Raw genomic sequence first — 72,089 nt, forward strand, 5'->3', positions numbered from 1 at the left:
AAGTTTCCGGTTAATAGAATTCTAGCATGAATAATAAACATTTATCATGAATTAAGTAAATAAATAATAACTTTGTTATTGCCTCTAGGGCATATTTCCTTCAGTCTCCCACTTGCACTAGAGTCAATAAAAATCTAGATTACATAGTAATGATTCGAACACCCATGGAGCTTTGGTGTTGATCATGTTTTGCTCGTGAGAGAGGCTTAGTCAACGGGTCTGCAACATCCAGATCCGTGTGTATCTTGCAAATCTCTATGTCCCCTTCCGACACTTGATGATGGATGGAATTGAAGCGTCTCTTGATGTGCTTGGTCCTCTTGTGAAATCTGGATTCCTTTGCCAAGGCAATTGCACTAGTATTGTCACAAAAGATTTTCATTGGACCCGATGCACCAAGTATGACACCTAGATCAGATATGAACTCCTTCATCCAAACTCCTTCATTTCTCGCTTCTGAAGCAGCAATGTACTCCGCTTCACACGTAGATCCCACCACGATGCCCTGCTTGGAACTGCACCAACTGAGAGCTCCTCCATTCATTAAAATTACGTATCTGGTTTGTGACTTAGAGTCATCCGGATCAGTGTCAAAGCTTGCATCGACGTAACCGTTTACGACGAGCTCTTTTTCACCTCAATAAACTAGAAACATATCCTTAGTCCTTTACAGGTATTTCAGGATGTTCTTGACCGCTGTCCAGTGCTCCACTCCGGAATTACTTTGGTACCTCCCTGCTATGCTTATAGCAAGACATACATCAGGTCTGGTACACAGCATTGCATACATAATAGAACCTATGACTGAAGCATAGGGAGTTACTTTCATTTTCTCTCTATCTTTTGTGGTGGTCGGGCTTTGAGTCTGACTCAACTTCACACCTTGTAACATAGGCAAGAACCCTTTCTTTGACTGATCCATTTTGAACTTCTTCAAAACTTTATCAAGTATGTGCTTTGTGAAAGTCCAATTAAGCGTCTTGATATATCTCTGTAGATCTTGATGCCCAATATGTAAGCAGCTTCTCCGAGGTCTTTCATAGAAAAACTCTTATTTAGGTATCCCTTTATGCTATCCAGAAATTCTATATCATTCCCAATCAACAATATGTCATCTACATATAAGATCAGAAATGCTACAGAGCTCCCACTCACTTTCTTGTAAATGCAGGCTTCTCCAAAAGTTTGTATAAAACCATATGCTTTGATCACACTATCAAAGCATTTATTCCAACTCCGTGAGGCTTGCACCAGTCCATAAATGGATCATTGGAGCTTGCACACTTTGCTAGCACCCTTTGTATCGACAAAACCTTTCGGGCGCATCATATACAACTCTCCTTCCAGAAATCCATCCAGGAATGCAATTTTGACATCCATTTGCTAACTTTCATAATCATAAAATGCAGCAATTGCTAACATGATTCAGACAGACTTAAGCATCGCTACGGGTGAGAAAGTCTCATCGTAGTCAACTCCTTGAACTTGTCGAAAACCTTTCGCAACAAGTCGAGCTTTGTAAATAGTAACATTACCGTCTGTGTAGGTCTTCTTCTTAAAGATCCAGTTATTTTCTATGGCTTGGCGATCATCGGGCAAGTCCACCAAAGTCCACACTTTGTTCTCATACATGGATCCCACCTCAGATTTTATGGCTTCAAGCCATTTTGCGGAATCTGGGCTCATCATCGCTTCCTCCACTACAAAAAAGACACATCCGTGACATTTTGGGCCGAACGAATTTTTTTCCTGTCATACATATGACGATAATTGTGGCAAAACCCGGTATCATCATAGATGTGGTGGGCTACTACTTCTATGACAAAAAATCATGACAGAAAATGGGATTTTCGTCCTGGGCGGGCCGGAGACGCAGCTGCATGACATTCTTTGGGCCGTTCATGAAGGAAAAAACCGTGGTAGAAGCGAGGGTGAGGAAAATTTCGGGGAGTTCCCGGTTACGGTGGGAGGTCGGGGGCCGAGCGATGCGCGTTTCTCTCATACACGTACGCGCGTGTGTGCGAGGCGTTGGCTCTAACTGAACCCGAGCGAGGCATTGGGCTCTAACTGAACCCGAGCGATTGCACTGTAGGCTACGCGTTACTAAACCCGAGCGATCGATCGATGGCTGTTAACTGAACCCAATCGAGCGATTCCTTCGCTACTGCTGCTAACTGAAGCCGATCGATTGGATGAACAGTGAGTGTTGCGGGGGTTTGGATGAACAGTGAGCGGTGACAATGCCTCTGGATGAACAGGACCCTGAGGTGTGGAGGGCTGGATGAACAGTAAACGGTGGAGGGGTGGATGAACAGGACCCCGTGGTGTGGAGGGCTGGTTGAACAGTAGACGATGGAGGGGTGCCCGTGGAGGGGTGGATGAACATGACCCCGTGGTATGGAGGGTTGGATGAACAGTAGACGGTGGAGGGGTACCCGTGGAGGGGTGGTTGAACAGTAGCCGGTGGAGTAGCGCGCGGTGGAGGCTGGATGAACATGAGCCCGTGGGATGTTGGAGGAGGTCGACGGTAGCCCGTGGAGGCTGGAGGAGGTCGACGGTGGAGATGAACAGTATCCCGTGGAGTCCCGTTTTGCGGTACGCCACACCCCTCCCGATGAATAGGACCCCCGTTTTGACCGTAGCGCTCCAACACAAGTCCGTTTTGTCTGTTTTGTGGTACGCCACACCCCTCCCGATCAACAGGACCCCCGTTTCGACCATAGGAGGTCCGTTTCCTCCGTTTTGCGGTACGCCACACCCCTCCCGATCAACAGGACCCCCGTTTCGACCTTAGGAGGTACGTTTCCTCCGTTTTGTGGTACGCCACACCCCTCCCGATCAACAGGACCCCCGTTTCGACTGTAGGAGGTCCATTTCCTCCGTTTTGCGGTACGCCAGACCCCTCCCGATGAACAGGATCCTGTTTCAAACGTGGCCGGTGGAACACATACGTGGCTGTATTTTCTTTCTTGCACCCTGGCCATTGTACGTACGTGTACATGCTACGTGCGTGCCTCTACTACGACACGTGCGCGCCTCTACATCCACCAGTATATATGTACGTACACGTTCGTGACCAGAATGACAATTCTACGTACGCTTCGACCAGGTGGGTCCCGACTGCCAGGCACTTCCTTGCGTGCGAAGATGTAGCTGGTGGGTCCCAGCAGTCAGGGGGGCGAATTGTTTTTTTCGGACACACTTCCTTGCGTGCGAAGATGTAGCTGGTGGGTCCCAGCAGTCAGGGGGGCGAATCATTTTTTTTTGCCCGGACGCACTACCTTGCGTAAGAAGATGTAGCTGGTGGGTCCCAGCAGTCAGGGGGGCGAATCGTTTTTTTTGCCAGGACGCACTTCCTTGCGTGCGAAGATGTAGCTGGTGGGTCCCAGCAGTCAGGGGGGCAAATCGTTTTTTTTTGCCCGGATGCACTTCCTTGCGTCCGAAGATGTAGCTGGTGGGTCCCAGCAGTCAGGGGCGAATCGTTTTTTTTGCCCGGACGCACTTCCTTGCGTGCGAAGATGTAGCTGGTGGGTCCCAGCAGTTAGGGGGAAACGTTTTTTTCACAAAATACAGTGGCCCGTCCGGTGGGTCCCAGCTGTCAGGTGGAGGAATAATTATTTTCCGCGTAATAAGGAGGCACTTCCTTGCTGCGGCCGTGGACCCACGTACAGTCCACGTCGGATGGAAGTCGTTCCTTGACCACGTTGACCACGCCGCGCCGAGAGCACCACGGCGGTGGACGACGGCGAGGCCTAGGAAGGGGACGACGGGGAGCCGGGGAAGATGCAACAGTGGAAGCCCGCGCGGAGAGGAGTACGAGGGTTCACTAGTTCGGCTGCGGTGTGAGGCTGCCGTCGCCGCAGGGCCTGGCCAGCGGTGGGAATAGTAGGGGGCGGTGAGGCCTTCGCGCAGCACAACTGGCCACAGGAGGCGGGAGCATGCGGCACGACCAGCGCTGGTTTGGGCGGCTGGAGCAAGAAGACCAGAGGTTGAAATAGCACTACGACCGTTGGATGGACATCGTACGATCACTGCAGCTAGAATCGTTTATATTGACTAAGTTGACAAAGCCCTTGGTTTTTTTTGAGCAAATACAAAGCCCTTGGTACGCTTCAACTTAGTAGGCCCACAACTCGGATTTGGTAGAGAACATATAGCCCATTTGCGATTTGTAAGAATGTACAACCCATTTTTAATTCTAATGGAATTTACTACAACCCATTTACAGTTTGTTAAAAGTACAACCCAACTTCGAGCTAGGACAACGATTAATAATTTCAAACAAGCGCTCAAAAAAAATTCCCACATTATGATGGGATCCGAAATATTGTTATCCGAAATTTCTACTCAGGTTAAATATAATTTCAAAATAAAGTTGTATTACGTTAAAATCCAACGAAATATTGCGCGCGCAACAAGTAATGAAATTAAGACTTTCAAATTCCAAAAATAATATATTTTTTAAACTAATTACGTGTTTGGTGCTTAGTTACTGCCCAGTTATTATAATTACATCCCATTTATTATTTCTTAAAGTCCATTTTCTTGTTAAGCCTAATGGATACCTCCTAGGAAAGTTTGCAGCCCAGCGGGGCGGAGAATAACAAGTTGACTCGGATATTGTGTACAACTGTCGGCCCAGTTGCATTGCTAATGTTGAAAAAAAGGCCTGTGTAGTACAGTACAACCTAACATGGTTACTCAGCCCACATTCAGCGACGCCGGAAAGGCCCAAACAAGGCTTCTGTACAACTTTTTGAAGTCACTGAGCTCAATTAATAACTTAAGAAAAAGGTTAGATTACGGTGGAACGTAATTAAAAGCTGTCACGAGCAAATAAATAATTCAATGGGTCCCACTTGTGCGTGTGCGCGCGCGCGCGCGCGTGTGTGTGTGTGTGTGTGAGAGAGAGAGACCCATTGGTCGATGCTCGTAAATACATCTTTCAGCCATATGCATTGCTGATGCTCAGTAAAAACTTATAATAGTTGACACAATCATATAGAACATCATACCACACTGAACTTGCATACAAAATTTTTATGCAGGTGGCACAATCAGGATGGAAGCAGTGGATCGCTACGGGAAGGGCTATGTTGAAACCAACAAAGTCGTACATAACGGTTCATCGTCTTTATCAATGACGGGGAAATATCTTGAATGTTGTGCAAAGAAAACAGACAGACAACACAATAAGTTCTGCTAGCACATTAAGTTGACGTACAACCCTTTCTAAAAAAAGTTCAGGTACAAAATTAGAACAGGTCACAAGCAAATGTACTGGCATATCAGTGCTTCACACCCATAGCTCGGATTTAACTAGTATTTGACAAGATTCAGTTGTTACCTCAAATTAGAGCACATCCAGGCAGCCAACCCTGGCTCTTCTCCCAAAGAAGCAGTGGCCTCCGCCGTGCAATGAAGTAGGCCCTGTGCCATCGATCGTTCCGAGCAACACGGGGAAAGTTTGACGTTGACTCTTGTAATGGACGTCGTCGACGGACCCTGGCACCAGCGGCGGCGGCAGGACTTCGATTGATGGATTGACCACTTCTTCGACATGCACGAACACTCGATACAGGTACATCCCTAACATGGTCCGCGGCGGCCTTGGTGGCGAAGAATAGTACAACCCCGGTTCCTCCAACGGTATCTCAACACCAATCACCTTCGGTATGGTGGATGACTTCTTCATCCATGCCATAACCGTCAGAGCCCAGCTGTCTGGAGGAACAAACATACTTACGATCTCACCTCCAAGGTCGTTGATAAGCTCGTTCATGGACTCGCTATTCCAAGCACGTCGAGGCATGCCGTGGAAGGTAAGCTTTGTTAAAAACTCAAGCTCAGAGGGCACCGAGCCCCATCCTGGGTGCCACCGATCAAAGCTCGCCAGCGCGCCATCGCAGAACAAACGCCGGGAAGATTCGAACACACGACTGCAGTAGAAAGTTGTCCGAAACATGACGAAGAAATCAGCCGGTGGCGGACAGACTTCGACGAGCAAGTCACTTATTTGGATGCTGTGTGCAATGCCAAGAGCTTTGACAAGGTCGTTCGGCGAGACGGGAGGCCGATCGCCGTTGATGGTTACCATCAGCACTTTGCCGGCAAACTGGTCGTCAAGCGCCGCCATGCCACTGTTGAGCGACAGCACGCAGCGACCGAAGGCAGGACGGACCTCAGGATCTTCGGCTCGGAGATCCGCGTTGACCAGCGACATGATAGTGCGCTTGAGTATAGGGAGTACATGAGGGGGATTTGGGGGAACTGGAGTAGGAATCGAGATTCCAGAGGTGGGGGAGGAGCGGGAGACTGGGGATGAAAAGGTAGTATGAATTTCAAGCACGCGCCAATATGCTCTCGGCGCGCAAGCGCACGAAAACACCGGTGGCGCCCACATGTCGGCTTAAGAGTCCTTATTCTTTCTTTTTTGGAGAGCCCAACCTTTTTTTTCAGGATCTTTTGAGAGCCCGGCCTGAGAGTCATAATTGACCTGTTTGGCATTGCGTTACTACTCGACCCATATTCAACGACACCTCACTGGCCCAAACAAGTGTACATCATCGAAAAGACACTAAGTTCAAATTATATAACTTGAAAAAAGGAGATATACTCTGAACACTGGAGAATGGTGATGCCGTCATTTAGCCCACCAGTAGTTCGAGACAATAAACAGTTCGAAACAACGATATATACAACATTCAAACACTGACTAGTGACTACTACTGACATAAACAACAAGACATGATAGTTCATAAGAAGTCTTGCTACACCACCAAAACGCACACATCTGCAACGCTCAGACTCTCATGATCCAAACGAGAATGACATTGTAAACAGAAGCAACTATTACATAGTAAGAGTGACATAGACGAGGATGACCAAATGACAAGGAATATGCATAACAAAAGAAAGAACTACCCATCCAGAACCAGCAGCAAAGACAACAAAGTCATTCGAAGAGATGATCCAACACCATCATAATTTGCAGCCCTGCTTCAACGACCAGTGACCCGGAGACACCAGTACTCCACCCTTTCAATGCAACAGCCCAATTACCTATCAACCTGAAGGCTTGAACCACATCACTGCCTGTCGTAATTGAGACATCCAAGGATCAAAGTTAATCCGGATGCCTTTGTCATTCTCACCTTCTTTTGGCTGCAGGCTGTATCGTTGACAATCAGGGGAGTTTGCTCCCAAACTCCTAGGGCTCGCCGTGTAGACATAGTTTTCCATAGCAAACAAAGCCTCTCTGCCATCAAGGTCCTTGCCAACAGTGATCTCCTGGTTAATCGGATAATTGAGTCCGAGAAACAGAGAGTGTGAACCAAGGTTGTTTACCCGCCTCCAACTAAAAAATTCTGATGGCCCCAACAAGCTGGTATCCTGCTCATAGACGTAACAGCCACTGTCCGGATACTCACGTATTTCACAGTGCTTGTATACAGTGGGTTTTTTGCAATATAAATCTCATGTGTCCGAATGATCATCAGTCTTTTGCCGTCGTCTGATCGAGCAAGGAACCAGTTGTGCTTCCCTGTTTTTGGCAAAGACGGTGTGATTACAAAGGGCAGTAACTGTAGGGACACTACATCGTATCAAAAAGGACAGGTGTCGGTGTCAAAACCGGCGGATCTCGGGTAGCGGGTCCTGAACTGTGCGTCTAAGCGGATGGTAATAGGAGACAAGGGACACGATATTTTTACCCAGGTTCGGGCCCTCTCGATGGAGGTAAAACCCTACTCCTGCTTGATTAATATTGATGATATGGGTAGTACAAGAGTTGATCTACCACGAGATCAGAGAGGCTAAACCCTAGAAGCTAGCCTATGGTATGATTGTTGTTCGTCCTACGGACTAAAACTCTCCGGTTTATATAGACACCGGAGAGGGCTAGGGTTACACAGAGTCGGTTACAATGGGAGGAGATCTTCATATCATATCGCCAAGCTTGCCTTCCACGCCAAGGAAAGTCCTATCCGGACACGGGACGAAGTCTTCAATCTTGTATCTTCATAGTCCGGGAGTCCGGCCAAAGGTCATAGTCCGGCCATCCGGACACCCCCTAATCCAGGACTCCCTCAGTAGCCCCTGAACCAGGCTTCAATGACGACGAGTCCGGCGCGCAAATTGTCTTCGGCATTGCAAGGCGGGTTCCTCCTCCGAATACTCCATAGAAGATGTTGAACACAAGGATAGTGTCCGGCTCTGCAAAATAAGTTCCACATGCCACCGTAGAGAGAATAATATCTGCACAAATCTAATCTGCTGACGTATTCCACAGCGTGACATCATGCCACGGCCAGGCCTTTATTCGAATCGTTTTACTGTTCCACCTCAGCGCGTTTAGCGAGGCGGTTTCCTTGGCACGTCTTGTCAAAGCAGAGATCGTGTCCCCTTATTCCGGGATTCTCATCAATACGGGCGTGGGTAACCCAACCGCGCCATTAACCACGGCGCTTGGGAGATAAGCGAGTTTTATTAGGCTGGTGGGGGCTCATAGTCTCGGCCGCCCATATAAGGGGATAAGGATCCACCCTTTCCATTCACGCCTTCTTCCTCCCTTGCTTGTCCATCCGCGCACTCGAACTCCAGCGCCCAAGTCCGCACTTCCCACCTCGACCTTTCTCCAATCATGTCCGGAGCGGGAGGTAGATGGATGGCCTCCTCCGTCACGGAGGGGCAAATCAAAAAGTTGAGGAAGGCCGGATACTTGTCTGATGACATCGCGCACCGGCTTCCCGAGGAGGGGCAACTCGTCCCCACCCCTAGGCCCCATGAGAGGGTCGTGTTTCTCCCCCATTTCCTCCGCGGACTGGGCTTTCCTCTTCACCCGTTCGTCCGGGGGCTCATGTTCTACTACGGCCTGGACTTCCACGATCTGGCCCCGAACTTCATCCTCAACATTTCGGCGTTCATCGTCATATGCGAGGCCTTCCTCCGCATCCAGCCTCACTTTGGCCTATGGCTGAAGATCTTCAGCGTCAAGCCGAAGGTCGTGGGCGGACGTCAAGCGGAGTGCGGAGGCGCCATGGTGGGCAAGATAGCCAACGTCACATGGCTCGAGGGCGCCTTCGTAGAGACCATCAAAGGATGGCAATCGGGTGGTTCTATATCACCGAGCCGCGTGACCCTGAATGGGCAGCGGCCCCCGAATTTCGATCCGGCATCCCCACTCGGATCACATCTTGGAAGGAGATGGGCCTGTTGTGGGGCAGTCCGGAAGAGGTGACCGGACTCCAAACCTGCGTCCGAGACCTGGTGAATAAGAAGGTTAAGCTTGTCAACATAGTCCAGGTCATGCTCTTCCGCCAGATTCTCCCGTGTCAACGACGGGCCTTCACCTTGTGGGAGTTCGACCCGGCCCAGCACCAGACTCTGTCCCGGCTTTTCGACACAAAGCACGAGGATGCTTGGAAGGTGCTATTCAAGAGCTCCGAGGTCTCCCCACCCATCACCGAGGATCGCGGATTCTGCGCCAAGCGCCAAGCCACTAAAGTAAGCTTGCCTTTAGTCTTTCTCGGGACACTTGATTTTCATGGTTTGATTCCATGCAGGATCTAAACTCCTGCTCCTTTGACAGGACTGGAAGAGGACATCCGGGCAGTTTGACTGCCCGGCTCCTTTGCCCGAAGGCCCAGCAGATGCGCGCTTGACGAAGCTGCTGGTTCCGGCACCTCACGTGGTGCCGGAGAAGAAGGCCAAGAAGAAGGCCACGGGGACCCGAAAGAGTTCCCGGCGCCTGGTGGTGTCGGATTCATCGCCCGACAACCCCGAAGCACCCTCCGCCTCTGAGGACGAGGAGGAGGAAGAAGAAGAAGAAGAAGCCTCTCCCCCTCCAGCGAGGGAGGAAAGAAGAGGAAGGCCGCCCCAACTGGGGAGGCCGGAGGGTCCAAGAAGGGGAGGACCCTTCTGCCGGACTACGCCTCCGATGCCGAAGACGGCGGGGAGGAATGGCCATCCAGGGTCAAGCCCCTGGCAAAATCGTAAGTATCCGGATACCAGAATAACTTATGGCGCTCCTCTCATGTATGGTACCTTCTGACGCTGAATTCAATTATGCAGTCCGCCCCGGGCTCAGCTCGGCGATTCATCGAGCGGCTCCCTGGACTCGTCGGATGTGAATAGCGCTTCACTTCCGACGACCTCCTCCCCTCTCCCTACAGACGATGCTGAGGTGGAGTCCCAAAAGGGGCTAAACTAGGAGGAGGTGGTCCTAGAGGCGCCACAAGGCGACCTCCCAGACTCCAGGCCCAAAGGGGGTAAAACCCTAGAGGGATCTAAGTCCGGCCCTGGGCCGGACACAGCTCCAGAATCAACAACGGTTCCAGAGTCTGGCAGGCGGTGCCTTCGTAAGAAAGGCGCGCCTACGATGCCGGCAGCCTCCGTCCAACCGGAGACACCAGACAATTTGCTGGAGGTGCTTAACGGCGCCTCCATCAATGAGGAGCACCGCACTGTTATGAGTGCGGTGATTCAGAAGGTTCAGTCCGCCAAGAGCGGACTGACAGAAGCCTGTACCAGCCTGCTAACAGGCTTCGAGGTATGTAAAACATATAAGAATGTTACCGCATAGACAGTAGCCCCTGATGCTCAGTTCGGCATTCGAAAAGAAAAGCCGAGCTGAGGATCTAAAAAGATGTACACAGGAGTCTAACATAAATGTGTCAATATGGGAATGCAGGTTGTGCTTCTGACCTCTGCCGCATTGACTGCGGAGGTCGATACATTGAAGAAGAGCCTCGAGCGGTCCGAGAACGAGCTCGGCCGTGCCAAGAAGCAGCTCAAGGACAAGGAGGGTACGTAATACCTTATGTAAATGTATATAGAAATACCTGGTTGCAAATAATGACAGGACTAACGTGAATGTTGCAGGGACCACGACCGAGGTGGCGACCCTGAAGGAGGCGGTGTCCAAGGCCGAAAACAGTGCGGCCTTGGAGTGCACCGAGCGAGAGAAACAGGAGGCGCGGGTGGCAGAGGTGCGGCTAGAGCTCCAGGCTCTCGTGGAGAAACACGAGAGTTTGGAGCGTGACTCGAAGACTCGAGAGTCCGAGCTCGCCTTGGCTCTTGAGAGTGCCAAAACCGCTAAGGCCGAAGCCCAGAAGGCCCTCCAGGAGATCGAGGCGATAAAGAAGATAGCGGCGGGTAAGGCATTCTTTATGCAAAGCAAGCATATAAAAGTGAATTATCTGTTACTTACCCGAATCCGGAGCTCTCCAGGAGCGTTCGCCGATCTGCCCAGTAGTGTGTCTGATGCTGCCGCGTTCTACCGCGCCGAGGAGGGGAGCTCGACGGAAAAGGTGTTCTGGTCTCAATATGCTGAGGCCGGACATCCGGTGCCCCTGAGCGACCAGCTGAAGCAGCTGGTCGAGCTCCACAAGGTGGCCGAACAGGCCATGAAGGGCCTCATAGTTCGGCTGTGGCCTGGAGAAGCCATGCCTGGGAGCTACTTCGGTCTGGTGCGGCGGCTGGTGGACGCTTGTCCCTGGATTGAAGTCATCAAGCGCTCCGTCTGTATTGAAGGTGCCCGTCGGGCCCTTGCCCGTGCTAAAGTGCACTGGGGGAAGATGGACGCCGAGAAGCTTGTGACGGACCCGCCACCGCTGGGCAAGGAGTATCGCAAGCCCGAGATGTATTATGAGGGCGTCCTGAAGGGTGCCCGCATTATAGCGGGTGAATGCTCCAAAGATGTAATTTTTGAGTAGACTCGCATTTGTTATCCTGTGCGCTGAAAACTTTGTTCATATGTACTAAGCAACACTTGTTAATTTAAAATATTACCTTCTGTGCGGCTATTTATCAAATCTGAGAGATGCAAGTCGTCGGCTTCTGCCCCCATGCCACGACTGCTGGGGTGTTCGGAATAAACCTGAGCGCTCTTGTTCCCATTATTGGGTCCATCTAGGGAGGCGCTCAGCACAACGAACAAGGCCATCGGGCTTATAGTGCTTTATCACTCTCACTTAGCCATAGAATTCTATAATTTTAAATTTCAGCGAAGCCCCTAGTATTCGGAAGACCGAGTTCGGGGCTCTATCCACGCTTGGGCCATATAAATCCGGCTCCTCGCTCGAAGCGGCATAAGTCTTTAGGGACTCGAAAAACCTCGCGAACAGCGACTGGTCTCTCGCATTATCATGACAGTCAGTTTTAGCTTTCTCTACTGAGGTGTTAACCCAGCTCAACTGGGGCACAATCGCAGTAGTTCTCCCAGCGCTACCTTAGCCAACATTGCGGAACATAACGTACCAAAACATGGGAGCCGGGCAAACCCAACTATTGACCCAAGACATGATTCGAAGCCGATGCATATAGTGCTATAAGTTTGGGGTGCCGCACTCAGGAGAGTGTTCGGTCTTCTCACACCGTGTTATGGGGTGCTGAAGCCCCTGGTGTATTATCCGTGCCAAAGTGTACGGTTGCAAAATGTCATGACTGAACATGTTTGTATAAAAATAGATGAATACAATAATAGATAAGAGCTATATGTTGTTTATTAAAGGGGGCTGCTATGAAAGCAGAACGATACAAATAGTGCGGTAAGCAAGGGGTGGGATTATTTGACATATCCCCCTCCAGGGGCAAGCTGTCAGACTTTTAAGTAAAACAGGTATTTAGCTCGTTATAGAGACCACCTGGACATTTGACGTGGCTTGTGCTCTCCCTGGCTGTTTCATCGTGTGTTCGACGAGTGTATTGCCGGACAGGCCTTCCGGATAGTTGGGTCCTGAAAGTAATAAAAAAAGAAAACGGCAGAATAGGGAGCCCCTAGTGCGGTTAAGCCGCATTCTGGGAGTGCCGTAGTTGTGCCCCTCCCCTTATGCCCATGGTATTTCCAAAGCGTAGTTATGTACGCGTGGTACCGCTATCGCCATCTGGCGAGGGCTGGGGTTGGGGCCGCACTGCTATGCTTGCTCGGAGCGTGCCAGCCTGTTTTGTTGTAGGTTACTTCGGGCGCGCTTGACGTTGTTCGGATGCTTGACACCCATATTGGGGAATTGCCTTGATAGGCTACTTTGAACTTCCGCCGCCAGGGCCGCCGTATGCTCCTCCGTTCGGAGGGAGCGTTCGGTGTTTCCATTTACCGTAATGACTCCACGAGGGCCTGGCATCTTGAGCTTGAGATATGCGTAGTGCGGCACCACATTGAATTTCGCGAATGCGGTTCGTCCGAGCAGGGCATGATAGCCACTGCGGAATGGGACTATGTCGAAGATTAACCCTTCGCTTCGGTAATTATCCGGGGATCCGAAGACCACTTCGAGTGTAACCGAGCTTGTACAGCTGGCTTCTACACCTGGTATGACTCCTTTAAAGGTTGTTTTTGTGGGTTTAATCCTTGAGGGATCTATACCCATTTTCCGCACTGTATCCTGATAAAGCAGGTTCAGGCTGCTGCCGCCGTCCATGAGGACTCTGGTGAGGTGAAATCCGTCAATGATTGGGTCTAGGACCAATGCGGCGAATCCACCATGACGGATGCTAGTGGGGTGGTCCCTTTGATCAAAAGTGATCGGGCAGGAGGACCATGGGTTGAACTTTGGGGCGACCGGCTCCAACGCATAGACTTGAGAGCACGCTTCCGCTCCCTTTTGGGGATATGGGTTGCGTATATCATGTTCACCGTCCGCACTTGCAGGGGGAAACCCTTCTGTCCTCTGTTGTTTGGCGGCCGGGGCCCCTCCTCGTCATCTCTATGCAGCCCCTTGTCTCTAATTTCGGCACTTAACTTGCCTGCCTGCTTGAACACCCAACAATCCCTGTTGGTGTGGTTGGATGGTTGTTTGGGGGTGCCGTGTATCTGGCACGAGCGATCGAGTATCCGGTCTAAACTGGATGGGCCCGGGGGGTTTCTTTTGAATGGCTTCTTCCGCTGACCGGGTTTAGAGCCTCTGAATCCGGCATTAACTGCCGTATCCTCAGTGTTGTCGCTGTTAATGCGGAACTTGTGCTTGTTGCGATGTGACTTGTCGTTATTGTCCTTGGTATCCGAATTGCCAGGGCTCTTGGTTATGTTATTGCTACGAGCTAGCCAGCTATCTTCTCCCGCACAAAAGCGGGTCATGAGTGTCGTGAGGGCTGCCATAGATTTCGGCTTTTCCTATCCTAGGTGCCGGGCAAGCCATTCGTCTCGGATGTTGTGCCTGAAGGCTGCAAGGGCCTCGGTGTCCGGACAGTCGACTATTTGATTTTTCTTGGTTAGGAACCGTGTCCAGAATTGTCTGGCCGATTCCTCTGGCTGCTGGATTATGTGGCTTAGGTCATCGGCGTCTGGTGGTCGCACATAAGTGCCCTGGAAGTTGTCAAGGAACGCGGATTCCAGGTCCTCCCAGCAACTAATTGACTCTGCTGGCAGGCTGTTAAGCCAATGCCGAGCTGGTCCTTTAAGCTTGAGCGGGAGGTATTTGATGGCGTGTAGATCATCACCACGGGCCATGTGGATATGAAGGAGATAATCCTCGATCCATACCGCGGGATCTGTTGTGCCATCGTATGATTCGATGTTTACGGGTTTAAAACCCTCGGGGATTTGATGATCCATTACTTCGTCTGTGAAGCATAGTGGGTGTGCGGCGCCCCTGTACTGGGCTATATCGCGACGCAGCTCGGATGAGCTTTGTCTTTTGTGTTCGGCCTGGCCGTATTTATCATATCCGGCGTGACGGTTATCGTCACGTGACGTGGGGCGCCCACGCGATCCGTAGATCGATCTTGTTTGCCTTGCCTTATTCTCCAATATGTCTCGCAGGTCTGTTGCGTCTCCCCGCGCTCTGGTATTTTTTGAGCGGTGCCGGGGTGCGGCTTGGGTCGAGGGCCGAAGGCCTCTCTGTCGCGGCCACGGGGTGGCCGATCGGGCGCATCGTACGCTGGTGATGTAGGTTTAGTTGCTTCCTCCTCAAGTTGGGGTAGCAGCCTGCGCTTTGGGTAGCTCTTGGAGGGGCGTTCGAGTTTATACTCTTCGGCCGCCAGGACTTCGGTCCATCTGTCGGCTAGCAAGTCTTGGTCAGCTCTAAGCTGCTGCTGTTTTTTCTTGAGGCTGCTTGCCGTGGCCATAAGCCTGCGTTTGAAACGCTCTTGTACGACGAGATCCTCTGGCACGACGAATTCATCATCGTCGAGGCTTTCCTCATCTTCGGAGGGAGGCATATAATTGTCGTCCTCGACCTCCCTGTCCGCAGCTCTCTCATGAGGGCTGGCTCCTTCGTTCTCCTGCGCTGAATCCTGCTGGAGGGGGTTGTCTTCGACACTGTCCGGCGTGTTGTTATCTCCGGTGCCGGACTCGCCGTTTTTGCTTTGGCGGGATTTAGAGCGGCGCCGCTGACGTCGGCGCTTGGGTTGCTTCTTGGAGGGGTCGTCCTCCGTTTTTTCATCGCCATCCCCTGCTTTGGGGGTGTCCACCATGTATATGTCATATGACAAGGTGGCTTTCCAGTGCCCTATAGGTGCTGGTTCTTGGTCGTCTCCTTCATCGGCATCCATACTGTCGATGTCTTCGGAGTCGAAGTCGAGCATGTCGGTTAAATCATCGACAGTGGCTACAAAGTGGGTGGTGGGTGGGTTTCGAATTTCTTCGTCGTCCGCATCCCAACCATGCTGACCATAGTGTGGCCAGGGCTCTCCTGACAAAGAGAGAGACTTTAGTGAGTTCAGGACATCGCCAAAGGGCGAGTGCTGAAAGAGGTCCGCGGCGGTGAACTCCATGATCGGAGCCCAATCGGGTTCGATCGGAAGGGGGTGCGGGAGATTCGGAGTTCGGAACGGAGTCCGGCACCTTGGAGTCATAGGCCTCGCAAAGGACTAGGCTGGTGTTCGGCTCTATCACCGTAGAGATTGCGGCTCCTGGGGCGGTGCCCAACCGTCCGTCCCTAACTGGCGTAGTCGGCTCCAAGCTAATGGTCAGAGCGGGCACGTGAGCGATGCTCTGGGCGTTGTCCGGCGGCAGAGCTAAATCATGCCCATCGTGACAGTGCAGCGCGCTCGGCCGTGGTTCGAATCCGTCGAAGATCAAGTCCCCGCGGATGTCGGCCGTGTAGTTTAAACTTCCAAACCTGACCTGATGGCCAGGGGCGTAGCTTTCGATCTGCTCCAGATGGCCAAGCGAATTGGCCCGCAGTGGGAAGCCGCCGAATACGAAGATCTGTCCGGGGAGAAAAGTCTCACCCTGGACCGCGTCGTGGTTGATGATCAAAGAAGCCATCGAGCCTTAAGGTGACGACACAAAGGAACTCTCAATGAAAGCACCAATGCCGGTGTCAAAACCGGCGGATCTCGGGTAGGGGGTCCTGAACTGTGCGTCTAGGCGGATGGTAACAGGAGACAAGGGACACAATGTTTTTACCCAGGTTCGGGCCCTCTCGATGGAGGTAAAACCCTACTCCTGTTTGATTAATATTGATGATATGGGTAGTACAAGAGTTGATCTACCACGAGATCAGAGAGGCTAAACCCTAGAAGCTAGCATATGTTATGATTGTTGTTCGTCCTACGGACTAAAACTCTCCAGTTTATATAGACATCGGAGAGGGCTAGGGTTACACAGAGTCGGTTACAATGGGAGGAGATCTACATATCGTATCGCCAAGCTTGCCTTCCACGCCAAGGAAAGTCCTATCCGAACACGAGACGAAGTCTTCAATCTTGTATCTTCATAGTCCGGGAGTCCGGCCAAAGGTCATAGTCCGGCCATCCGGACACCCCCTAATCCAGGACTCCCTCAACAGGCATTGTTAATGTAAGATCAGCATTGTTCAGAGTATGAGTAGGATAATGCAAGAAACAACATTGATATGTCCCTGTTGGAACTGGGAGGAAAATACAGGGAAATGTATACTGGGTTCGAAAATATAGAAGTGCCATGCATGGTTATACTCATGTTATCTCGCAATCGATTCTTCACAGGAAACTACCATGTACCATGTCATGCATGTTATGTAATCATGTTCTGTCCTCACAAACAAATTCTTCAAGGTAACTAACAGACCATGCATTGTTATATACTCGTGTTCTGTGGGCAAAAAAATTATGAGGATATTATTCTAGCCATTGATTGCTGAAGGGCGAATATATGTATGTACACATGGTAAGCATTGAAGGATTTCACTACTTCCAAATATAGAGTTCTCCATATGCACATTTACTTCCATAATGTATGGTTAGATGAAACCAACTGTGTGGTGCATGTTTCTACATCATGAAATTGAGGAAAACTAACATGGCCATTGATACACACTCATATTTAGTAGTAGCATATAGATTACTGTAAAATAAGGATAATATCCATATATTCCTAACCATTTGATTATTCAGGGTACAAATTGGCTGTAATGACATGGTCACAATCGCATGAATTAACTCATTCCAAATATAGCTGATTTACGGCGTCTCTAATACATTTCCATAGTTCTACTCAAATTATGCTCAAACAGGGATATGCCAATCATCACAAAAAGTTCAAACAGTGTCATGACGTCATCATTAACATGAGACGGAAACAACTTACACACGCCGTCCCAGCAATACGTGGTGCCATCTGCTTTGTCGATCGCGTAGATGATGCCATTGTGTTCAATAGCATCACAGAAGTGTGTATCAGCTTTGACGATGATCCACTGCGAGCTGGGTTCTCTCCAGCTAAAGAAGGCACCGACGCAAAGATAGGCGAGTCCGCGGTCGAACAAGGCAATTAGCTTGAAGTCTGCGTAATTCGCATGTCGTGTGGGCACTTGGCAGATTACAATCTTCTGCAAAACAAGGTCCGTCCAACTGACGTGGTAATCTAGATGACTTGGACCGCGATGGTAATACTCTATATAATCCAACGGAGGAAGGATAATCTCATGGGAGGTCTGGAAGTTCACGAGCACCAACTTTTTACCGTCTTCTCTGAAGGCAGCCATCCAGTGGGAGTTCATGCCGACCCAGTACATACCTGCCAAGAAGTTTCGGGCGATGGTGATCGGATCGATGTCGAGGGAAATGATGTACGGCGACCCACTACATACCTGCAAAGAAGTTTCGGCTAATGGAGATCGGATTGAAGTCGAGGGGCATCATGTACGCCTCCGTATCAAGGTGAGCCAATCTAAGACCAGATAGCAGCAAGCAGGGTGTCTTGAAAAGCTTAGGCCTCGCTTCGACGATGGCCGTGTGCATGTCCCTCGAGCATGCAGCCAGCCGCAGGGCGCTCAACATATCCATACACGAACAACAGAGGTCGAGGATGTCACTGGGGAGATTGCTCCAATCGCGGCTCATATGGATGCTGCGCGGTTCGCGTTCGGCCATGGTGGAGTTTGAAAGGTGGGGGTTTTGGGGGGCTTGATTTACGGGGGAGAAGGCTGTCGGTGCTGGAGCGGCTAGCGAGGGAATAGTGGTACTGGGGGAGGCGAGTGAGGCGACGGTACACGGGGGCACAGTGAGATGGAGACGGAGACGGAGAAGGAGATGGAGAAGGAGATGGAGATGGAGTGGTGCTATGGGAGCGGAGAGGGAGACGAGGCGAGGCGCCAATGTGCTGTACAGCGGCGGTGACAGACTGCACAGTGCACAGGGTGAGGCTGACTTTGGTAACCCGAACACGCCGCCTGGACTAGTGTCAGGCGCAGGGTGTTGTCACTTCACTGTGAGGACCGGATGAATAGTATTTTGACCATCAAGTGTACCACAGTTGTACTACTACTACTACTAGTAGTAGGAACATGAGTACTCCAGTATTGTATAGCGGAAATAGGTCTCCCGTGCTAGCATGCCTGTTCACTTCATCGTTCAGGTATCATCCATATTGCGAGCAGAACCAAATTCTCGTGCATGCCCAATCAACGCCCTGCCGCGATGCATGCAGTGGTCGTTCTGGTGCATCAAGGATGGCATGCAGATCGTTCCACACTTGAGAAGAGGAAAAATGGAAAGGTAGAACGCGGCAGCAGAGGAAGAGAACGCTGGCTAACGAGTCTGGGAGGGGATCGAGCAGGAAGTTAATGCTCCACGCCTAAAGGTTTTGGGAAAACCTGATTTTCATAAGGTGACTTATACTCACCTAAACGGAGGGAGTATTCCTTAACCAGAGAATGTTGTGTCTCCCACTCACGCGCTCAAAAAAAAGAAGCTACGACACATTTTTTTATCTGTTTGCATAGGTCCCACCTATCAGGAAGGATGGGCACGTACACGAACAGGTACGACTCATCAGTCTACCCGCATAGCCTTTTCGTTTAGTCTACCTAGCCGTCTAATCAACTGCCTGCACGCCACTTCTCCCATTTACTTCTCCATCGGGAACCGATTCTCCTCGGCTTCTTCACCTCCCCTTCGTCTTCATTTGCATCCAAACCCCACTGCGTTCACATTGTTTTAACCTCTTTAAATAATCATCTACTACTTTAGTTAGACTAGCCATCTAATCCTAATTCTCCAAACCATAGCCCTCCGTTCCAGCGGTTCCAAATGGCGAAAGAGATCGAGATGCAGGTTTTTAGCGTCCAACATGTCCTCGTCGAAGGATCGATGCGCATAGTTGCCACCGTCACCGTCCACCCAAGGGTTGTTCGGCAGTGGATCAACAATGTATCCAACTCCCTCGAAAAGGTAGAGACGAGGGTCATCAGTCTCGACGCAGAGTACACGGAGCGTGCCCCTGGGAAGATCCAGCGCGCCGCCGTCCTTCAGCTGTGCCTCGAAGATGATGTTTTGGTGTACCACATCATACACTCGCCCTCCATACCAGGTGAGCTTCATGATTTCTTGTCTCGGGAGGACGTATACTTCTGTGGGGCAGCCATCGAAGGGGACAAACAGAAGCTGGAGCCATACAACCTTGATTTGAAAAGCATAGCTGACCTACAAACCAGAATCAAAATTCTTGTAGAAGTTTGTGATAAATAGACACCATCCCTATTCGACGTAGCAAAATTTGTGCTCGATACAAATCTTTAGAAGGGTGACGAGACGGTGGCATTAAGGTTGTCTGGATGGGAGAATTATCCCTTGACGTACGAGCGGATAAAATATGCTGCCCTCGATGCCCGTGTGAGTTTCGAGATAGCTGCAAGGTCCAAAGAGCTTGTTGCGAAGCCGTCTCCCACGGAGAATGAGAACAACAACAACAAGAAGAAGAAGAAAAGGCTGCACCAGCAGGAGGGCATTATGGATGGATGAACTATTTCCTCTCTTGTAAAAAATATATTCCCTCTCGGTTTATATTGATATAGATGGACTATTTTGATGGTGTGCACGTCTTTGGAACAGAGTAGTAGCATGGGTCCGCTTGACTATAAGGAACTATTTATCCGCATATATAGCTTTCTCTGCTACTCCTTCCAGTGATTGGTATGCAGTGCATGTGTCCGTAGACATGACAGCTTGTCCATGGAAGTTCAACTACGGCGACCATCACGTTTCATCTCGCGATTCCCACGACGCCTCTCCAACCCACGGCACCACGCCCCCCGACATGCGCCTCACCCCTCTCGGCCGCACCGCCCCTGTGCCTTTGTGTGCATGACATGTGGGCCACCTAAAATGCGGCGAGCATCAAGTTTCTACCATAGCCAAACACGATTCCCACGACGCCGCTCGAACCCATGACACCACACGTCCCCCGACCTGCGGCTCACCCCTCTTGGCCCCACTGCCCCTCTGCCTTCGGGAGCATTACATGTGGACCAGTCACCTATCGGGTCCACATGTTATTGACTCAAAGGCGCTGAAGCTCAGTCCCGACGGCCCTGAGAGGGAAATGTAACTCCTGCGCCAGGGCTTGTGGTGCTCCCGCAGCACGAACTCGTGCCAAACTCGAGATTTGTTTCTTTACTATACATGCACGCAACGATTTAATGGACATTGTAATCTCAACATGTGATGGGGAGCTCTAAATTTGAATTTGAAACTTATAAAACGAAAAGATTCAAAACAAATAAACTGGGAGGGAGGGAGTATATCGTAGGATGTGTCCCATACAAAATAAGTCCCCTGGTTTGTCACCGCGAAGATGCGGTTAGAAAGGAGCACACGTCTTCCTACTCGTACGGCAACAAATCGGCCGCAGACAGCATGGTCCGCCTTTGACCGCCATGTGCAAGGTTCGTGCTATCTTATTCAATCTCACCGTGGTTCCATCGTACCAATTCATGCGGTGGCCCATTTCACGGTTGATCCCAATGCTGGACAAAGGTTCTACGGGAACGGTGTCACCGTTGTAAATGTTGTGCAAATTGATGTTGGTACCCTCCCGTACATATGCAAGCCAATCTCCACTCGCACCGAGCCTAACCTGTGAAACAGTGGGCAGGGGGAGAATTTGGAAATGGACACGGAAGTAGTCTTTAGAATGCATTTACTACGTGATCAAACTCATCTTACCTGCTCATCGGAGGAAATCCGAGTGCCCCTCAACGTCGGCATCTCAAGGGGCGTCAACTTGCAACTACGGCCACGCCGCGCTGGAGAGACCCCCAAGGAAACATCCTCGTGCGTTCCACGGAACATCAAGATGCATTTGTATGAGTAGTTTATCTTGTGAGAGAAAAGGATGAACGAGGGAAGGCCTCTAGAGATAGAGATGGACACTACTACTACCAATGTGCTGGCCCGTGCGTTGCAATGGATCCAAAGTAGTAGAATAATACTTGTTCACGTGCTTGAAATATAAACACTCTAGTTTTGATATACATGTGTCAGCAGACATGACAGCTTGTCCATGGAAGTTGAACCACGGCGACCATCACGTTTCTTGTTTCTACCACTGCCACACCCACACGCGATTCCCACGACGCCGCTCCAACCCACGGCACGACGTCCCCCGACGTGGACATGGATCCTCTGACGTGGCTATCACTGCCTTGCCCTGCCTTTCCTTCGCTGACAGGTGGGCCAGCCGCATTTAAGGTCCGCATGTCATTGACTCATAGGCCGGGCACTAAGCCACTGAAGTTCGGTCCCGTGGGCCCCGAGAGGGAAATGTAACTCCTGCGGCAGGCCTTGTGGTGCTCCCGCGGTACGAGCTCGTGCCAAAACTGGAATTTGTTTCTTACTACTACCAACTAGTACTAGTAAGGTACACGTGCATTGCACGCATGAGATTCTGGTGGTTTGTGCATTATGCTTCTACATGTGGAGTTTTCTGGATTCTAACATGTGGCAAAATCTGGTGGAATGTAAGGTTAGGCAAGTTTGATTAACTTAGGTGAGTGTTTGGTTCAAGCCACACCTTAGGCAAGCCACACTAAGGCCCCACATGACATACACACAAAAAATGTGGCAAGATTCCCTTAGGCTTGCCAACTTGTGGCTCTCATTTTGAAGAACTAATAACTTTGCCTAAGCTTAGTTGTGGCAAAGTTAGTCATGAATTAAGGGGCTGTTTGGTTCCTAGCCACACCTTGCCACACTTTGCCACACCTAACCTTAGGCAAGTTTGACCAAGTTAGGTAGGTGTTTGGTTCTAGCCACACCTAAGGCAAGGATTTTTTTATGAGCAGTGAGCCCCACATGTCATAGACATAAAAAGTGTGGCAAGATTCCCTTAGGCAAGCCAAAGTGTGGCTAACAATTTGAGCAACTCAACTAAGGCAAGTGTGGCAAAAATCATGTGGCAATATATGGCAAAGATAGTCACAATCCAAACAACCCCTAAGTTCAACCATGGAGTCTTCTAGATTATACATGTGGCAGAATCTGGTGGATGATATCCAACGGCCAGTAGTGCTCGGATTTGCCATCTTTGTACCGTCGGATTGGCTTCATCCAACGACCAACTTTCAAAGTTTTTTCACACACTATATAGGGGGTATAGACATAGATGTGCCGGTCCGTTGCAATGGATCCAAAGTATATCTATTTAGTGGAGTGCACTCTAAACACATTATCTATTTATTTTTCTCTAACCTTTCGTAGCCATGCAACCAAGCCACATAAGCTTCATGGGTGCCCCCCACATCATATTATTCATACTACGTTGATTGAAAAAAAGATAAATCACCCAAAACAAGATCTTCCCGTTTTTTGTTCCTACGATGTTGTGCCGTGCACGTACCTACTAGTTGTATAGTGGTAGTACTAGTAATATAGTTAGGAGTACAAACTTGGTACTAGTAGGAGTAGTACTAGTACGGAATGCTCCTACTCTATCAACGAGCCCCATATGACACCAAATTTCTTGGCTTCCGTGCTACAGCTAGATCTTCCCCTCGTTTCTGTTTTCCAACCCGGCGGCGGGCGGGGTGTCGGTTTGCTCAACGGCGGTCCCACATGAAAGTGAAAATGCTAGGCAACACGCCTTCCCTAAGCTATGTGTCGTGCCGGACGGGCCGTGGAGTACTCCCGATTCCCGGGCGTGTGGGGGTGCGACGCGAACGCGGCAGGCCTTTTCCTTTTACTAGCAATGTGCCCGTGCGTTGCGACGGATCCAAAGTAGTAGAATAGTAGTATTTGTTCACAAACTTGAAAGAAATCACTATTGTTTTGATATACTCCTAATATATTACTCCCTCCGTACCTAAATATTTGTCTTTTTTGAGATTTCAAATGGACTATCACATACGGATTATATAGACATATTCTAGTGTTTCTAGCAAGATGCCCGCGCGTTGCACGAAGTTGATGGAAAAGGTAAGCACAACTTATAAATTGACGGATGGAGTACTAGTTACAGTGATGCATATAATTAAGCAAAGGGATCGCACATGTCGGTATTGACTGGAACGAGAATGCAACAGCACAATAAGAATTAAGGCCACGATGATGCGATCGCAGTGGTGGTTACAGAAGGCAAGAAGAAAGATGGATCCATGAACGTACGACCTACTCCTCCTCAACTTAGTGCGCCGGGCCACCGACCGGCGGCTAAGGAGCGGCGGCTTTTGTGGCGAGGTCGAGGTGCTTCTCAGCAAAGGCATCCAAGGCTTCCAGCCGGTTGAGGAAGGCCAACGTCGTAGCGTCCTCACTGGCCTTGTAGATACCTATGTACACGATTTGCTCGTACACGTGGATGTGTAGGTCGACGAATTCTTGCAGGGCGAGGCGCCTCGCGGCGAGCGCGACCTCCAGGTGGACATTCTTCGTGGCGTCGGCGGGCAGTCGCAGGGCCACCAGTGCTTGAAAGAGGTTCCGGCCATGGAGGCCGATTAGGGTGGCAGGCAATGAGGAGCCCGGGCGCGCGGGCTGGAGGAGTACGGCGAAGTCGTCCGCGAGCTTCTTGAGGACGGTGAACTTGTTGCTGGTGGCAACGATCATCTGGTCCAACTGAGAGTCGTAGTTGGCGTCGACGGCGGCCATCCACCAGCCGGTCTCCAACACCGTCTGGAGACGATCCTCGGCGCCATGCCGCAGGCCGGCGTCGTGGACCATCTGGCGCAGCCGCTGGCCGCTCACGCGCATCGCCGCCATGGGTCTGGAGTGAGCTCTTTTGCGCTTAGTGTAGGTGCCTAGGCAAATGCTTAGGTGCGTACGATGTGGTAGATGCATTGGAATGGAGGGGCGCCTTTATATGAGGGCAATGAGGGCAAACTGCGTTGCATTCACATCGTGCAGCCTCTTTTCCCGGACCTCCTCCTATTACTTCCCTCATGCATTAATTGAAGGAGGATGCATTGGCCGTTCAACATATCGGGAACCGCTACTCCCTCCCTCGTCTGCATTAAAGCCGTATCGGGAACTGCGCCGCCCGCTGTCAAATCGAATACTCCCTCCGTCTAGGTGAGTATTAAGTCATCTTACGAAAACCAAATAGTAAACACATAGGCGTGGTGCATTAACTCTCACGTTGTTTCTTATTTTTTGACATAAATAGAGGAATCAACCAATAAGAGATGTGGGGCTTGTATGCTTTTAATGACTTGAGACTATCAAACATGACATGCAGTGGTCAGTTCGTTGCACAAGAACAAATACAACCCACGTCAGCACACACGCATCTTATAGCATCACATCCAATGGCTATAAAAGATGAATGAGACCAAATTATATCTCATCTAGATGAGTTCTAGCAAAACTGTATTAATAATACTTAGTACTCCTGCGCCATGTATCATATATTAGTATCATGTAGTACTTTATTTATTGCCATGTATGACACATAGTACTCAACTCTCTCTCTTTGTTCATTTAATTCTATGACACCTCATCAAAATTTCTAAGGCTAGTACCATTACAACCAGCCTTAGAAAATACTCCCTAAACATTAAGTTCTCTCGTTTTCCTCTCCACCTTGGTCACCTAGACGGAGGGAGTATACTGCGCGGGCTTTTCCTGCGCGGTAGGAGGCGGGGCAGTTCCGCCTAGTCGGTTCGACAGAGACGCGAGAAGACGAGGGAGTAGGCTGCTGCAAACGTAGGGCTGTGTGATTTGACATCGAGTTACTGCTGGACAGGTGGGGCCCCGTGATTTGACTTGCCATTATCATTTTAACTGCGGCGCTACGACCGGCGTGAGTCTCCCGATTCCTGACCACCTCCATACAGGTGCCTCTCCCAATGCTCCACCATGTAGTAGAGGCTGGCTCTTGCATGAGAGCCCACTTCTCCACTTTTTCCTTGCCTCTCTTTCCTCCACATATGCAAAAATGCCATGTAAAGCGCACTATTGTACTTAGGTTGGTCGTAATGGAGAGTATCATATACTAGTATCATGCATATGATACTTTTGTATGATACTACATCCGTAATGCATAGTATCATGTGTTGGTATCATAGGATAGTTTATTTATTGTCATGCATGACACATAGTAGCACATCATTTAATATGATACTACAGTAAGTATCATATTATGATACTCAACTCTCTCTTTTCTTCATTTAATTCGACGTCACCTCATCAAGATTGCATAGTTGGCATGCATGATACTACTCCCATTACAAGCAGCCTTACTTGCTCCTACAGGTGCTAAGCTTGCCACATAGGCATAAAGTCTGATGTGGCAAGTTAATCAAGAAGAGAGAGACTAGTTTGGTGACCCAAGGAAGAAACGGTGCTAAGCGCGTGTACCTAGGTGAAAAGACAATTTTGAGTCTATAGCTAATTAAATGAAGCAAACTTAGCAACACCATTTCATTGGAAGAGGTCACTCCTTGGCAAATGCAATAAATACTAGTAATCCTTGTGTCCTAGTGTCAAAAATGTTCTTATATTATGGGACGGAGGGAGTACGAAGAAAGAGATAGAGAGGAGTAAAAAAAATACACTTATAGCCAACCTTATAGCTAACCTTGTTGTAGTATGAGTGACCAAGTGATGACTATGTATGACATGCCAACATCAGATAGCCTAACGCACCGTGTTAAATCTCCAAGGGCGCGACCGCGCGAGCGACGCGACGGTCGTGGTAGGCGCGACCATGATACGGGCTGCTGGCAGCCCTTGGATCTGAGATCAAACGGTCGCATGCTAAGTTGCTGAAAATTTGCAGAATAACCCTCCAGGATAGGATATTCACCCATAGGTCTAGAATCACGCCATGCAACCGTTCGATCTCAGATCCAAGGGCTCTCGGAAGCCCGTATCATGGGAGAATGGAAAGCCACTACCCTGCCGTTCGCACGCTGGCAGTTCGCTCCTACTCGTCCCCGCACGTCCTTCAATACTACGGCGGTTCGCTCCTAGTCGTCCCGTCCATTCACATTACGGCAGTTCCACTAATCCTAACCCTCCTCCCAAATCCATGGCGTCCCAAATCTCCATGATCGGCGGTGAGTACAAGGTTAGAACCATCACCGGCGATGAGTTCGACGTCATCTACACCCGTTCTTCCGCGACGGTGAAAGGATGCCTTTCTCGCTTCAGACGCATGTTCGAAGACTCAGATGATGAGCGGGTCGCTGGGCTAGATGTTGAGTACACCACAGTCCTGGGACGAGAGAAGGATCTAAAGGACGAAGAGAGGAAGAAGCCCGCCGTGATCCAGGTTTGCGTGCATGACTTATGCTTGGTCTACCACATATGCCATGCCGACGTTGAATGCCTGGATTTTAAGGACTTCCTCGAGAGCAACCTAGTCAAATTCGTTACTGTAGACTTTGGTAACGACAAAGAAGTACTGGGTCGGATAGGCCTCGTTGTAGGCAACACCTTCGACCTCCAGAAGAATCGGCTGGTGTCCTCTCGTCAGCCTTCAATGCTGACCCTGGCAGGAGCCATGGTTCATCCTTCGTACGGTAAACTGGAGAAACCTCCATACACGTTTCATCGTTATGCATGGCAGCGGAATGTACTAGATATAGACCACATCCACTACGCTGCAATGGATGGCTACCTTTGTTTCAATATCTACAAGGGTTGGATGAAGAGCAAGAGCCAAGTGTGCGGTTCAAGCAAAGAAGTATCGGCCAAGAGGAAGAGGGACAAGGACGAAGTCGAGGACGTGGACGAGGACTCCGAGTAAGGTGGCAGTGTCGTTGCTCATGGTGGTTCTAATGCAGTGTCTCCGGAATAGTTGCAAAGTTTAATTTCAGGTGTGCTTAATTTAATTTGAGGGGTGTGTTGTGCTGAGCCCCCAGCAGAACTATGTTATGTTTCTTCTCGTTACTTTAACTCTTCAGTACGTACATACTAGTATTTCTTACATTTCATCTTTTAGTTGGTATAGTACTACCACTCGTTTCTTCACATTATATACGTACAATATATATGGCCAACATCATATAGCCAGCAGTTTAGTTGTCAAAGAATTTCAGGGTGCTTAGTTTTGTCAAAGAATTCCAGGATGCTTAGTTTTATTTGAGGGGTGGGTTGTGCTGGACACCATTATTGTGACTAGCCTTTTTAATAGTACTATATGCATAATTTGGCGATGAGCGCTCTCTACATGTACCACCTTTTTTTAATTTCAAGTTTTGCTCCATGGCGCAATCCATCGATACTACTGTTGTACAAAAGTATACATTTTTTAAAAGGCTAGAGGGCGGGCTAGTCTAGCTCGGTTGGTTTCACGAGAGGCGAGGGCCTTTGTGATTTGACGGCTCATTACTGCTGTCAAATCGAATAGTACTGCACCGCCCGCTGCACGCCCGGCGCCTCCATTAAACCCGCATGCAAACCGAGAATCCTACCCGGCCACACGTCCGTTCATGAGGGGGCCGGAATTAAATGCAACACTGGCCGAGCTCCTCCCGTCCGCCATCGGTTTAAACGAGGCCAGACGCCGGCCAAGCTCCTACCGTCTGCCCTCTATTTACACGAGGCCAGACAGACAGCGGGCAAGAATCGCACCCCTCCGCCGCTCCCCCATCTCCTCCTTCACCATTTTCTCCACTCTTCCGATGGCTTCCGATGAGCCGTTCTCCGGCATATTACCCGGCTGGGTGGCCCGCCGAGCCCTCCGGATACGGGCGAGGCCGCTCGGTGCTTCACCAACCTCGCTTGGCCCGACGGAGCCAGTTGCCGCCCCAAGCAGGCGCGTGGTTCAGCAACTCGCCGCTCCAGTTCAGCTCGATGAGGAGTGGCGAGTTGCTCCACGCCGGCACGGCGGCGAGCACGCCGGTACGGGCGCCGTCGCTGCCGCGTCGTACCGCGCCACCAGTGTCTGCGGTGGCCGCGCCTCCCGTGTCTGTGGGCGCGCCTCCCGTGCCTGCGACAGCGCCATGCAGGCAGAGACAGAAGCCGGGTGCGTGGAGAGCGACGAGTCGGTGGCCAGCTTCTCCGTGTCCGCCGCCATCATCGAGGAGAAGTAGAACACGGGAGGCCGCCGCCACTTGGGACCCATGAAGGCCACCGCCGAGGCGACGACCGCGGATTCAGGTGGTTTCTTTGCTGCTTCGTCTCTTCGAGGACCTTCGTCGACCCCGCAAGTGTCTGACGGACATGAGGAAGACAAAGGGATCCGCGGGCGGCCATTTAGAACTAAAATAAGTCTAGATACATCCATTTCTAGGACAAGTATTTCCGGACGGAGGGAGTATTAATTATACAAGAGAGCCGGATTGGCACCTCTTAGTTCATGTAAATGTAATGAAATCCATCATGTTTATATGAAGATCCGGCTTTTTATACGAAATCCTTCATGCTTATATGAAATCAGTCCGTGTTTGCACGAAATTCATCTGGTTGGTTAGAGTTGTAAAAATGTATGCGCTGGCGTTTGATGTCGTCCTCCGCGGAAGGAAGCAGGAGGAAATTTGCCGGCTGTCGTTGGAGATGCTCTTTATGCTGGAAATAATAGAGTGACATCCAATCCATTTGAGTTAATTGCCTGTATGATTGTCCCTCTATAAAAAGTTAATTGCATGTACAGTGTACACGTGACTTGCAGGGTGGCTACAGCTTCGTACAGAAAGTTAAAAAGAAACAAGTCCATCCTTAATCTTGTATTCTAAGTACTCTGTGGGTTTCACTGTCAGTACAGTAGCGAAAGAAGTATATATTAAATAAGTAGAGTAATATATAATATAAAAATCTAAAGTTAAAAGACAGAATTCGAACTCATGTCATCGCGTTGCGAGCATCCGGCGCTAACCAGCCCAGCACATTTTTGTTGTAGACCATGCTGGAGATATATCTCCATGTCTACTCTTATATATACTCCATTCGTTCCTAAATATTTGTCTTTTTCAGATTTCAAATGGACTACCACATAAGGATGTGTATGTAGACATATTTTAGAGTGTAGATTCACTCATTTTGCTCCGTATGTCTTTTCAGGAAGGGGTCAGATTTGTCCTTGATTTATTTATGAGGTATCCAGATGGCACTGCACCGCCAAGAAAAGAGGGTAACATCAAAATTATGGACTACTTTTTTGAGTATGTTGGTAAGGTCCGGTCATAGTCACTTGTTGAAATCTCTAAAAAGACAAATACTCCCTCCGTCCGGAAATACTTGTCATCAAAATGGATAAAAGGAAATGTATCTAGACGTATTTTAGTTTTAGATACATCTCTTTTTATCCATTTTGATGACAAGTATTTTCGGACGGAGGGAGTAGAAAACAGAGTTGGTGATGATGGTGTGCGTGACATCCTGCAATATAGGCCGTCGGATTTATATCTAACGGATAGGAAAGAAACTATGGCAATTTTGCAAAAATATACCCACACGTCTCTCCACGTTCGCAAATAAGGCCTTCCCTCGTTCAGCCTTTTCTCTCACAAGATAAACTACTCATACAAATGCATCTTGATGTTCCGTGCAACGCACGGGCAGCTAGCTAATTTCTTTTAAAATAGTTGCTGCGGTAATTGGGTTGAAGTGATATATTTTATGTCTGCCCGAATGATTTCAGATTCACTAGTAGTAACAAAGAAAAGGTTGCCTTGTTAATTAACAGAAAACAGGGTGAAAACTATCACATGAGGCCGGTAAAAACAAGGCACACTGGGTTCAGCGTCATCGTCACTACAGCTGTGCGCGCGCGAGAAGTCTACATATCGAGGGGGCTACCGAGCGAGGCACCGAGACACAATGTTTGAGAGAGAAACCAATTGACAGATTATGATCAGATCGAGTTGTCACCCTTCTGCTGTCATTGTTGGGGGGGGGGGAGAAAGACGTATCGAGAGTGTGCGTGGTAGGCACAGAGGCACAACTAGCGAGTGTGTGTGTGTGTGTGTGTGTGTGTTTGAAAGAGGAGTAGATAGATTATTATCAAGATCGATGTGCCACCCTACTCCTTCGGTGCCGGGTAGTGTGTGTGTGTGTATGTTTGAGAGAGAAGCCAGTCGATAGATTAGTATCAAGATCGAGGTGTCACCCTACTCCTTCGGTGTTGGGAAGTGTGGGTGTGGGTGTGGGGGGGGGCAGTGACACTCACATATCTCTACTCTTATAAAAAAACAGAGTTGGTGATGATGGTGTTCCTGCCATCCTACAATATAGGCCATCCGATTTATATCCGACGGATAGGAAGGAAACTATGGCAATTTTGCAAAAAGATACCCACACCCCTCTCCGCATTTGCAAATAAGGCATTCCGTCGTTCATCCTTTTGTCCCACAAGATAAACTTCTCATACAAATGCATCTTGATGTTCCGTGCAACGCATGGGCATCTTGCTAGTAGGGAGAAGGAGTTTGTGTGACACATATCTAGCTATATTAATGGATAGGTAGATAGCATATGTGTGAGAGACATTATTATACTTTGAGACATTAGTGGTTGTGGGTGGGCGGAATTAAAGGGGTGGGCGTGTTAGACATAGAGAGCGTGTGTGTTTCTGTGTGAGAGACTTGTAGGACGGGGTAGAAAGATGAACTTAACCCTGATGAAGGGAGAGAAATACATGAAGTGCGCGCGCATGATTCCGATGCCCACATGGAAATGAGATATGTATGCGTGTGAGAGAGATTGCACAATTCATTCACGTATCACTATCTAGCGATCGTGGACGTGCATCGCTTGAACATAAGTCAATATCTACTTCGTATCGTGGCCAAAGGTACAATATCGATTCAACGCTATAAAGATTGGACACTCACATATCACATTTTTTTCTATTTAAATAAACCTTTTCAGTTGTGCATGCCAAAGTTACAGTGATGTTTCTTCAAACAACCAATGTAGCTATCATGTACATGCACCATTGTTACTCTTGCATTCAAATTCATTAGTCTTGGATGATTTAAGTTTCTATTTTGAAGTAATTTATGTAATATTCATATATGAATTCAACGGGTACGCAATTTATGAAATGGAGGCTATGTAATAATATGAGGTAACACTTTTAAGTAGCTGACTACAATATCCATTTCTTTTTGTGCGCCTCTACACTAACACGTCAATGCATTATGTTTAAAGTAAATAACCAATGGCACTAAATTATCTATTTACACGAGAAATACATAGGCTGAGCGTTTGATCCCTTTTTTGTGAACGCGCCACTACACCCGTACGATTGGCCGCGCCCGTGTGAACATCCAAGTTATCGGCGCATCATCCCGAGTTATTGTCTTTTTTTCTCGTGCGGACTTCACACCAGTTATTAACTGCTGACGCGTGCCCCGTGTACACAGTCTAGCATGACCTTCCCGCTAGCACGGTCCAAAATTAGTTGAAACCGGATACGAACGATCCCGCGGGTGGCAAAATCTCCCGCCTCCTTCTAAAATTTCCGCCACCTTAGTCTTTAGCATGCGAAATCCCCCTTTTGTCCTTGGTGCACGGAGACCAACAGTTACAATACCGCCCTCATCTACATGATAGGTCGGGGATGCTTTGGTATTTCCGGTTCCCCCCACTACACAGCACCCCCATTTCCTCTCTCCCTCCCGCAAAAACGACTAACTCCACAGCACCAGAGCATCTTACATCACGCTGTCCGTACTTCATTGCGCTTTCTCCCCTCCCCTCTCAAAACCCTAGACTGCTCATCCATCAGCGTACCATAGCCCATTCACTGCCAGCGGCATCCACCTCGCTGGATCTGCTTCTGCGGCTGCATCTACCCCTCCCACCTCCCCTAGAAACAAGTAGACTGCCCATCCAGCACTGTACCATAGCCCATTCAGTGCTGGCCTTGTCCACAGCTCCGGATCTGCTTCGCCGGTACTCTCGTCAACCGCCGTGCATCTACAGCGGCTCATTCGTACTCCCCGCCGGAGACGCTTCGTCCACACCCCCCGGAGCCGCCCCACCGACGCCCCCGTCGACGGCCTCTGATCCTCTTCACCAACACCTTCCTCAACCCTACCGGAGCCGCTTCGCCGACACCTTCCTCAACCCTACCGGAGCCGCTTCGCCGACACCATCGTCAACCCTACCGGAGTAGCTTCGCCTACACCATTCTCAACCCTACCGGGGCCGCTTTGCCAACTCACAAGTCCACGGCCTCAGATCCGCTTCCTCGCACCCTCATCCAATCTACCGGAGCAGCTTCTGACGCCACGTCCATGGCCGCAGATCCGCATCGTCGACACCACCCTTAACCCAACCACTGGAGCAGCTTCTGACGCCCCGTCCATGGCCGCAGATCCGCGTCGTCGACACCATCCTTAACCCAACCACCGGAGCAGCTTCTGACGCCCCGTCCACGGCCGCAGATCCGCGTCGTCGACACCATCCTTAACCCAACCACTGGAGCAGCTTCACCTACGCCCTCGTCCACGGCCACAGATCCGCTTCGCCCACACCGTAGTCCACCCTACCAGAGCCGCTCCACAAACACCCTACTCGACGGTTCTAGATCTCCTTACCGGACCCCATCAGCCAGCGCAGTGTCATCACCCTTGACATTTCTAACCTGATTCCCATCGTCTGGAGAGATGCCAAGCACCTACCACGGACTAGGTACTTGTCACCTTTAAACCCGTCCAGCATCACCTGCCCGATGTACTTCAAATATACAAACCGGTCGCTGTTACCTGTTATGCAGCTGGCAAAAACTACAAGGACGATGTTTCTTCTGGATCTAATAGCTTGGCCAACCAAGATCCTAGACTGAGGCATTGCTATGATCTTGTAAGCGCGTCTCTCTCTCTCTTGTATTGTTCTGTGCCTGCCAGCGTGCTTTGCTAGGATTTTCGACCAGTAATCTACACTCGAAAATGCATCTATATACATTTGTATGTGGTCCATACTGGAATCTCTACAAAGACATATATTTAGGAACAGGGGCAGTACATTACACAAAATCGTAGGTGGCATGTAGGAATTCCAGTGCACTACATTAGGCTCCCTTAGAGTGCATGCTAGTCCAGCATACATAGTCATGGCTAGTTTATGGTACACACACAATCGTTAATTGGTGGTTTAAATATGCGCAAGGGATATGCAATGTAGTATCATGTAGAGATGTCTGAAATTAGCCGTGTCAACTTGCAGATAGGGTTACACAATGAAAAAGTACAACATGTATGTGGCAATTTCATGGAACATCACAAAAAAGGAGAGGCAGCGGTGAGCCTATACAGTGTGCTATGGTACGTCACTCCTCCATTGCAGTTATTTGTATGCCAGTTCAATTAGCCAAGTTTCTTAGGGACAGTTATTACGAGTTATCCTAAGAAAATAAGCACCTGTGAATATAAGCTCCATGTAATAAGCCAACTAGTTCTTTTCATTGCGTTTTCAGCTTATCTTTGGTATGATCAGTGGAAAGTCTAGATTGCGTTATATATTTTTCATTTTGCTACCCATATGGAAATTAATTTGACTTGCAAACATCACAAATTGAACCCAATGCAGTAATTAATATGATGGGAAAATAGACCATCACTATTTGCTCAAAATGCAAATACAAAGATACCATCTACTTGGCACAATCTACTTTGGTCAATGTTTTCCATAGAGATCCCATTGCCTAATTTAAACGAAGAACACATGACCCACATTTAAATGAAGAACAATTATTTATTGAAATTCGATGGTCCAAGTGGCTGGTTATTATCATATAGCAGCACCACCTGAAAGCATCATATAGCAGCAGCAGCAGCTCATAACAACTCATCATACAGCAGCAGCAGTCTGCAATTCGTCATATACCAGCATCAGCTCATAGCAATTCATCATATAACAGCAGCAGGAGCAGCTCATAGCAATTCATCATATAGCAGCAGTAGGAGCAGCTCATAGCAATTCATCATATAGCAGTAGCAGGAGCAGCTTATAGCAACTCATCATATAGCAGCAGCAACAACTCATAGCAATTCATCATATAGCAGCAACAACAGCTCATAGCAACTCATCATACAACAGCAGCAGCTCATAGCAATTCATCATATAGCAGCAGCAGGAGCAGCTCATAGCAATGCATCATATAACAACATCATAAGTAGCTCATAGCAATTCATCGTATAGTGGATCAGAATGAAAATTTGGCAAAATATCAGAGGGGATCCTCACCTTGTTGGATGAGCTCATCCTTCAACAACACCTCAAGGCCATGGCCTGGGAGGAGGGGAGGGGGAATAAGGTGCCTTCTGCTGCAGTGTGGCATCAGCCGTAGTTGTGCAGCGCCCGCCAGAGTAGTGCGTTGGACGAACCAAAGTGGAGCAGCTGCTGGAGACCATGAGAATGAGGGGCGGCGCCAGAGGGAGGAGCGGCCAGGGAGATTTGGCCCTACCCGCCAGCCATGTAGCCTAGCTGGACATAGCATCGTCGAGGACCAGGGCAGATGGGACCAGTGGCGACGGCTCGCTGGAGGAACCCTAGTGCTGCAGGCAGGGGATCGAGGTAGAGGGAAAGGGGAGAGGAGATGAAAGCGGGCAGGCAATGAATGCTTGCGTGTTTGTTTTTACTTGAGGGTCAGGTGTGACACGGGCGTTAGCAGTTGCATTTTGAGTGTAATATAGGCAGACAACAGAGTCATTTCACTATTCCCCTTCCCTTCAATTTTTAGTGAGGTTCTACCCGAAACACCCCCCTCCAAAGCGAAATTATTTAAGCCGAAGCCCATAACTCAAAATGACTTCTTTACATCTTTTATGGCTTATTTTGACAATATGCCCTGAAAAGGCGGAATCGAACTGGCCCTTAACCTGCAATTCAATTGTGCATGCAATGATGAATCACTCTTGCCTGCTATCTGTACATTTAGGCATCATCATACATGGCATAACCTAATACATGTGCATTCCATTGTAGAATCTGGAATATGCAATGTTTATGTTAGTTCATACGTTGCACATGATGTTTAAATGCCCCTTAAATCTGGCCAGTCAAGTGATGGTCTTTAAGCCTCCTTCTTTGCTTCTTTTCTTGATATGTAAGATTTGCTCACACATCTGTTCAATTGCTTGTTTGCATCAGCCAGCCATACTAGGACTGTTTGCTTTGATTACTTGCTGTTCTTGACCTAACACTCTAACAGATCTTGTCAACGATTTAAACACTAAGGGCTGCTGTAGTGGGGCCTTGTCTAACTCATAGGTGACATAAAGGTTTGGCTGTACACTACAGTAGGCTCTCCAAGAGTACCTGGAGATCCAGTTCGAAGGTATGCCTAGTTTTTACATAGTGCAGACATAGTAAATGCTCATTTCATTGTGTGCAAGTGCAAGAGATGCGGCATGTTTCATTATGTGGTGTTGTTTTGTTATAATCTCATCCTTTTGTGTTCACAAACTCGAAAGTATGCATATTTATCTTCCAAGGAGACGAGTAACTAGTTTGTGTCACCTTGCAGAGGGGGTGCAATGAAGGTAAGATTGAGGATTTCCAAGTACAAGATGTTAGTAAGGAGCCTTGCAAGAGAAGTAGGAGCTGTGCTGAGCCTCTTCCACCTGCTAAGGTAAGTCACTGTATGCAACTCAACAGTTCAATTCCTTGTTTGTTTCAAGCATAGTTAATTTGGTCTTTTCAATTGCTTTATTTGTCCTCAGTTAATGAGATGCCCAAATAATCATGCCTAATGTTCGGTACTTGTATAACTATTAGTAGACATAATTAAAGGCCTTACCATTTAATTACTCTGCCGAAGTGTGCCTGAAGCTTTGAAGTCTATTAACCAACTATTATTGCATGAGGCTCACAATCTAGTTTATACTACGCTAATGATTGCATAGTTTTGCCTGCTGTAGTATGTTTGTATGAAACCCTCTATTGTTCATTATGCTCCCTAAGACTTTAATTGAGATACAGAATGGCCAACTGCTTGCTTATACGCAACATGCTGTCTAAATTTGTAACTTGTCTGTGTTTTTGATTGGGCCCCGACATCATGCTCCTCTGGTGAACTAAGAGGGATTTCTGTATGCAGGCTGCACAGACTATCTTTCTTATAATTTTTAAAATATCACTTGCTTATGCTTCATGACGTGTAACGTTATTGTTAGTCCTGTTTTGCCATGTAGTACAAAAAAGTGTCTTGCTCGCTTCACTGTTGTAACTATATTTTTGCCCTAGTCATGTGTACTTACAGAAACATTTCAGGATGAAGTGACATCAACACAAAGATCTGCAAGCAGTGCGGCATGGCCGTTACCAAATGACTATGGATTGGAATTGGATGTGCTGATGTTCTCGAGCATCAACTAGAGGTGGCAAGACAACATGTACATGATTGTCAACATTTAATCAACAAGTTGAGACTGGACATGCAGGTATTAGATGCAGGAGTCAAAAAAATTGAAACAAGACACTGAGGTAACCATGAAGGAATTGGAGATTTTGCACACTGAAAAATGTGCTACCTGAATTCGGCCAATCGATTATAGTTCAAATGGAGTTAAGTTGATGCGCGTCCATGATGTATGAGCTGTATTTGCCTAGTGTATGTAATTTGTTGTTTGTGTATGCTTTATTAACACCTGTGCCGAACCATAATTCCCAGTGGGTATAATCGGCTGTAATTTCTTTATTGTATAGTGTAGGATTATTCTACCTTTCTATGCCTTGATCTCTTTGTTGTATAGTGTATGCTTTTTAGAGGTGATAGTATTGAGTAGGATAATTCTCTGAATATGATCGTTCAAACGGGGGCCAACTCGCCTGACCATGGCCCTTCACGGGCCGTACGATCCCATGGGTCATGTATGGGCCGTCAGATCCATGGGCCTTCATTGGGCTATCGGCTCCATGGGCCTTTAGTGGGCCATCGGTTCCATGGGCCTTCAGTGGGCCGTCGGATCCATGGGCCTTCAATGGGCCATTGGATCCATGGGCCTTCAGTGGGCCGTCGGGTCCATGGGCCTTCTACGTCTCGTAGGATCCATGGGCCTTCTATGTCTCGTAGGATCCATGTGCCTTATAAGGGCCGACTCATTTATGGGTATTATACGGGCCTTTAATGGGCCGTAGACGGGCCTTTAATGGAAATCGTACGTTTTATGGGCTGACCATAATGGGCCGTTAATAGGTCGTATTTTGTGATGCTATGAAAATGGCCCAACAGATTAACGGTCGACAAACGGGCCGACTGTAACGACGGGCTGAATTTGGCCCACAAGCAGAAAATGACAGTAACGGGCCATAAGGAACCGAATGCTGCAAATGAGCCCAAGAATAAATGGGCCCTTAGAAGGCCGAAAGATAACTTGGGCTGGAAACGGCCCAATGGAATAACGGGCCGTTAATGGGTATAAAGTGATACACTGTTCATTACGGGCCAGTTTCACCACGGGCCGTTTTTGGGTGTAAAGTGATACACTGTTCATTACAGGCCAGTTTCAACACGGGCCGGTAATGGGGCAATAGTTACAAAGGGCCTCATATGGGCCGAAAGACATCATGGGCCATACATGGGCCAGAAGTGAAAACAGGCTGGAATCATATTGGATGGCCCAGATAACGCTACTGGGCCTAATTCGGATAGGGCGTAACGGGCCTCGGGTTAGCGGGCTGTAAATGGGCTATACGCGAACAGGCCGTTAACAGGCTTTCCATGGGCCGGCCCGCCACCTTTTGACCAAGTCAAACGGGCCGGCCTTTTCACAGGAATGGGTGACTGTTGGGCCGTGCCACGTGTCGACGTATCATAGGCGCCTTCTGTCCAATGAGTGGATGACATCTGTCCCAACGATGAGCCAACACGTGTTTCCTCCAGCCAATGATGATTTTACACATGGAAAATCCCCATTGGTCGGGGCTGTTAATGGGTTATCGGATCCAAAACCCAACCCGATAGCTTAACAGCGTTCCGTTACGGTGGATGCCACGTGTCGGTCACCCTTGACGAAAGCACTTTTGTGACGCGCGATTTATCATCATGGAAGGGGACACTTCCGTGATGATAATTTTGGTAATGTCATGGAACACTTCTACAACAGCACATGTATGACTATCTTGATTCTGTCATAAATTTGTCATGGATGTACATGCATGACAAAAAACGCGACCTACTGTGACAAACATGTATCATCACGGAAGTGTATTTTTTTGTAGTGCTCATAGTTTGTAGGTTCATCATGGTCTAGTAACATGACTTCTAGAACAGGACTACCGTACCACTCTGGTGCGGATCTTACTCTGGAAGACCTACGAGGTTCGGTAGTAACTTGATCTGAAGCTTCATGATCATCATCATTAGCTTCCTCACTAATTGGTGTAGGAATCACGGGAACTGATTTCTGTGATGAACTACTTTCCAATAAGGGAGAAGGTACAGTTACCTCATCAAGTTCTACTTTCCTCCCACTCACTTCTTTCGAGAGAAACTCCTTCTCTAAAAAGGATCCATTCTTAGCAACAAAGATTTTGCCTTCGGATCTGTGATAGAAGGTGTACGCAACAGTTTCCTTTGGGTATCCTATGAAGACACACTTCTCCGATTTGGGTTCGAGCTTATCAGGTTGAAGCTTTTTCACATAAGCATCACAGCCCCAAACTTTAAGAAACGACAACTTTGGTTTCTTGCCAAACCATAGTTCATAAGGCATCGTCTCAACGGATTTTGATGGTGCCCTGTTTAAAGTGAATGCAGCCGTCTCTAGAGCATAACCCCAAAATGATAGCGGTAAATCAGTAAGAGACATCATAGATCACACCATATCTAATAAAGTACGATTACGATGTTCGGACACACCATTTCGCTGTGGTGTTCCAGGTGGCGTTAATTGTGAAACTACCCCATGTTGTTTCAAATGAAGACCAAACTCGTAACTCAATTATTCTCCTCCATGATCAGATCGTAGAAACTTTATTTTCTTGTTACAATGATTTTGCACTTCACTCTGAAATTCTTCAAACTTTTCAAATGTTTCATACTTATGCTTCATTAAGTAGACATAACCATATCTGCTCAGATCATGTGCGAAGGTAAGAAAATAACAATACCCACCACGAGCATCAATACTCATTGGACCACATACATCAGTATGTATTATTTCCAACAAGTCAGTAGCTCGTTTCATTGTTCTTGAGAGCGGAGTTTTAGTCATCTTTCCCATAAGGCACGGTTCGCAAGCACCAAGTGATTCATAATCATGTGATTCCAAAAGTCCACCAGTATGGAGTTTCTTCATGCGCTTTACACCGATATGACCCAAACGGAAGTGCCACAAATAAGTTGCACTATCATTATTAAACTTCAATCTTTTGGCTTCAACACTATGAATATGTGTATCACTACTATCGAGATTCAATAAAAATAGACCACTCAGCAGGGGTGCATGACCATAAAAGATATTACTCATGTAAATAGAACAACCATTTGATACGTCCATTTTGCATCATGCTTTTATACCAATATTTATTGCATTATGGGCTGTTATTACATGTTATGTCACAATACTTATGGCTATTCTCTCTTATTTTACAAGGTTTACATGAAGAGGGAGAATGCCGGTAGCTGGGATTCTGGGCTGGAAAAGGAGCAAATATTGGAGACCTATTTTGCACAGCTCCAAAAGTCCCGAAACTCCACGAAAGTAATTTTGGGAATTAATAAAAAATATTCAGCGGAAGAAATACCTGAGGGGGGCCACCCACCACCCACGAGGGTGGGGGGCACGCCCTACCCCCCTAGGCGTGCCCTCCTACGTCGTGGACCACCCCGCAGCCTTCCGGTGCCCATCTTCTGCTATATGAAGTCTCTTACCCTAGAAAAAATCATAAGCAAGCTCACGGGATGAAACTCCGCCGCCACGAGGCGGAACCTTGGCGGAACCAATCTAGGGCTCCGGCGGAGCTGTTCTGCCGGGGAAACTTCCCTCTGGGAGGGGGAAATCATCACCATCATCATTACCAATGATCCTCTCATCGGGAGGGGGTCAATCTCCATCAACATCTTCACCAGCACCATCTCCTCTCAAACCCTAGTTCATCTCTTGTATCCAATCTTTGTACCAAAGCCTCAGATTGGTACCTATGGGTTGCTAGTAGTGTTGATTACTCCTTGTAGTTGATCCTAGTTGGTTTATTTGGTGGAAGGTCATATGTTCAGATCCTTAATGCATATTAATACTCCTCTGATTATGAACATGAATATGCTTTGTGAGTAGTTATGTTTGTTCCTGAGGACATGGGTGAAGTCTTGCTATTAGTAGTCACGTGAATTTGGTATTCGTTCGATATTTTGATGAGATGTATGTTGTCTCTCCTCTAGTGGTGTTATGTGAACGTCGACTACATGACACTTCACCATTATTTGGGCCTAGAGGAAGGCATTGGGAAGTAATAAGTAGATGATGGGTTGCTAGAGTAACAGAAGCTTAAACCCTAGTTATGAGTTGCTTCGTAAGGGGCTGATTTGGATCCACATGTTTCATGCTATGGTTAGGTTTACCTTAATACTTCTTTTGTAGTTGCGGATGCTTGCAATAGGGGTTAATCATAAGTGGGATGCTTGTCCAAGAAAGGGCAGTACCCAAGAACCGGTCCACCCACATATCAAATTATCAAAGTAACGAACGCGAATCATATGAGCGTGATGAAAACTAGCTTGATGATAATTCCCATGTGTCCTTGGGAGCGCTTTTCTCTATATAAGAACTTGTCCAGGCTTGTCCTTTGCTACAAAAAGGATTGGGCCACCTTGCTGCACCTTATTTACTTTTGTTTCTTGTTACCCGTTACAAATTATCTTATCACAAAACTATCTGTTACCTATAATTTTAGTGCTTGCAGAGAATACCTTACAGAAAACCGCTTGTCATTCCTTCTGCTCCTCATTGGGTTCGACACTCTTACTTATCAAAAGGACTACGATAGATCCCCTACACTTGTGGGTCATCAAGACTCTTTTCTAGCGCCGTTGCCGGGGAGTGAAGCGCCTTTGGTAAGTGAAACTTGGTAAGGAAACATTTATATGGTGTGCTGAAATTTACTCTCACTTGTTACTATGGAAACTAATCCTTTGAGGGGCTTGTTCGGGGTATCTTCACCCCGACCAGTAGAGCAAAGAGTTTCTCCTCAACCTACTGAACCTACTGAAAATGTTTACTTTGAAATTCCTTCGAGTATGGTAGAGAAACTGCTAGCTAATCCCTTTGCAGGAGATGGAACATTGCATCCCAATTTACACCTTATCTATGCGGATGAAGTTTGTGGATTATTTAAGCTTGCAGGTATGCCCGATGATGTTATTAAGAATAAGGTTTTCCCTTTATCTTTGAAGGGAGACGCATTGACATGGTATATGCTATGTGATGATATGGGATCCTGGGACTATAAATGATTGTAATTGGAATTTCACCAGAAGTTTTATCCTATGCATCTTGTTCATCGTGATCGCAATTATATATATATAATTTTTGGCCTCGTGAAGGAGAAAGCATCGATCAAGCTTGGGGGAGGCTTAAGTAAATGTTATATTCATGCCCCAATCATGAGCTCTTAAGAGAAATGATTATTCAAAACTTTTATGCTCGGCTTTCTCTCAACAATCGCACCATGCTCGATACTTCTTGTGTTGGGTCTTTTATGATGAAGATTATTGAATTCAAATGGGATTTATTGGAAAGAATTAAACGCAACTCTGAAGATTGGGATTCCAACGATGGTAAGGAGTCATGTATGACACCTAAGTTTGATTGTGTTAAATATTTTATGGATACCGATGCTTTTCGTGGATTTAGCACTAAATATGGACTTGACTCTGAGATAGTAGCTTCTTTCTGTGAATCAGTTGCTACTCATGTTGATCTCCCTAAGGAGAAGTGGTTTAAATATAATCCTCCCACTAAAGTAAAAGTAGTTGCACCTATTACAATTGAAGAAAAGATTATCACTTATAATGATCCCATTGTTCCTACTACTTATATCGAGAAACCACCTTTCCCTATTAGGATAAAGGATCATGCTAAAGCTTCAACTGTCGTTCGTAAGAGTAATACTAGAACACCTACACCACCTGAGCAAATTAAAGTTGAACCTAGTATTGCTATGGTTAAAGATCTCTTGGCTGATAATATTGATGGGCATGTTATTTACTTCTGTGATGAAGCTGCTAGAATTGCTAGACCCGATACTAAAAATAAACATAGACCTGTTGTAGGCATGCATGTTATTTCTGTTAAAATAGGAGATCATTATTATCATGGCTTATGTGATATGGGTGCTAGTGCAAGTGCAATACACCACTCCTTATACAAAGAAATTATGCATGATATTGCACCTGCTGAGATAGAAGAAATTGATGTTACAATTAAGCTTGCCAATAGAGATACTATTTCACCAGTTGGGATTGTTAGAGATGTTGAAGTCTTGTGTGGGATAGTTAAATATCATGCTAATTTTCTTGTTCTTGGTTCCCCACAAGATAGCTTTTGTCCCATCATATTTGGTAGACCCTTCTTGAATATTGTTAATGCTAGGATAGACTGCAAAAAGGATGTTGTTACTATTGGTTTGGGTGATATGTCTCATGAGTTTAATTTTGCGAAATTTCGTAGACAACCCCATGATAAAGAATTGCCTAGTAAGGATGAAATTATTGGTCTTGCTTATATTGCCATGCCTCCTACTGATCCTTTAGAACAATATTTGCTAGACCATGAAAATGATATGTATATGAATGAAAGAAGGGAAATAGATGAAGTATTCTTTAAACAGGGACCTATTTTGAAACACAACTTGCCTGTTGAAATCTTAGGGGATCCTCCACAACCCAAGGGTGACCCCGTGTTTGAGCTTAAACCATTACCTGATACTCTTAAATATGCTTATCTTGATGAAAATAATATATATCTTATTATTATTAGTGCTAACCTTTCAGAGCAGGAAGATTAAAGATTATTGAAAACTCTAAAGAAGCACCATGCTGCTATTGGATATACTCTTGATGATCTTAAGGGCATTAGTTCCACTTTATGCCAACACAAAATAAAATTGGAGGAAGACGCCAAACCAGTTGTTGATCACCAATGACGATTAAATCCTAAGATGAAAGAAGTGGTAAGAAAGGAAATACTGACGCTCCTTGAGGCATGTATAATTTATCCCGTTGTTGATAGTCAGTGGGTAAGTCCTGTCCATTGTGTCCCTAAGAAGGGAGGTATTACTGTCGTTCCTAATGATAATGATGAATTGATCCTGCAAAGAATTATTACAGGTTATAGGATGGTAATTGATTTTCGCAAATTAAATAAAGCTACTAAAAAAGGTCATTGCCCTTTACCTTTTATTGATCAAATGCTAGAAAGATTATCCAAACATACATATTTTTGCTTTCTAGATGGTTACTCTAGTTTCTGTCAAATACCCGTGTCAGCAGAGGATCAAGAGAAGACCACTTTTACTTGCCCTTTCGGTACTTTTTCTTATAGACGTGTGCCTTTTGGTTTATGTAATGCACCTGCTACCTTTCAAAGATGCATGATGGCTATATTCTTTGACTTTTGTGAAAAGATTTGTGAGGTATTCATGGATGATTTCTCCGTTTATGGATCCTCTTTTGATGATTGCTTGAGAAACCTTAATCGAGTTTTGCAGAGATGTGAAGATACTAGTCTCGTCTTGAATTGGGAGAAGTGCCACTTTATGGTTAATGAAGGTATTGTATTGGGGCATAAAATTTCTGAAAGAGGTATTGAAGTTGATAAAGCTAAGGTTGATGCTATTGAAAAGATGCCATGTCCCAAGGACATTAAAGGTATAAGAAGTTTCCTTGGTCATGCCAGTTTTTATAGGATGTTCATTAAGGACTTTTTTAAAATTTCTAGGCCTCTGACTAATCTATTGCAAAAAGATATCCCTTTTGTCTTTGATGATGATGATTGTGTAGAAGCATTTGAAATACTTAAGAAAGCTTTGATTTCTGCACCGATTGTTCAGCCACCTAATTGGAATTTACCCTTTGAAATTATGTGTGATGCTAGAGATTATGACGTAGGTGCTGTTCTAGGACAAAGAGTTGATAAGAAACTAAATGTTATACAATATGCTAGTAAAACTCTAGACACTGCCCAGAGAAATTATGCTACTACTGAAAAAGAATTCTTAGCAGTTGTATTTGCTTGTGATAAGTTCAGACCTTATATTGTTGATTCTAAAGTAACTGTTCACACTGATCATGCTGCTATTAAATATCTTATGGAAAAGAAAGATGCTAAACCTAGGCTTATTAGATGGGTTCTCTTGCTACAAGAATTTGATTTGCATATTATTGATAGAAAGGGAGCTAAGAACCCCATTGCAGACAACTTGTCTAGGTTAGAGAATGTTCTTGATGACCCACTACCTATTAATGATAGCTTTCCTGATGAACAATTAGCTGTCATAAATGCTTCTTGTACTGCTCCATGGTATGTAGATTATGCTAATTACATTGTTGCTAAATTCATACCACCTAGTTCACATACCAGCAAAAGAAAAAAGTTCTTCTATGATTTAAGACATTACTTCTGGGATGACCCACACCTTTATAAAGGAGTAGATGGTGTTATTAGATGTTATGTACCTGAGCATGAACAGGAACAGATCCTACGCAAGTGTCACTCCGAGGCATATGGAGGACACCATGCTGGAGATAGAACTGCACATAAGGTATTGCAATCCAGTTTTTATTGGCCTACTCTCTTCAAAGATGCCCATAAGTTTGTCTTGTCTTGTGATGAATGTTGGGGAACGTAGTAATTTCAAAAAAAAAATCCTACGCACACGCAAGATCATGGTGATGCATAGCAACAAGAGGGGAGAGTGTTGTCCACTTACCCTCGTAGACCGAAAGCGGAAGCGTTAGCATAACGCGGTTGATGTAGTCGTACATCTTCATGATCCGACCGATCAAGTACCGAACGCACGGCACCTCCGAGTTCAGCACATGTTCAGCTCGATGACGTCCCTCGAACTCCGATCCAGCTGAGCTTTGAGGGAGAGTTCCGTCAGCACGACGACGTGGTGATGATAATGATGTTCTACCGATGCAGGGCTTCGCCTAAGCACCGCTACGATATTATCGAGGTGGATTATGGTGAAGGCGGGCACCGCACACGGCTAAGTGATCCAAGGGATCAATTGTTGTGTCTTTGGTGCTAGCCCTTCCCCTCTATTTATATGTTGAGCCCCGGGGTCGAAACTTGGAGCAAAAGCCTCCTCAAACTCGGTTTTGCCCGAAAGGCAAGAGTCCCACTCGGACTCCAGGACCAAACGCCACAATCCTTGGCGTCTGGGACGCCATGGGCCTCAGCGTCTGGCCCAGGGCCAGACGCCAGGGTCTCCGGCGTTTGGCCCCCTGGCCTCCGCAAAACTCCTTTTGCACTTACCTAAAGCCTCATGGGCTTGACCCCTTGGCCTAACCATATCATCCAAATCTTTACCTCCGGACCATTTCGGAGCTCCTCATCAAGTCCGTGATCTTATCCGGGACTCAGAACTACCTTCGGTACATCAAAACACATAAACTCATAATATAACCGTCATCAAACTTTAAGCGTGCGGACCCTACGGGTTTGAGAACTATGTAGACATGACCGAGACACGTCTCCGGTCAATAACCAATAGCGGGACCTGGATGCCCATATTGGCTCCCACATATTCTACGAAGATCTTTATCGGTCAAACCGCATAACAACATACGTTGTTCCCTTTGTCATCGGTATGTTACTTGCCCGAGATTCAATCATCGGTATCTCAATACCTAGTTCAATCTCGTTACCGGCAAGTCTCTTTACTCGTTCCGTAATACATCATCCCGCAACTAACTCATTAGTTGCAATGATTGCAAGGCTTATATTGATGTGCATTACCGAGTGGGCCCGGAGATACATCTCTGATAGTCTGAGTGACAAATCCTAATCTCGAAATACGCCAACCCAACAAGTACCTTTGGAGACACCTGTAGAGCACCTTTATAATCACCCAGTTACTTGTGACGTTTGGTAGCACAGAAAGTGTTCCTCCGGTAAACGGGAGTTGCATAATCTCATAGTCATAGGAACATGTATAAGTCATGAAGAAAGCAATAGCAACATACTAAATGATCAAGTGCCAAGCTAACAGAATGGGTCAAGTCAATCACATCATTCTCCTAATGATGTGACCCCGTTAATTAAATGACAACTCATGTCTATGGCTAGGAAACTCAACCATCTTTGATCAACGAGCTAGTCAAGTAGAGGCATACTAGTGACACTATGTTTGTCTATATATTCACACATGTATTATGTTTCTGGTTAATACAATTCTAGCATGAATAATAAACATTTATCATGAAATAAGGAAATAAATAATAACTTTATTATTGCCTCTAGGGCATATTTCCTTCAATGAATGTCAAAGAATTGGTAATATTAGTAGACGTTAAGAAATGCCTATGAATTATTCTCTTGTTATTGAACCATTTGATGTTTGGGGCTTTGATTATATGGGATTGTTTCCTGCCTCTAATGGGTATACACATATTTTAGTTGCTGTTGATTACGTTACTAAGTGGGTAGAAGCTATTCCAACTAGTAGTGCTGATCATAACACCTCTATTAAGATGCTTAAAGAAGTTATTTTTCCAAGGTTTGGAGACCCTAGGTACTTAATGACTGATGGTGGTTCACATTTTATTCATGGCGCTTTTCATAAAGTGCTTGCTAAGTATGACGTTAATCATAGAATTGCATCTCCATATCACCCGCAATCTAGTGGTCAAGTAGAATTGAGTAATAGAGAGCTTAAATTAATTTTGCAAAAGACTGTTAATAGATCTTGAAAGAATTGGTCCAAGAAACTTGATGATGCATTATGGGCTTAATAGAACTGCATATAAGAATCCTATGGATATGTCTCCATATAAAATGGTTTATGGAAAACATGTCACTTACCTCTCGAACTAGAGCATAAGGCATATTGGTCCATTAAAGAGCTCAATTATGATTTCAAACTTGCCGGTGAGAAGAGGTTATTTGACATAAGCTCACTTGATGAATGGAGAACCCAGGCCTACGAGAATGCCAAACTGTTTAAAGAAAAAGTTAAAAGATGGCATGAGAAAAGGATACAAAAGCGTGAGTTTAATGTAGGTGATTATGTGTTGCTATTCAACTCTCATTTAAGATTTTTTGCAGGAAAACTTCTCTCTAAATGGGAAGGCCCTTACGTTATCGAGGAGGTCTATCATTCCGGTGCCATAAAAATCAACAACTTCGAAGGCACAAATCCGAAGGTGGTGAACAGTCAAAGAATCAAACATTATATCTCAGGTAATCCTATAAATGTTGAAACTAATGTTATTAAAACAGTAACCCGAGAGGAATACATAAGGGACACTTTCCAGAATGTTTCAGACTCCGAAAAGGAATAGGTATGTGGTACGGTAAGTAAACCGACTCCAAAACGGTTTTAGTAGCAATTTTCTCTGTTTTGGAATATTTAAGAAAATATGAAAATAAGAAGTAGTCCGGGAAGGACACGAGGCATCCACGAGGGTGGAGGGCGCGCCCTACCCCCTAGGCGTGCCCCCTGCCTCGTGTGCACCTCGTGTGCTCTCCGGACTCCGTTTTCTTGCAAGATACTTATATTGGTCAGTAAAAATTCATTATATAATCTCCCGAAGGTTTTAACCACCGTATCATGCAAAAATCTTCTGCATTTGTTTCGAGCTGTTTTTCTAACAGATCTAGAGCACCATGACGTCTTCAAGCGCCCCCAAGTACAAGTTTTTCGAGAGGGTCATCAACCTCTACTTCGCGGAGGTGATGCATCACCCTCAAACCATTGAGATGCGTGAGGGGGTGCTGCACATCCGCGATGTTGAGGGACCAAGGAGTACCGGAAGCGTGGAGACAAAGCTCGAAACAATGGAACAAAAAGTTTTCAAGTGCCAAGGGATGGTGGAACACGGACTCAACGCCAACCAGATGATGATCGCGGAGTTCACCAACAACCACAAGCTAGATGCCAAGAACATTGGGGAGACCATCTTTAAGCTTCATGAGAAAATCGAGCACCTCCAAGCCCAGATCTATGACCTGCAAAACCAAAACTGTGAGTATGAATATAGATTCAAGAGGATGAGTTTGGCTGCAGATTTGAGGATCCCGGAGACTCGATCATCCTTCTATGATGGTGAGCCTATGCCTTGGAAGACGGACGGCAAGCCTACATCATCAACAACTCCATCATCACCACCTCCGAGGAACGAATCACATGGGTATGGGAACTCCCCTTGGAAACTGCCAAGCTTGGGGGAGTTGCCCTAGTATCGTATCACCATCACACTCCTATCTTTACCGTTTTACTTAGTTCGACCCTTTTGGTAATATCTTGATCTAGTAAAATAAAGTTTTGGTATGAATTAGTTTTGAGTTTTGCTTTGTGATCCCTTTATGTAATTGAGTCCATGAGCTATATATAATAAAGATTAGTGTTGAGTCAAGGGCTTTGCTTTCTTGCTATGATCTTGAGGGAATAAAGGAATAAAAGAAATAAAAGAGACCATATTGATCTTATGGATAGTAATGACTTCACATATAGAGAGTATGATGATTAAAAGTTGTTGAGAGTTGGCAAACATAGTTTTGGTCATCGATGCAATTAATAGGAAGTAAAAAAGAAAGAGAGGTTCTCACATATAAATACACTATCTTTGATGTCTTTTATGATTGTGAGCACTCATTAAAGTATGACATGCTAAAGAGTTGACGTTGGACAAGGAAGATAACGTAATGGGTTATGTTTTCTCACATCTTAGTTAAAGTATATTGTCATGGATCGTACAACATGTTGAGCTTGCCTTTTCCCCTCATGCTAGCCAAATTCCTTGCACCAAGTAGAGATACTACTTGTGCTACCAAATATCCTTAAACCCAGTTTTGCCATGAGAGTCCACCATACCTACCTATGGATTGAGTAAGATCCTTCAAGTAAGTTGTCATGTTGCATGCAATAAAAATTGCTCTCTAAATATGCATGACTTATTAGTGTGGAGAAAATAAGCTTTATACGATCTTGTGATATGGAAGTAATAAAAGTGATGGACTACATAATAAAGGTTCATATCACAAGTGGCAATATAAAGTGACATTCTTTTGCATTAAGATTTCGTGCATCCAACCCTAAAAGCACATGACAACCTCTGCTTCCCTCCGCGAAGGGCCTATCTTTTACATTATGCAAGAGTCAAGGTGATCTTCACCTTTCCTTTTTACATTTTATCCTTTGGAAAGCACCTCGTGTTGGAAAGATCCTGATATATATATATTGTTGACATTACCCTTGAGGTAAATGGTTGGGAGGCAACACTATAAGCCCCTATCTTTCTCTGTGTTCGATTAAAACTCCGTAACCATAAGTATTGCGTGACTGTTAGCAATTCTAAAAGACTAAATGATAGTTGAATATGTGGACTTGCTGAAAAAGCTCTATTATTGACTCTTTCTGATGTTATGATAAATTGCAATTGCTTCAATGACTGAGATTATAGTTTGTTAGTTCTCAATGAAGTTTCTGAATCATACTTGACATTGTGAATAGATTGTTATTTGAGCATAAGGAATCATATGACAAAATATATATTTGTTACTGTTATAAGAATGATCATGATGCCCTCATGTCCGTATTTTATTTTATCGACACATCTATCTCTAAACACGTGGACATATTTTTTGATATCGGCTTCCGATTGAGGACAAGTGAGGTCTAAGCTTGGGGGAGTTGATACGTCCATTTTGAATCATGCTTTTATATCGATATTTATTGCATTATGGGCTGTTATTACACGTTATGTCACAATACTTATGGCTATTCTCTCTTATTTTACAAGGTTTACATGAAGGGGGAGAATGCCGGCAGCTGGGATTCTGGGCTGGAAAAGGAGCAAATATTGGAGACCTATTATGCATAGCTCCAAAAGTCCTGAAACTCCATGAAAGTCATTTTGGGAATTAGTAAAAAATATTTAGTGGCAGGAATACCTGAGGGGGGACACCCACCACCCACGAGGGTGGGGGGTGGCCTACCCCCTGGGCACGCCCCCTGCCTCGTGGGCCACCTGGCAGCCCTCCGGTGCCCATCTTCTGCTACATGAAGTCTCTTACCCTAGAAAAAATCATAGCAAGCTCACGGGACGAAACTCTGCCACCACGAGGTGGAACCTTGGTGGAACCAATCTAGGGCTCCGGCAGAGCTGTTCTGCTGGGGAAACTTCCCTCCGGGAGGGGGAAATCATCACCATCATCATCACCAACGATCCTCTCATCGGGAGGGGGTCAATCTCCATCAACATCTTGACCAGCACCATCTCCTCTCAAACCCTAGTTCATCTCTTGTATCCAATCTTTGTACCAAAACCTCAGATTGGTACCCGCAGGTTGCTAGTAGTGTTGATTACTCCTTGTAGTTGCTGCTAGTTGGTTTATTTGGTGGAAGATCATATGTTCAGATCCTTAATGCATATTAATACTCCTCTGATTATGAACATGAATATGCTTTGTGAGTAGTTAGGTTTGTTCCTGAGGACATGGGTGAAGTCTTGCTATTAGTAGCCATGTGAATTTGGTATTCATTCGATATTTTGATGAGATGTATGTTGTCTCTCCTCTAGTGGTGTTATGTGAACGTCGACTACATGACACTTCACCATTATTTGGGCCTAGAGGAAGGCATTGGGAAGTAATAAGTAGATGATGGGTTGCTAGAGTGACATAAGCTTAAACCCTAGTTTATGAGTTGCTTCGTAAGGGGATGATTTGGATCCACATGTTTCATGCTATGGTTAGGTTTACCTTAATACTTATTTTGTAGTTGCGGATGCTTGCAATAGGGGTTAATCAGAAGTGGGATGCTTGTCCAAGAAAGGGCAGTACCCAAGCACTGGTCCACCCACATATAAAATTATCAAAGTAACGAACGTGAATCATATGAGCGTGATGAAAACTAGCTTGACAATAATTCCCATGTGTCCTCGGGAGCGCTTTTCTCTATATAAGAACTTGTCCAGGCTTGTCCTTTGCTACAAAAAGGATTGGGCCACCTTGCTGCACCTTATTTACTTTCGTTGCTTGTTACCTGTTATGAATTATCTTATCACAAAACTATCTGTTACCTATAATTTTAGTGCTTGCAGAGAATACCTTACTGAAAACTGCTTGTCATTTCCTTCTGCTCCTCGTTGGGTTCGACACTCTTACTTATCGAAAGGACTACGATAGATCCCTTACACTTGTGGGTCATCACCATTATTCTCTGATTTAAATGAATAACCGTCTCGCATCAAACAAGATCCAGATATAATGTTCATGCTTAACGCTGGCACCAAATAACAATTATTCAGGTCTAAAACTAATCCCGATGGTAGATGTAGAGGTAGCATGTGTCGGTGTCAAAACCGGTGGATCTCGGGTAGGGGGTCCCAAGCTGTGCGTCTTAGGATCAATGGTAACATGAACACGGGATTTTACCCAGCTTCGGGCTCTCTTGATGAGATAATACCCTACATGCTTCTTGATTGACTATAATGAGTATAAGGGTTACAAGAGTTGATCTACCTCGAGATCATATGTTGTGGTCTAAACCCTGGAGGTATGATGAGTAATGTCATAATCTATCGACTAGCCTGGCCTCGGTTTATATAATGTACGAGAGGCCTAGGATAACAAGAGTCCTAGCTGAATACGCCGGTGGGGAGGAGTCCTTGTCTTGATCACCAAGTCTTGTGGAATCTTCCTTGTATGTGGCAACTGTCCGATCTGGCCCATGAGTATACGACCATGGAGGTCCTCGGCCCAATCTAACTGATCGGGAGACGACGTGATGAGTACCCCCTAGTCCAGGACACCGTCAGTAGCCCCCTGAATCAGTCTTCAAGTTGGGGACGCTCCTTGATTCTTCCTAACTGTTCTTCATCTTCGGTCGTCGGTCTTGAAAATTGGTTCAACAAATCTCCTTATCTTCAATCTTGAGGATCGCCAAAGTGCATCTGAAGAGTTTATACATCGGGTATCTGAGGAGCCCCTTTAAGTTTATGGCCTTTATCAATGCCTTGTACCCGGGTTTTAAGTTATTCCTGGGCGGTAGTGTCCTCTTGCATCAAAGCTCCAACGATGGATTGCATTCGAGGTATCTTTTGCAGCCAAGCACCAACGCCGGACTGCTTCCGAGCTCCAATGCCGGAATGTATCCGAGCTCCACCGCCGGAATGTATCCGAGGAGTATTGTTACAGCCGAGCTCCAATGCCGAACTGTATCTGAGCTCCAACGCCGGACGGTATCCGAGCTCCAATGCCGTACTATGTCCAAGCTCCAATGCCGGACTATATCCTAGGTGTCATAGATCACCTTGGTTCAAAAAAGTTGAAGGAGTTTAGCCGAGCTTAATGCTGGAAATGCCCTCTACGGAGCCAGCCACTAGCGTCCGAGCTTTATGCCGGACTGCTTCCGGGGTGTCTATTATAGTCGAGCACCAACGCCGGACTGTATCCGAGGTGGTGCACCACCTCGGCCATGGGCTGACTTTTATGAATTTAATTCTGAATTATGCAATGTAATCTAGCCAGTAGCCCTCAAGGTGCGTGTTGGCCTAATATCCGGGATGCACCTGAAGGAAAAAATCAAACCGCTGACCCTAGTAGCCCCCGAGACTCAGGTCGATTCATAAAATCAGCCTGAGAATCAATTCCCAGCTCGGCAACATACTTAGGAATAGAAACGCGGTGTGCAAAGTCCTCGAGACTCAGGTTGGGTGCGGCCAACCAACCTGAGGATAATAATCTCCTCGAAAACTATATTGTACTTTAAATTTTCCGCATTGGATTGTCAATGCAGTAGCCCCTGAGACACTGGTCGGGTGGCGACACCACATCAAGGGATCGATGTACCCCTTTAATATTTGTAAATAATAAGCACGGAGCCCAGTAGCCCCCGAGCCTTAATGTGGGCACGCGTGGCCGAATTAAGGATCGATGTCCAAAGTAAAATCACAAATTATGTGTAATGATTCTATGTATCCAAGTACTTTACATCATCAATGCTCAGATCCGCATTGTACAAAACTTTGTTGACTGGCCATCGGCTTCAACCTCCTCGGCCAGTAGCCGGGGAGTGTTTGTCCCACTTTATAAAGCCTTTATGAGGGAAATGATTTACGGCAAACAAGGCAATCCGGCCATACAGTTTTATAAACAAAGGTACGGAAAGAGATATGTTATATTATTGTTTAACATAAGAAACATCGTCCAAAGAAAATAGTCCCGCTATCGGTTCCTGTAGGACATTGAGAAGAGGTGTCTAGAGGGGGGGGGGGTGATTAGACACTAAGTACCAAAGTTGCAGTTTTTAGCCTTTTTAAAACTAAGTGGAGTTTAGGCACAAGTTTAACATTCACAACACATAGCAAGCAAGCATGCAAAGAGTATATGAGCAGTGGAAAGTAAAGCATGCAACTTGCAAGAATGTAAAGGGAAGGGTTTGGAGGATTCAAATGCAATTGGAGACACGGATGTTTTTGGCGTGGTTCCGATAGGTGGTGCTATCGTACATCCACGTTGATGGAGACTTCAACCCACGAAGGGTAACGGCTGCACGAGTCCATGGAGGGATCCACCCGAGAAGGGTCCACGAAGAAGCAACCTTGTCTATCCCACCATGGCCGTCGCCCACGAAGGACTTGCCTCACTAGCGGTAGATCTTCATGAAGTAGGCGATCTCCTTGCCCTTACAAACTCCTTGGTTCAACTCCACAATCTTGTCGGAGGCTCTCAAGTGACACCTAGCCAATCTAGGAGACACCACTCTCCAAGAAGTAACAAATGGTGCGTTGATGATGAACTCCTTGCTCTTGTGCTTCAAATGATAGTCTCCCCAACACTCAACTCTCTCTCATATGATTTGGATCTGGTGGAAAGAGGATTTGAGTGGAAAGCAACTTGGGAAGGCTAGAGATCAAGATTCATATGGTAGGAATGGAATATCTTGGCCTCAACACATGAGTAGGTAGTTCTCTTTCAGAAATATTAAGTTGGAAGTGTAGGTTTAGTCTGATGGCTCTCTCCATGAATGAAGAGGAGGTGGAGGGGTATATATAGCCTCCACACAAAATCTAACCGTTACACACAATTTACCAAACTCGGTGGGACCGATTCAACAGACTCGGTCGGACCGATTTAGTAAACCTAGTGACCGTTAGGATTTTCGGTGGGACCGAAATGCAACTCGGTAGGACCGATATGGTTAGGGTTAGGGCATAACGTAATCTCGGTGAGACCGATTACACAAACTCGGTAGGACCGATTTTGGTAATTAGCTAACCAGAGAGTTGGTCAGGCAAACTCGGTTGGACCGATTATCAAACTCGGTGGGACCGATTTTGGTAACGAGTCAACCAAGAAATTTGCATTGTAATCTCGGTAGTATCGATTGCTCAAACTCGGTGAGACCGATTCTGATAATGGGCATACACAGAGAGATTACAATCCCATCTTGGTGAGACCGAGATCCCTATCGGTGAGACCGATTTGCCTAGGGTTTGTGGCAGTGGCTAAGGCATCAAAACTCGGTGGCGCCGGATAGAAAGAATCAGTGGGGCTGAGTTTGACTTTAGGTTTAGGACATATGTGGATGTGAGAAAGTGGTTGAGGGTTTTTGGAGCATATCACTAAGCACATGAAGCAAGAGGCTCATTAAGCAACACCTCATCCCTCCTTGATAGTATTGGCTTTCCTATAGACTCAATGTGATCTTGGATCACTGAAATGTAAAATGAAGAGTCTTGAGCTTGAAGCTTGAGCCAATCCTTTGTCCTTAGCATCTTGAAGGAGTTCCCACATCCTTTAGTCCATGCCACTCAAATGTTGAACTTATCTGAAATATACTAGATAAAAGTGTTAGTCCAACAAGAGATATGTTGACATTAATTACCAAAACCACCTAGGGAGCACTTGTGCTTTCAATCTCCCCCTTTTTGGTAATTGATGACAACATACATCAAAGCTTTAGATAAGGATATAAAGAATAGCAAGTAAAGCTTTGGAAAGACATGTAACAAGCATAGGCTCCCCCTACATGTATGCAATCATGTGAATATGAAATATAGAAGCATGTGAGAGCATAACCATGATAGAGCAGGCAATGTGTTACATGTATCTTGGCCATATGCATCAGAGCAAAAAAAATTATTAAAGGAAATACCTTCATGCCCATGAGTCCTTCTTGCAAACAGTATGTACATCAGCAAGAATTCCTCATACACATGATTGTGATGCATATACTTACCTTGTAGTCTTGAGTAGGCTTAGGATGGAATGAACCTGTGTAAACAAGGTTAGATAACACAGATACATCTACTAGCCAGAGCAAACAGAAGAAACCACAAGAATACCAAGACTGGGATGACATGTAGAGAGTGAGTACTAAGTACTACAGTTGATTAGACATGTCCCCAAGAGTAAAGATATGCAATGAATTTAAATGATTTCTTTCCCTTAGATGTCTTGCTCCCCCTGAATCTAGCATGGGATACTGGGAGAAGATAGGTAACAGAAAATCAGAGCTGAAAGATATAAAGAACAGAGCTAATGCAAGCGAATGCAACTAAGCACATATGAACATGCATTTCCCCTCAAGAGGACATGTGGCATCTCTCCTCTTGAACACCAAGCATCTGGGATCCTTGAGAAATACTTTCTACTAGTATTCTCTCCCCCTGGAGATCTCTCTCTCTCCCTCTGAGATGTGATCTCTCTCTCTAAATGATAAGCTTTGATGTGATCTCTCTCTCTCCCCCTTTGACATCAATTTCCAAGAAGGGCTTGATAAAGATGTAACCTCTCTCTCTCCCTCTGGAATTTGACGTGAATGGGTTTGATCCTTGAGTCACAACATAAAGCAATGATAAAAATGTGATTCTTGTAGAGGAGAAGATTCATTGAGTGGAGCTGGATCAGAAGAAACACAGAATAAGTGGCAAACTATTTTTCCTGTTGTGAAATCGGTGGCACCGAGTGGTATGCTTCGGTGGTACCGAAAGTTTTTGGTTGGACCGAAAATAACAAATCGGTGTAACCGAGTTCATCGCAGAGAAAGCACTTGTCACCTCAGCTCACTAGACTAATAAGATCTCACAAAGATTTGCAAGGAATTTACTGAATGATATGCAAGGAATTTACTGAATGATATGCAAGGAATTTACTGAATGATATGAAAAATACAGTGCAAACAGAAAGAAATCTAGATGAAGTTTTTTTTTGAAAGGGGAAACAAATAAGCATGAGACAAATGCAAAAACACAGAAGAAAACACAAGGGAACTTCATCTAGAGATGGTCGGCGACAAAATCACCTATGTTAGAGTATATTGACTTAGGAGTCAAGTGAGATCACTTGATCATAGGTCATACTCATCGTTTAAGCTCAAAATGGGGTTGCCATTTTTCGTTTAAGCATCTTGATGTATTCACATCTCGTCGAGTTGCTTTAGCTCATGACTTGGAGTAAAGCTTCTCTAAGATGGAATAACATACCTTGGTTGGTGGTGTTGTCCATGTAGTTGAACTTGTGTGAGTTGCTCGAGGTTGATGTAGCTCATCAAGAATTTGGAGCACCACTTGGAATTTGAGTCCATCTACCTACATGGGTTAGTTCTTGCAAGGAAGAGCACTTGTGTATCCAAAAATGACACTCATGAAGCTCAACATAGAATTTGTCAAAGGATATGTTTGAATGGTTTCGTGCTTCCTGTGGAGACTTGGTGATGTAGAGATTGCTCAAGATATGAGTAGATTACAATCTCATGGAATTAGATTCAACCAAGTACCTACATGGGTTAGATAACATGCAAGATACAAATATATCCAAGACATAAGATTTTCATCATAAGAGAAATATCAAGGATTAGTCATAAGCTCATGTCTTGCATGTATCCAATGGAGTTTCTACTCCAAGTTTGAAGCATCAATGACGTTCAATTCTCCTCTCAACCTGCAAAACACTTTCTCATCAAGAGGTTTAGTGAATATATCCACTAATTGCTTTTCGGTGCGAACATGCTTAAGATCAATGTCACCCTTAGCAACATGATCTCTAATGAAATGATGACGAACTTCAATATGCTTAGTTCGACAATGTTGCACATGATTATGACCAATTTTGATAGCACTTTCATTGTCACAAAGCAATGGAACATGTTTCACATATATCCCATAATCTTTAAGAGTTTGGGTCATCCAAAGTAATTGAGCACAACATGAACCAGCGGCAATGTATTCCGCTTCGGCGGTGGATAAGGATACCGAGTTTTGTTTCTTGGAAGACCAAGACACAAGAGATCTACCAAGAAATTGACAAGTACCCGAAGTGGACTTTCTATCAACCTTGTCTCCGGCATAGTCCGAGTCGGAGTAGCCAACAAGATCGAAAGAGGCCCTCTTAGGATACCAAATGCCAAAATTTGGTGTATGGATTAAGTATCTCACTATCCTTTTCACAGCCTTAAGATGACATTCTTTAGGAGCAGCTTGATATCGTGCACACATGCACACACTTAGCATAATATCGGGACGTGAAGCACATAGATATAACAATGAACCAATCATAGAGCGATAAACCTTTTGATCAACCGGTTCACCATCTTTGGTCAAATCAAGATGTCCACTAGTAGGCATGGGTGTAGACATACCTTTGCATTCTTGCATATTGAACTTCTTGAATAAGTCCTTAGTGTACTTCGTTTGAGAGACAAAAGTACCTTCCTTAGTTTGCTTGATTTGCAACCCAAGAAAGAATTTGAGTTCACTCATCATTGACATCTCAAACTTCTCCGACATTAGCTTTCCAAACTTCTCACTAAAATGAGGGTTAGTTGAACCAAATATAATATCATCAACATAGATTTGGCACACAAATAGTTCACCATTAACCCTTTTAGTAAAGAGTTGGAATCAATTTTCCCAATTTCAAAGCCTTTTTCAATAAGGAACTTGGTCAAGCATTTATACCATGCTCTAGGAGCTTGTTTAAGACCATAAAGAGCTTTGTGAAGTTTGTAAACATGATTGGGTTTCTTAGGATTGACAAAGCCGGGAGGTTGTTTAACATAAACTTCCTCCTCTATTTCACCATTTAGAAAAGCACTTTTAATGTCCATTTGGTACAATGTGATATCATGGTGATTAGCATAGGCAAGTAAGATGTGAATAGACTCAAGTCTAGCAACGGGAGCATAAGTCTCACCATAGTCCATACCTTCGACTTGTGTGTAGCCTTGGGCGACGAGACGTGCTTTGTTGCAAACTACTTGTCCATCTTCATCTTGCTTGTTGCAAAACACCCATTTGGTACCGATGATGTTGTGGTTGTTGTCGGGCTTCTCAACCAATGTCCAAACTTGGTTCCTCTCAAAGTTGTGTAGCTCTTCATGCATAGCGTTTATCCAATCCGGATCTTCCAATGCTTCTTCGACCTTCATAGGTTCAATGCTAGAGATGAAAGAATAGTTTTCACAAAAGTTAGCTAGACGAATTTTAGAGCGAGTGATTCTCCCGGTTTGAATATCATTGTAGATTTGCTCGACGGGATGGTCTTTAGCAATTCTTGCTCGAACTCGTGAAAGCTTTTGCTTTGATCTTGGTTGAACATCTTCTTCATCTTGTTCTTCTTCTTGGCCTTCTTCATTGTTGGCATTGTCGTTCTCTTGTCATGGTGGAGAAGGAGGTTGTTGACGTTCTTGATGCACTTCCTCATTTCCTTCATCTTGGTGTGTCCTACTTGTGGATGCTTCCGTGTCAACTCTTGGTTCACCTTGTCGTGAAGTAGAAGCTTCCACTTGGACGGACGAAGTACTCTCCTTCACCTCCGTTGGACGAACCTTGCCAATAGACAAGTCTTGGATTGCTTCCAAAGGATCTTTGTCTCCTACATCAATTGGCAATTGCTCTACTTGCGAGCCGTTAGATTCATCAAACTTCACATCTACCGTCTCTTCAACCTTTCGGGTGAAACTGTTGTAGACACGGTAAGTGTGAGAGTTTGAGCCATAACCTAGCAGGAAACCTTCATGAGACTTAGGAGCAAATTTAGAACGACGATGCTTATCAAGAATGTAGCACTTCGAGCCGAATACTGGAAAGTATCCAACTTGGGGTTTGTTACCGGTGAGGAGCTCGTATGCCGTCTTGCCGAGTAGCTTGTGAAGATACAAGCGATTTGTTGCATGGCAAGCTGTCTCAACCGCTTCTGCCCAAAAGTGCTTCGGCGTTTTGTACTCATCAAGCATCGTTCTCGCCATTTTGATGAGCGTCCGGTTCTTCCTCTCAACAACTCCATTTTGTTGAGGTGTGTACATAGCCGAGAACTCGTGTGAAATCCCTTCTTCATCAAGAAAGGTGTCCACATTTGCGTTCTTGAACTCCGCTCCGTTGTCGCTGCGAACCTTCTTGATCTTCACTTCAAATTGATTTTGGGCCTTCCTAGCGAAGTTTTTGAAGATCTTCTGAACCTGCGATTTATCATCAAGAAAGAACACCCACGTAAATCTTGAAAAATCATCGACTATAACTAGACCAAAAGAATTTCCACCGAGACTCTTGTAAGAGTTGGGACCAAAGAGATCCATGTGAAGTAGCTCGAGTGGCCTCTTTGTGGTCATGATGTTCTTCACGGGATGCCTTCCTCCAACCTGTTTACCTGCTTGACAAGCACTGCAAAGTCTATCCTTATCAAATATGACATCATTAACTCCAAGGATATGATTTCCCTTAATAAGCTTGTCAAGGTTTCTCATGCCAACGTGACCTAGTCGTCTATGCCATAACCAACCTTTTGAGGATTTAGCAATGAAGCAAGTTTTAGATTGAGCCTTTTTAGTGAAATCAACAATGTAAAGATCACCTCTACGTATACCGGTAAAGACCATTTTATGATTGTCTCGATGAAACACTTGGCAATCAACTTCAGTAAATAAGACATTGAAACCAAAGTCAGCAAGTCTAGATACTGAAAGTAAGTTGTATCCAAGAGATTCAACGAGCATGACATTTTGTATGGAGCTATCATGTGAGATGGCCACCTTACCGAGGCCAACCACCTTACCCTTTGAGTTGTCACCGAAAGTGACATACTTTCGAGGACTATCATTATCAGCAAGCTCACGAAACATGTCTTTATCTCCGGTCATGTGATCGGTACATCCACTGTCAAGGACCCATTCCTTTCCTCCTGACATATATCCCCGAAGATTTGCCATAAGACCAAAATGTCTCATTGCATCATCAAGATCGAAGTCACTATCATCATCCTCATCATAGTATCCATGTTCAACATCATCATGTGGTGGATCAAATCCTAGAGAGGGTGATTCGTTAGAGTGATTTTGACAATGATCTTGTCTATGAATTTTTATAGCTTCGGAAATAATATCACTAATAATACCAACATTTCCTTTGGCACGCATAAGGTTTGTAAGCTCAAATAGACGATCACCAAACATAGGATCACTAGTATTCATCTTACTCAAGGCAATAGACTTATGGAGAATTTCATCAAGATTTTTCAAAGAATAATCTGGAAATCGTTCCTCAAGAAATTTCCATATAGTGTAGGCACACTCAAGAGTAGGCAGTTTTATAATCAAGTTTCTAGGCAAGCCTCTAGTGATAAGATTAACAGTTCTAACATTCCTAATCATGTCAATTGACTCATCAAGAGTAGGATGCATATGATCAACACAAGGTGCACAAGGACTAGCAATGTACTTGTTCAAATGATATTGATTGAAAATTACAAGCATCTCATTTTTCCACTCATGAAAATACTCTCCATCAAGAATAGGCACTCTATGTCTAAGACTCCCCAAAGTAGACTCATCCATCTTCCTCCAATGGTGATTAAACCAAAGCAATGGAGACCAATGCTCTGATACCACTTATAGGACCTTGAGAAGAGGTGTCTAGAGGGGGGGGGGGGTGGGGATTAGACACTAAGTACCAAAGTTGCAGTTTTTAGCCTTTTTAAACTTAAGTGGAGTTTAGGCACAAGTTTAACATTCACAACACATAGCAAGCAAGCATGCAAAGAGTATATGAGCAGCGGAAAGTAAAGCATGCAACTTGCAAGAATGTAAAGGGAAGGGTTTGGAGGATTCAAACGCAATTGAAGACACGGATGTTTTTGGCGTGGTTCCGATAGGTGGTGCTATTGTACATCCACGTTGATGGAGACTTCAACCCACGAAGGGTAACAGCTGCGCGAGTCCATGGAGGGCTCCACCCAAGAAGGGTCCACGAAGAAGCAACCTTGTCTATCCCACCATGGCCGTCGCCCACGAAGGACTTGCCTCACTAGCGGTAGATCTTCACGAAGTAGACGATCTCCTTGCCCTTACAAACTCCTTGGTTCAACTCCACAATCTTGTCGGAGGCTCCCAAGTGACACCTAGCCAATCTAGGAGACACCACTCTCCAAGAAGTAACAAATGGTGCGTTGATGATGAACTCCTTGCTCTTTTTCTTCAAATGATAGTCTCCCCAACACTCAACTCTCTCTCATATGATTTGGATCTGGTGGAAAGAGGATTTAAGTGGAAAGCAACTTGGGAAGGCTAGAGATCAAGATTCATATGGTAGGAATGGAATATCTTGGCCTCAACACATGAGTAGGTAGTTCTCTTTCAGAAATATTAAGTTGGAAGTGTAGGTTTAGTCTAATGGCTCTCTCCATGAATGAAGAGGAGGTGGAGGGGTATATATAGCCTCCACACAAAATCTAACCGTTACACACAATTTACCAAACTCGGTGGGACCGATTCAACAGACTCGGTCGGACCGATTTAGTAAACCTAGTGACCGTTAGGATTTTCGGTGGGACCGAAATGCAACTCGGTAGGACCGATATGGTTAGGGTTAGGGCATAATGTAATCTCGGTGAGACCGATTACACAAACTCGGTAGGACCGATTTTGGTAATTAGCTAACCAGAGAATTGGTCAGGCAAACTCAGTTGGACCGATTATCAAACTCGGTGGGACCGATTTTGGTAATGAGTCAACCAGGAAGTTTGCATTGTAATCTCGGTAGTACCGATTGCTCAAACTCGGTGAGACCGATTCTGATAATGGGCATACACAGAGAGATTACAATCCCATCTTGGTGAGACCGAGATCCCTATCGGTGATACCGATTTGCCTAGGGTTTGTGGCAGTGGCTAAGACATCAAAACTCGGTGGCGCCGGATAGAAAGAATCAGTGCGGCCGAGTTTGACTTTAGGTTTAGGACATATGTGGATGTGAGAAAGTGGTTGAGGGTTTTTGGAGCATATCACTAAGCACATGAAGCAAGAGGCTCATTAAGCAACACCTCATCCCTCCTTGATAGTATTGGCTTTCCTATAGACTCAATGTGATCTTGGATCACTGAAATGTAAAATGAAGAGTCTTGAGCTTGAATCTTGAGCCAATCCTTTGTCCTTAGCATCTTGAAGGAGTTCCCACATCCTTTAGTTCATGCCACTCCAATGTTGAACTTATCTGAAATATACTAGATAAAAGTGTTAGTCCAACAAGAGATATGTTGACATTAATTACCAAAACCACCTAGGGAGCACTTGTGCTTTCAGTTCCTTTCTTTGGGTTGTCATGCTAAGCATGATCATGAAACCTCAGCTTCGATCAATGTGGGAGGAAAATACTGAGGATTTAGTTCGGGGAAAGCTTCCAAACTCTGTGGTCTAGATGAACCCAAATTTTCACTTCCATTGCGACCGTTTATAATCTGAAAGTGGCCCATCATCAGCTTCTACCCCCTTGTAGATGCTATGCAGGGTGTTTCCGAAATAACAAAACAACCCTTAGCCGACGTCTCGGTGCCCGAAGGTGGTTGTGTTGGCGGAAACGAGGCAATCAGATATGCGGGCTTTATAATGTTCACTTAGTCATAGGAGCTTAAAGTTGGAGGCCAGCAAGTAGCCCTCCGCTTTGTGTTCGGCGACAGCCGAGGTCAAGCCGTAAACACTTCGGCCAATGTTATGAGTGGCCCGTCATTTAACATAGTCATTGGACTGCTGACTAGTTTACGCTTATTGTGGCAGTTAGTTTTCGGCTTTCTCTACTGCGGTGCTTAACCATGCGAGCTGGAAGCAGAATTGCAGTGGTTCTCCCTTTGCACACCTAGTCGAACAAAGCGGAACATAGGAGGCAAGCACAGGAGCCGGGCAACCCAACTATTGACCGAAGACACAATTTGAAACTGATGCATATATAGCAATATCCGATAATTTTTGCCGAATCTCTAAAGGTGTCCGACATTGCACTGCGAGACTTATGCGGAAAACACACAAATAGTTTAAAAGTGTCATAAACTTGGAAAACCAAGAAACGTCAGTAAAAACTTGACGTCTGAACAAGATCAAGTGTTCGGTGCCAATCCTAAAATTGGTCTTAGAAAAAAATTGTGCTTCTGTCGTGCTTTAACATGACACATCCTATCTCAAGACTTCAAGCGGGTCAGCCTATGGCTTCAACCTCCTATCCCGAAGGCGGAGTACTTAGGCTCCCCGGCTATTGACCACACACTCTCGTCGAAAAAAAGGAGTGATAGAAAAAAAGACTTTGCAGCGACTAGGAAGAAGAACACTTATTATAAAACAACTCACATAAATTTAAGAGCCCCCGAGTGACTTGGGTAAAAGAATTTTATGTTATAATGATTGTGCGTACCGAAGTACTTATATCATATCTGTGTTCACCCAAACTTTGAACGTGTTGTAACCGACCGTCGGCTTCTCCCTCTTCGGTCAAGGACCGAAGAGTGTTATGTACTCCACCTATCGAGAATATCGATGGTGTTTCCGATAACCAGGCAATCAGGCCATAAGGCTATAACAGACAAAGCATGCTCAAGGAACTTATGCTATATTACTAACAAAGTGTAAGAAGCATCTTCGAAGAAAATAGTACCCCCACCGATACCTTTCTTCGGTTGCTCATTATTATTATGAGACTTGTGCAATAGATTTTTTGTACTCATGAGTTCCGTTGTGTGCCGACCATTGTTGAAAACAGTAAGAGTGCTAGCTTTCAGCTTTACCCAGTCTGAGGTCCAGCTCGGATGAACCGATTGTAACAATCGTAGAGGTGCTCCCTTTACTCCCTAGCCAAACAATCGGGAACGTAGGGGTAAGCACAGGAGCCAGTCAACCCAGCTTGCAAGTTGCTTAAGTCAACGTGGTGCATATTGTGGCGTAATACACGAACAAGGAACGAAGCCGTACAAGTATAATCATATGCAAGAGGAAAAGCTCCATCAAGGGAGCCCCCAAATAAATGAGGTATTTGAATATGTGCGTCACAAACAAAGTTTTGACAAGGAACTTTGTCACAAACAACTTTGTGCCAAAAAGTATAATGCTTGTTTGAACCGAACAAAATTTAAAACTGAAAGTTTTTGAGCATGAAAGCAACTTAGCTGGTTAATGTGCTCGATGTTGATGATGCGATTCGGGCTTGTGGCGGTATGAAGACGCCCATTGATTTGCGACAGATCCGACAAGGTTCGCAGTCCTCGGCATGGCCGAGGTCCTAACCCCAGGCCCGAGGTGTCTGAGCAAGGAGTTCGGCACTCCGGAGTAGTGACCGCGTAACGCAGTCAAAATTGATTACCTGCACACATAAAAGCGTGCAGTCCAGGAAATAATAATGTATGTATATATAATCCTTGCTTAATTTCTTTACGCAAAAAATATTTTATTTAAAGAGATGTGGCCTGGCGCTGGAGCCAATGTCGATGCAGGGCGTCAGCGCGACGCAGTGAAGGTGTGACAAAAGCCTGAATTTGCAGGGCGGTCCGGGCTCCGGATACGGCGTTTGCCGAACTATGTACGGAAACTGACCAAACCACCACACAACCATTTTTAATGTGGCCGCCATTTGATAGAACTGTGTATAGATGATGGAACAAACCAGAGTAATAATTCCTTAAGAAAAATAAACCCAACAAAAAAAATTGTTAGGATTAATAGCACCTGGTTTGTTTGTTGTAGCATTCCAAAGAAAAGCGACTCCCAAAATTGGGAATCGATCCACACACCCATTGCCTGATGGACGATAAAGCAACGACATGGCGAAGTTGGCAAAGGTTGGCTCACCGAGGCAAAAGCCCGTGGTCCAGCTAATGTGATGAAGCTGGTTGGCCGGTGACGCCGAAGTCTCCGAAATAAGTTGATGAAGGGATGACGAAGCCCCCAGTCCAGGCGAGGAGACAGAGCAGGTCAGTGAGGAGATGTGTCAGCCGAGGTGTTGAAGTAGTTCGGCATGGTGGACGTCGGCTCGATGAAGCAACGGTTCAGGCATGCCGATGCAGGTCGTAGCGTGTGACATGGTCAATGCTGGCTTGATGAAGTGACCGTGCGGCGATGCCGGTGTGCCCGCTCTGTTTAATCCGTGGGGCGGTGATGTTGGTGACGATTTATCCTTCGCGATGCCGAACTATTGTTCGGCTGGCCGAGATGATGATCCGAAGGAGTTAAGCTCGGCTCAACAAAGCGGTGACGTGTCTAGCACAGGTCGGCCGCCGTGGAGTGATGTTATCGGGCCGGATTGACACCTGCACGATGGTGAAGATCGTATTGTAAAAATACTTTTAATATTAATGGGATGTGTTTGAGAATAAAACACAATACGCGAACGAAAACGTCCTTCAAAAAGGATGTCCGAAATCCCGTTTGTAAAGGAGATGAACTCGGGTCAGATTCGTTCTCGCGCAGAAAACAGATCCAAAAAGTGATGCACTAATCGGAAGGTTACCGGAGTTTGGACGGTCGAATCGAGCTGAATTTTTGGCAGGTGGTAGATATGGGAATTCCGCAGCCGATCAACGGTTGGATCTTCCAAAGGACGTCCGAGATAGATGCTGGACACCCCGCTCCAAACTCATTCGGATTCTTGTCCAGATTCAACAGGGATCCGGTATATCAGAGATTGTCAGAGATTCCTCCATCGGAACTCGAAGAAACTTTTCCAGGGTTGTTGTAGACTTAATTCCACATAATTCCACTGAAGCAATCATTTAGGCGACACTCGAGGAGGCAGTGGCGGCGGATACGAGTTTGCTATCCAGAAAAATAGCACGGTCGCCCGAGGGCAATGTTGACGTTGAGCCCCCGAGCTCCACGGATGACTTCTCCATGATCTTGATAGATATCGGAGTTTGATGTTGATGAAGGCCCTCATCCGAACATGACGATCGGAGATAGGGCGCAGTCCTCGGTCAAGCCAAGGTGACCATTCGAGCTGGTGATGAAGAAAATGACGTCGCAATTGACCTGCAGTTGAGCCATTGATCCTTTCGCCGATCACACAACAGAACTCTCAATGAAAGCACCAATGTCGGTGTCAAAACCAGCGGATCTCGGGTAGGGGATCCTAAGCTGCGCATCTTAGGATCGATGGTAACATGAACACGGGATTTTACCCAGCTTCGGGCTCTCTTGATGAGATAATACCCTACATGCTGCTTGATTGACTATAATGAGTATAGGGGTTACAAGAGTTGATCTACCTCGAGATCATATGTTGTGGTCTAAACCCAGGAGGTATGATGAGTAATGTCATAATCTATCGACTAGCCTGGCCTCGGTTTATATAATGTACGAGCGGCCTAGGATAACAAGAGTCCTAGCCAAATACGCCGGTGGGGAGGAGTCCTTGTCTTGATCACCAAGTCTTGTGGAATCTTCCTTGTATGCGGCAACTGTCCGAACTGGCCCATGAGTATACGGCCATGGGGGTCCTTGGCCCAATCTAACTGATCGGGAGACGACGTGATGAGTACCCCCTAGTCCAGGACACCGTCAGCGTGCCGACCATGATCACATCGACTTTGGAACCATTTCCCACGCGCATCGTCACCTTGTCCTTAGCCAATCTTCGCTTAATCTATAGCCCCTGTTTCGAGTTGCAAATATGAGCAACAGAACCAGTATCAAATACCCAGACGCTACTGCGAGCATTAGTTAAGTACACATCAATAAAATGTATATCAAATATACCTTTCACTTTGCCATCCTTCTTATCTGCCAAATACTTGTGGAAGTTCCGCTCCCAGTGAGCAGTCCCTTTGCAGTAGAAGCACTCAGTTTCAGGCTTAGGTCCAGACTTGGATATCTTCTCTTGAGTAGCAACCTTTTTGCCGTTCTTCTTGAAGTTCCCTTTCTTCCCTTTGCCCTTTTTATTGAAACTAGTGGTCTTATTGACCATCAACACTTGATGCTCCTTTTTTATTTCTACCTCCGCGGCCTTTAGCATTGTGAAGAGCTCAGGAATAGTCTTTTTCATCCCTTGCATATTATAGTTCATCACGAAGCTTTTGTAGCTTGGTGGCAGTGATTGAAGAACTCTGTCAATGACACTATCATGAGGAAGATTAACTCCCAGATGAGTGAAGTCGTTGTGTTACCCAGACATTCTGAGTATGTGTTCACTGACAGAACTATTCTCCTCCATCTTGCAGCTATAGAACTAATTGGAGACTTCATATCTCTCAATCCGGGCATTTTCTTGAAATATCAACCTCAACTCCTGGAACATCTCATATGCTCCATGACGTTCAAAACATCGTTGAAGTCCCGATTCTAAGCCGTAAAGCATGGCACACTAAACTATTGAGTAGGCATCAACACGCGTCTGCCAGGCATTCACAATGTCTGCAGTAGCGGGCACGGATGGTACACCTAACAGTGCTTCCAGGACGTAATTCTTCTATGCAGCAATGAGGATAATCCTCAAGTTACCACTACAAAAAAGACACATCCGTGACATTTTGGGCCGAAAGAAAATTTGTTCTGTCATACTTATGACACTTCTATGACGATAATTGTGACAAAACCTGGTATCATCATAGATGTGGTGGGCTCCTACTTCTATGACAAAAAATCATGACAGAAAATGGGCTTTTCATCCTGGGCGGGCCGGAGACGCAGCTGCATGACATTCTTTGGTCCGTCTGTCATGGAAATGTCACGACAGATGTCCTAGCAGAAGGACTTAGTCGTGGAGCCATTGCAACTAGGAAGCTTAAAGGGGTTAAAAAGGGACAAAGAACACGGGAGTTTATACTAGTTCGGCCCCTTGCAGTGAAGGTAAAGGCCTAATGCAGTTTGAGGTGGTATTGCTTATGTCTCGATTACTAGGGAGCGAATCCGCTTAACCTAGCTTTCGATCCGATGTTACTTTCCCTGAACTGCCGCCGGGTCGTCCCTTTATATACAGAGGTTGATGCCCAGCGGCTCACAGACTCCCGTCCGGCTCATAAACAGTGTCCGGCTCGATGACTATCTATTCTTGCCTTACAATACAAGTCATACATACATGGCGGTTTATTTCTACGGGCCTTAAGTCGCCTTTGGGCTTTAGGCCCTTAGTTGAACCGCCATCTTCAAATATCTTTGTGGGTTTAATAATGATGAATTGCCATAGGTATAACCCGGCCCGTCCTAGGCGGGTCATACCTAATAGTTATATCCCCAACATTAGGCCTCATATTGATTTGAACTGGTTCATGTCAATCTTCAACATTTAGGAAAAATCTTCTCCTCTTCATCTGCACGAGAGTTTATAACCCGCCATGACGTCATCTTCTGGATTGGTGATAACCCACCATGACGTCACCTGTCATTAAATCACACTTTGTCTAACATATCTCAACGGACCTTTATCTTTAATAACCGCTCCGAAAATCGAGGCGTCTGGGCAGCTGGATAACCATGTTTTGGTCTCCTCGTTTTTCGTGCCCACTTATGAGTCTTTCCTTATAAATAGGCACGACCAGTATTTCCTCATTCTCCCCCTTTCCAGCATCTTCTTCCTCTCATGACCCTCTGCCGCTCGAGCTCCGCCGCCGCCGCAGAGCACCTCGTCCTCCTCAACCTCGGCCGCTGCATCAACCTGTGTTGGACCAGAGTACACCGGCGCCCCACTGCAGTTGAATCTGCACCTGTAAGTGCTTCTTCTCCTGCGCGTTAGATCGCATTAGGGTTCCTGAGTGTTCATCGTGTTCTTCGTGGGTTCTCCATAATTCCTCCACCGCAACATCTTTTGATCCAAAAACAGTATAGAACTTATGCGGTGGTTGTTTTGCCCCTTCTTTCGATACCAGCGGGTCCCCTTTCTTTGGAAACAGATCTCATTAGAGCTTACGAACTCCCTGTACTGGTTTTTTAGTTCTTGAATTATTTTCTTTTTCTGAACTACCACTGATCCAAAATAATAGCTGCAGCCTGTAAAACCTGTTTGTATGGTACTTAGCAAAAAAACTGCATCTTGATAGATCCACCTAGTCATGGCGGCTCATACCATCGGCTTCAATTGTAATGTTCAATTGACAACATCAAACTACTCACGGCGGCTTAAATAACCTGAACTAATTATTCATATACCATTAGGCCCCATTATAAGCCGTCAGTCTGATATGTGCTGTAATACCTTTTCCTCTGGCTTAATTTTGAACCGGCCAATTTATTCTTCTCTTTTTAGGCTTCCTTCTTCACAATGCCGCCCAAAACAGTCACTTCCTGTAACTGGGTTTGCTCCATTGTCACGAAAAGTACACTCAAAGATTTTGTGAAAACCGGCTATCTGCCCAAAAAGGATGTCATGTCTTACTGCCCCCCTAAGCCGACGAAAGAGAAACCTCAACCCAAGGAAGGGGAAGTTATTGTCTTTACTGATCACATGAACCGGGGCTTTTCGCCACCCAGCTCAAAGTTCTTCAGAGACGTTCTGCGCTTTTTTGACCTCCATCCTCAAGACATCGGACCCAATTTCGTGTCTAATATATGAAACTTTCAAGTGTTCTGTGAAGTATACCTCGGAGAAGAGCCCAGCTTGGAACTTTTCAGAGAATATTTTTACTTGAACCGCCAAAATGAATATTCCAACGGACCTAGCTTGGAACTTGGCGGGGTTTCAATCCAACGACAGAGAGACGCCATCTTTCCATATGCGCAGCTACCGAGTCATCCCAAAGACTGGAACCAGACATGGTTCTACTGCCAAGATACATCTCCGGTTGATGAGAACCCTCTGGCCGGCTTTCGAGCCCTGCGTCTTGAATCCAATCATCCACTCCCTGATAAGTTGTCAACTGATGAGCGCCAGAAGCTCACCCCCACCATTGCAAAAGTTAAAGCTCTGTTGGGGAACGTCTTAAATGGCATTGATTTGGTCCAGTGTTGGGTTGCCTGGAGGATTATCCCCTTGAGCCGTCGCCCTGGTTTAATGTGCACTTACAACGGTGACACTAAGGATCCTTTACGCCACAGCCCCGATGAGTCAACTGAGGATCTTATCAATGACATGACGAAATCACTTCTCAATGAAAGCCTAGCAGACTGTGGCAAGGTGGGCCTAAGCCCTTTCTGCATAGCTAACCCGGCTCCAGGGGTAAACTGCCAAACTTTAATTAATTTACCTTTATCTTTGATGATTTTCTCAGGCTGACAACGAGTTTTGGAAGAAAGAATATGACCATGAGGCTGCAAAGAGAGCCAGGAAGGCCAAGAAAGCCGCCAGGAAAGCCACCAAGAAGAGAGGAAAAAAGCCCAGCGCTTCTGAATTGTTTCAACTAGAGGACTCGCCAGAGTCGGAGGTAGCTCTTGACTCTCTTGGCTCCTTCTTTAACTATCTTATTGACACTGATTATCACCAGGGTGACGCGACAACGAGTCAGGGAGTGGAAGAAGAGGTAACTATTATTTCCTCCGACTCTGAGCCTTTGCCAAGACAAAAAATCCGAAGAGTAACCGGAAAGTAAGATTTTTGCACCCCTTAGCAAGGTTGTCAGAATCATGATTCTATTGTACGATTCTACGACTTTATGATCCAAACTAACCCCTATGATTCTACAATTTTCGTTCATAGAATCTACGTTTTTACGATCCTGATAGTGAAGATTCTATGATTTGCGATCCTGCCATCAGAGCTCCGATCCGATTTAGAATCATGATTCTGACAACCTTTCCCCTTAGCTCATCTGGGTCCTCACTTTATTTTGACGCAACAGCTGCTCGAGAGCCGGCGGCAAACTCGGACAAGCAAGGATGCAGAACTCTCTTTCGGCTTGCCGAACATACCAAGGAAACATTGAAATGAGGTCACCCCTGGCTTAAACTCTTTTTATCCTTTAGCGGGTATCACTCGTCAACCGCTCAACTCTTCTGATTCAAATTACCAGGAAACTTCACATTCTTCTTCCGGCAATTCAATTCAGTCAAATTTGATGGCTTTCAAGACCGCTCCAAGGTAATGGCGATTTACTTTATCCTTTACTCGTTATAATCCTTTCATATTTGTACTGACCTTCTTGACCTATGTAGTGGAAAAGCATAGCCCAGTAAGAGGACAAAGAAGAACAAGTTGGCTGAAGAGCCTATAGTCCATGAGCCGG

This window comes from Triticum aestivum, chromosome 7B (genome assembly GCF_018294505.1).
Source record: "Triticum aestivum cultivar Chinese Spring chromosome 7B, IWGSC CS RefSeq v2.1, whole genome shotgun sequence".
Classification (NCBI taxonomy): domain Eukaryota; kingdom Viridiplantae; phylum Streptophyta; class Magnoliopsida; order Poales; family Poaceae; genus Triticum; species Triticum aestivum.